The sequence below is a fragment of the Oryctolagus cuniculus genome, chromosome 11 (genome assembly GCF_051225735.1).
Source record: "Oryctolagus cuniculus isolate XC-2025 breed Fujian yellow rabbit chromosome 11, ASM5122573v1, whole genome shotgun sequence".
NCBI classification, from domain to species: domain Eukaryota; kingdom Metazoa; phylum Chordata; class Mammalia; order Lagomorpha; family Leporidae; genus Oryctolagus; species Oryctolagus cuniculus.
Window position 1 is genome coordinate 27,511,863 of NC_142877.1, and position 69,313 is coordinate 27,581,175.

General features: G+C 57.5%; 1 protein-coding gene across 9 annotated transcripts; it reads left to right on the forward strand.

Annotated features, from left to right (window-relative positions):
* Positions 1-13,720: 13,720 nt before the first annotated feature.
* LOC100351485 (tyrosine-protein phosphatase non-receptor type substrate 1) lies at positions 13,721-54,945 on the forward strand. Of its 9 annotated transcripts, none has more exons than XM_051845170.3 (9): positions 13,721-13,853; positions 14,790-14,877; positions 33,737-34,090; positions 38,439-38,759; positions 39,323-39,655; positions 41,905-42,012; positions 45,046-45,070; positions 50,002-50,053; positions 52,534-54,945. In XM_051845170.3, exons 2-9 carry the CDS (start codon positions 14,799-14,801, stop codon positions 52,795-52,797), a joined length of 1,536 nt encoding a protein of 511 aa, XP_051701130.3. In that variant the 5' UTR covers positions 13,721-13,853; positions 14,790-14,798; the 3' UTR covers positions 52,798-54,945. The 9 variants fall into 9 exon arrangements, with proteins under 9 accessions (XP_051701130.3, XP_069908099.2, XP_089164269.1 ...); XM_070051998.2 differs by having other exon boundaries at positions 50,002-50,041; XM_089308143.1 differs by having other exon boundaries at positions 14,790-14,876; positions 33,733-34,090.
* Positions 54,946-69,313: the final 14,368 nt, after the last annotated feature.

A 69,313-nucleotide genomic window follows, 5' to 3' on the forward strand; every position in this document is an offset into this window, starting at 1 on the left:
AGCAGAGGAGCAGGGGAGGGACAGGCTCTGCCTTCAACAGGGGCCTGGGTGGGTGCAGGGAAGCTGAGAGGAACTGGCCCACCAGTTGCACAAGAATAGATGGTTGTGCATTGCGGCGATGCAGGGGGAGTGGGAAGAGGCAGAGGATAGGGTTGGGGTGGGAAGGCCTTGTCCACGGGGCCTGTGACTGATGAGATGTGAGGGACAGTGGGCATAAAGGTGGCAGGGGTCACATGAGTTGTGTCTGCTGGCAAAGGGTCTATTTAGCTCGGCACCTGGCACAAAAGGAGTGCTCACCGTATCCCGCCCATCGTAAAAACCCAGGGACATGCCCCACGCAGAAGCTTCTAAAGGGACCAGCCCTGCAAATCATGCAGGTTGGCGTTTGGGGTCTCAGTTTTTCTGGGTGGGCCAGGTGACCGCTGAGGGGAGAGTGGGGGACTGTGCAGCTCTCAGGGGTCAGGCAGCCGTGTTGGCTGACGTGGGCAGTGGCAGCATGAGCACCGGGCAGGGACTCACCTAAAGTCCCTGGGTTTGTTGAGGGCAGAGTGAGAACCAGAAACCAAGTCTCACCCCACATGATCTCCTCTGGGAGCTGCAGAGTCTGTGGTTCCCAAGTGCGGACCCCGAGCAGCACCCCTGCAACAGCCAGCTCTGGACCCCCAGGCCTCAGGAGTCAAGTCCAGCCTGAGAGCCTTCATGCTTGCTGGTCCCTCTTCCCGTGCCCGGCACCTGGCCCCCTCAGGCCCCCACCCCAGCAATCCCTCAGGTTCGGCCTTCAGGGCTGACCTGACTTCCCCAGACCTGCAGGACTGCCCGGGGCTGGGTGCTCCAAAGGTCAGATCATCACCACTGCCTCCTCCCTGCCACAGCTGCCTTGGACGGATTCCCCAGCCTTGCGCCAGGAGAGGCTGTGTGGCGCCACTGGTCCCCAGCGTGGACTCATCCTGGCTGCTGACGGCCAAGCCACACCTTTCCTGCTGGGACACATCCCAGGTGGAATCTCCCTTCTATCCGCCTTGCTCAACTGGGATATGAGTCAGGGAAGATCCCACTAGCATTTTTCCTCCCCACCCCCACCCTCTGGCCACGAGGGCTAGAGCAGGCAAGAGGTGAAGCCGGTTGGAGCCAGTGACCAGCCTGCCTCCTGCCTGGGGAGCTTGCCCAGGAGCTGCAAGCCAGTGGGCATCCCCTTCCTCTGGCCTCCTGCTGGCCTCGGCCCCAGGACACCGACTTTGTGCTTAACCCCTAGGCAGTCCCTGCCTTATTCAAAGCCAAGTTCAGACAAGAGGCAATCAGGGGCTTAAGTGGCTGCCAGAGAAGGCCAGTCGCCTGGTTATTAAATATTAAGTGGCATGAGCCGAGGAACGTGTAATTGCAAATGCGACTCCAAAGCAGATGTTGCCAACAGCTTGGACCAGCGCTCACAGTTGGGACCAACAGGGGATTTCGAGTCTCCGAGCTGGGCTGCTGGCAACTGCTCTGCATTTATTGGGCACCTGCTGGGTGCCAGGCCCTGGATTGGACGCGGCAGGTAGATGGATTGGCCAGACGTGGTGTCAGCTTCAAGGTATTTCCTGTCTGGTGAGCAAGACAAAGTCAGCAAAGCCTCTTGGCCCCGGGTAATCCCAGGGATGCTGTGGGCCCGGGGAAATCCTGGGAGGGTTCAGGAATTGAGGCTTCCGCGGAGAAATGAGCTGACCTTAAAGGTTACGCTCAGTTAGTCATTCAACAAATATTTGTTCAATATGTACCGTGTGCCAAATGCTGTAGGTTCTGGGTAGTAAAGTATTAAATAAGGCCAACTTTTTTCTCCTGTGGTGCTTACACTTGAGTGGGAGTTTGCATTCCACAGATGAGTAAAGTTCTACCGTGAAGAGGCCAAAGGGAAAGAGTCCGTGCAGAGATCTGGAGGCATAGAAAAGCAAAGGCGCTGAGCCGGCGCCGTGGCTCAATAGGCTAATCCTCCACCTTGCGGCGCCAGCACACCGGGTTCTAGTCCCGGTTGGGGCGCCGGATTCTGTCCCGGTTGCCCCTCTTCCAGGCCAGCTCTCTGCTATGGCCTGGGAGTGCAGTGGAGGATGGCCCAAGTGCTTAGGCCCTGCACCCCATGGGAGACCAGGAAAAGCACCTGGATCCTGGCTCCTGCCATCGGATCAGCGCGGTGCGCCGGCTACAGCGGCGGCCATTGGAGGGTGAACCAACGGCAAAGGAAGACCTTTCTCTCTCTGTCTCTCTCTCTCACTGTCCACTCTGCCTGTCAAAAAAAAAAAAAAAAAAAAAAAAAAAAAAAAAAAGCAAAGGCGCTGCAAGGGGAGCAGGCAGGTGGGTGTGGCTGGACATGTGTGCAGGGAGGGCTGGCTGGCAATCAGGACCGGCGAAGCTGTCACACTAAAGGGTTTAGGTGGCTCCTCCTGGATGGAATGACCTCCCTGAAGGACCCCCCACGGCTGCCAGGCCCTCCCCCAGGGGAAAACAGTTGCCACACTGAGAAGCACATGACGGTAGTGGTGGGGGCTGCCAGGTTAGCTGCCCGCTCCCACCGCTGCGTTGGACACGGCTAAAAGATTTCAGAGGCGCTGAGCCCTGCCCCTCGTCTCTCCTCACGCCTGCAGCCTGTTATGCCTGCCCGTAACTGCTGGAAACTTCCTTGTCAGGAATTTGCTCCCTGCAGAAGGCATTGGGAGAGTAATGTGAGAACCCACACCATTCAAGCAACCAGCGCCTGCCAGGCAGCAAGGAAAGGCTTCAAGTTCAAAGCCTCCAAAATTGTCTCAACTGGCTGGACATCTTTCTCCACTGGCCTGCTCGGAGCTGGAGGGAGGGCTGGATGAGCTTCCAGGGCCATTCGTTGGTCCTGATTCCACACAGAGGCACACAGGGAAGCGGGAAGGAGGAGCTGCATTTGTGGCTGAGTTGAAGTGCTAAGCTCCCAGGACGGCTGCTGTCCTTGCAAGTGGTTCTCAGAGTCTAGAAGTGCGTTCAGCAGAAATTCTAGGTTCTAGAATCATGATTCTAGATTCGGCTGAATTCTACAGTTCAAAAATCCCGAGTTTCCACAATCCTATGACTCTAAACTCTAACTTGATTAAGGGAGGGAAAACACCATATCCACCCCTCCTCTGAACAGAACCCACGTCTGTGGAGAGAACTCACAGACAATTCAAATTCCACACTTTTGCCTCGAAGTTCCCTTCCCCATCCTCACTGGCTGCTCATTTGCACTCCTCCCCCCAGGCCTCCCTGCAGGCCAGGCAGCCACACATTTGTCATCTGCATGGAATCCGGTGATTAGCACAGCTGAGCAGGAGAGGAGGGTGCGAAGCCCACCGCTGCCAATCGGCAAGGCCTGCAGCCATCTGGGCTGCAGGAGTCACCCCCGCTCCCCAAAAGGACTGAGCGGGCACAGGAGACACACCCCTGGCCACTCAGAAGCACACTCAGCTCCCCACCACGGCACGAAAGCCGGTGCAACAGAAAGGCTTTTTAAAAATTTGAGAGTCAGAGAGAGAGAGAGAGAGAGAGAGCTCTTGTCTACTGGTTCACTCCCCAAATGTTCCCATAATCAGGGCTAGGCTGGGGCCAGAGCCAAGAGCCAGAAACACAATCTAGATCTCCCCTGTGAGAGGCAGGAACCCAACCACCTTGAACCATCACTGCTGCCTCCAAGGGTCTCCCTTGGTGGGAAGCTGGAATCGAGAACCAGAGCCCGGAAGCCAAGTCAGGCTGATATGGGTGTAGGCTAATCTTAGCCGCCAGGTGAAACACCTGCTCCCAGCGGAGGGTTTTGTATGTCAGAAGGGAGGGTGAGCATAGGGGGGTTGCAGGCGCTTCAACTCCCCTCCAGTACTGAGGGTCTCTGCTCCTAGCAATCCACCGCACGCTCAAATGCTGGGCTTGGAAGATCCCAGATCCCATTCCATCTGAGTAAGAACATTTTAAACACCTCCCCCGGTGCACGGACATTTATTAATCTGCAGACGTCCTTGTGTCGTACTCTGCTTGGACTAATGGGTTACGTATTTCATAGCTCATAGACAAAAACAGAAAGACTGGAAGCAGGGGCCTGAAAACATGCAGCTCACGCCTTAGAGGCCGAGTGGGATTGGAGGGGAGGCACGAGACGTTTATCGACGCCTCCTGTGTGATAGGCTTCTGATTTATATCATTGCTTTGAATCTTCAAAATAGCCCTGTCATGTTTTCTTCCAGTTTACAGATAAGAAACTGAGTGTCAGACAGGCAAAGTCCTTCACCCACAGTCCCACAGCCAAATTCCACCCCTGGGATTTGGACCCAAGTAGGCTGGCCCCAGAGCCTGTGGCCTTACCCCGATGTCCCCAAGCCACGCAGGGAAGGGGGTGGGGCTGGGACACAGACCCCCCTGGGTTTATGCAGGCAAGGTCTGGGGTGTCTGGCCGAGTGGAGGGGATATATGATGTGTCAGGAGCCCGAACAACAGCCTGGAAGCCAAGTGCCAGGTGCGACTCCCGTCCCAGGCATGGGCGGTCGGGCTCCGCAGTTGCTTTCTTCATCCCAGCAGCTCAGGTGTGGTCAGGGACCAGCAGTGTCAGCCTTGCCCCGGAGTTTGTTGGGAGTGCAGCGTCCCAGACACACTCAGGCCCTACTGAATCAGCACCTGCTGGGAACAGAGAAGCCCCTGGCTATGCGCAGTCACCTGCTCTGTGAAGCATCCCAAGCTTGGTCATTCTTGAGGCTCCCTCCTCTCCAGGGGTGCCTTGAGCACAGAGAGGCCACGAGTATCTGCAGTACTCTCTAGGGATCTGTCCACACTGCCTGCCCTATCGCCCCTCAAGACCCAGTCTGTTTCCTCCCCAGCCTCACAGCACCCCCAACCGCCCCGCCTTGGCGAGACCCTCATGTACAGAGTCACCTTCCTGCCCCGGTTCACACACACTGTGACTACCTCACTGCCAGCCCCCAGCCAGCCCCCTGCCTGCAGCAGGTGCTCACCAAACACTTGCCGGCTGGATGGAGGCCCTGCCCTTGTCCCACGGCGGGCAGTCCCGCTGTCTCAGTGGCACTGTGGAGCTGGGGCAGAGGGTCTGGCTTCCTGGGGCCACCACGCAGGAGGCCAGCTCCAGTCCTGCAGTGGGTAGGAGCTGCTTCCGTGGCCAGCCTGAGACCCTCCCATTTCTCCAGCATGACTCCGGGTCCCCCAGGCTCTCCCAGTTCTCTGTTGTCACCTCCTTGGCTCTCGGCTTTGCTAGCTGGCAGGGTCCTCATTTGAGGCTTTCTTCTGCCTGCCTTCCCCGGCCCCTCTGTCCCAAGCCCAGCTGTTCAGAGAGGAAACCTCCGTGGGACAAGCTCAGATGAATGTTTTCCCACGTGGCCTGCCAGACCCCCCCCCGCCGAGCAGGGAGACCCTGGGCCACACGTTTCCCTCTGTGCCTCAGTCTTCACATCTGTTCCAGGGGCACTTTTCTTGGCTGAAGAGGGACAGTGAGACAGGAGACGCTAAAGGTGGAGCCTCAGGTATAACCCAGTCAGGAGTTCCAGGAGTTTGGGGGGGTGTGGGTGAGGGGTAGGGTGGATGGGATTAAGGATGGGGTTAAGTTAAGGAAGGGATTTGATATCAACAGATGTGGGGGCCGGCATTAGGGTGCAGCAGGTCCGCACCCCATATCGGAGTGACTGGACTTAAGTCTGCACTTGACCCAGCTTCTGATCCAGCTTCCTTCTAAGGCACCTGCCAGGCAGCAGCAGATGGCCCAAGCACTTGGGTCCCTGCCACCCACATGGGAAACCAAGGTGGGGTTCTGGGCTCCTGGTTTTGGCCTGGCCCAGGCAAGCTGATGCGGGCATTTGGGGAGTACACTAGGAAATGGAAGATTCTCTCTCTCTCTCTCCCTCTCCCTCTGTCTCTGTTACTTTGCCTTTCAAATATAAATAAGTAATTTTTTAAAAGCACATGCAGGTCCATCACCTTGCTGTGCCACTGCCTGGCATGTTGCCTGGGCAATCTCTCCCCTCACAGAGCCTCTGTTTGCTCATCTGTGCAAAGGGTACAGGGGAGCGGAACGGAGCAATCCTAAGCTGGGCGAGACTGGTGTTGGAGCACAGGGTGGCCACAAGACGTGGGGAGAGCTCCCTGCACTGTCCTGCCCCATTGGAGGACAACATGGCCCCTGCTGCCCCGAGGCCAGCCCCCAGCTCACAGGAAGCTGTAGCAGCGAAAGTGGCGTGGGCTGCCTGGGCTTTCCCTGATGGCCATGTCAGTTCCTGCCCGGGCTGAACACTTCCTCTAGGGAGCAGCAAGGAGGCCAGCCAGAGCCTTGGCCTCCCTGCCCGGGAAGGCAGCTGGGAGTTCACTGAGGACACCTGTTCCTCGAAGAAACCCAGGCCAAGCCAGGCCCTGGGGCAGCGAAGCCTGAACCCTTCCGTGGAGCCGCCAATGCCACGGCAGGCAGAGCTGCTCCCTGCTTCCTCCTGCCCGCTCCCTGCTCGGTTCCCTGTTTCACTTTGTCGGCACCTATTTCTTGAGGCTCTGCTCTGGGTAGGCACAGCTCCAGGTGCTGGTAAAACAGGAGCCCGCGTGGAGCCCAGATGGGAGTCGGAGAGGCCTTGGCACCTAGTAAACACATTTATATGCTACCTGCATCAGCAAAGTGGCAAGGAGAGAGGGTCTGGCTTCCTGGGGCCACCATGCAGGAGGCCAGCTCCAGTCCTGCAGTGGGTAGGGGCTGCTTCCGTGGCCAGCCTGAGACCCTCCCATTTCTCCAGCATGACTCCGGGTCCCCCAGGAGAGGGGGGATGTGAGAGGGTAGTCAGGACAGGCTTCTCTGAGGAGGTGCCATTGAGCAGAGAGAGAGACCCAGAGGAAGGACTTGGCAGCTTGCTGCGGAAAGAGGGTCTAGCAAGTGCAAAAGTCCTGTGGTGCCTGTTGCGCACGTTGTAAAAACCTGAGAAGACAAGGCTGGCTGGAGTGCGGGGAGCAGGTGGGAGAGCAAGGGACGAGGGACGGTGAGGTCAGAGGTGGGAAGGGGCAGATTACACGGCTCTATGTAAGGTCCCTTGAGGGCTGCATGCAGCACTTGGGATTTTATCCCAAGAGAAGAGTGGAAATCCAAGGGAGATGGTGATGGGAAGGAGGAGCCAGGAGAAGAGTCCAGGGAGGAAGGGGCAGGCAGGGAACAGTGACTGCACTACTGCGGGAGAGCCGCGAAGGTGTGTGGGACACAGGTGGCGGGGACAGGCGAGGTTCTGTTCTTACGTGAAGGTGGAGCAGAGAGGTATGGCTGGCAGGACTGTGGGCAGGGAGGAAGAGAAAGCAACAAGCCCATGAGGGCACTGAAATCTCCCGTCTGGGAACACACGGGCACAGTGCGAAGGGGCCGATGGGGCCGATGGGGCGGGAGCAGCCACCAGCCCATCCTCAGCAGCCTTTCCCAATTCACAAGGCACTTCAGACTGTTCGGGACAAACGCAACTAGAAGTTTATTTTGATATGACAGATTTTGAGATAAGAGATCCGCACATAGATTTTTCATCCATGACCTTTTTGAAGACCTCTTGTAAGTTTGTATTCTCTTTCTCTCTCTCTCTCTCTGTTAGTCTTGGCCCTCAACCTGTTTTCAGATCAGAAAACTGAGGCTGAGACCACCCCACCACCACCAAAATCACACAGCAAGTGAGGGGCAGAGCCTGGATCAGCAGGTGCAGTGACTGGGTTACGTCGTCCCATGCACTGGAAAGGGAGTCAGCTGCCTGCCCACAGGTTCACAGCAAAGGAGAAGTCAGAATACGCAGAGGTCAGCAGCAGGCGCTTGGATTCAGAGCTGTGTACTCTCGGCCAAGCCACTTTTTCGGTTTTCTCGAAATGGAGATAAGAATTGTGCCCCCCCCCCATAAGAGAGTCCTAATGAGGTGTCACGAGTGAATCCGCTGACATCCTGCAGGGCTGGGGGTTGGTAAGTGTGTCTGCATTTGAACTGTGGTTCATGTTTTCATTTGGGAGTCAGCCCTCGGACCCAGGTCTCCCAACGCACACTGAGGCAACCGGTACTCTGCCCACACCCCACCACCACCCTGCAAGGGACCCCTACCCCGAGCTGTGGAGGCAGTCTCAGCTCAGCACAGCTGGGCTCAGCTCTGCACGAAGCCAGCTCCCCAGAGCCAGAGAGCAGTGTTTAGGGGCTGACAGCAGGCCCCACCCCTGACGAGCAGAGCCGGGCCAGCTGCCTGCCTGTCTGCGGAGCCGCTTGCCCCGAGAAGTACTAATTACAGCGCGGCTCCCCCAGGCCCTGCCTGGCTCACTGATCTGTCACAGCCCCTCAGTGTCGAAGCACCAGCTACAGTCTCGGAAAGGGAGCTGTCCGGCCCTCAGGAGGATAGAACAGGACAGACAGACATGCAAGGGGTTCATGAGCTGGTCCCACCCTGTGGTGCTCACAGTGGGTCTCCAAGCCAGCAGCAGCATAGGCTGCACCTGAAAGCTTTGGCAGTAAGCCACGGGGCGGGCCCAGGGATCTGCATTTCAGCAAACCCTCGGGCGAGGGAGGACTGCAGCCTTCTCATCCAGGCTCTGCTGACTCCACCTCTGTGAGCCGAGCTAGATCACTTTTAGATTTCACACGTATTCATCCACGACCTGCTGTTGACTGTTGAAGGCCCCAGGGCTGCAGCTCCGGGACACAACCATGGCAATTGCTGACAACCGACCTAACGACCTAACGTTACAGGAACTGTTCTGTCAGTACCCTGTCCCGGCAAGTGAGACAGAGACTGGAAGGAACTTGTCCAGTCAGCAGATAGTCCAAGAGACCCCTGGGGGCTTGAACTCCAGGATCTGTTTCTAAAGCTGGCCGACCCTTGGGCCACTGGCTGCACTGACTGGTAGCTGGTTAAGGAACCAGAGAAAATGCAATAAAGACGCGTGTGATGGGGGCAGCACGCACCATATGCTAGGAAGACAAAACAAAGGAAGGAAGGGAATGGGACCCTGTAGGGCCGAGTGGAGGCGGCTGTTGGAACAGGGTCGCCTGGCAAATCCTCTCTGAGATGCTGTCTGTGAACAGTGGCCTTGGAAGTCTCCACTTTCCTGTCTGTAAAATGGGAAGTTTCTAGCGCCCGTCCCAGGTACACCTTGCATATGTCGCAAGAATGGTCACTGACGCTCAGGACCTGCTGAGCAATGGAGGTTGCTGTTGTTTGGAGAACTGAGTTCCAATCCTGACTGGTTCAGCCAGCTCCTTTGCCAGAGCATCCTGGGCAGCCCAGTCCATCATCCTCAGAGCCTCGGTGTCCACGGTTACAGAATGGGACTAACAGCCACGCAGGGAGAGGGGCTGTTGTGAGCTTTGGAAGTAAGCCACGGAAGGGTCGGAGAGCAGGACCGGGGCTCCGGGAATTCTCTCCCCCCTCGGCCCCCAACCCTGCTTTTCCTCCAGCCTGGCCGGCAGCCTCCTCGGAGGCTTCCCCGGGACTCCAGGCTGTTTTTATTTTGATTGTTCTGGCTCCACAGCTGAGGCTTCTAACTCCAAATGGCTCCTCTTGCCCAGAAAAATAGGTCGTTGGCAACTCCAGCCTCCTGACAGGCCCCACACAAAGGCGGCCCCGTGGGCCTGCCTGCTGACGCCAGCCCAGGGCCACGGGAAGAGACGCGCAGAGCCTGGCAGGGCTGGTGCCAGGCCGAGCCGGGCCCCTGCAGGTTCCTTCGTGGCCCAGCCCCTGGTCAAGTTTGTTTCTGTGCCTGTGGGACTCCAGGGGAGCTGGTGGGACTTCCAGGAGATACTGTATGAGGGTTCTTCAGACAGCTCTTAGAAAGGGGACTGAAAACATCAGCTCCTTTTGGTGCAAAACGTGCAAAGTCCATGCATATGGGGTGGGGTGGGGGTCTTCAAAAAGCTCAAGGAAAAATGCAGATTATGAAAAAGCTATGCGTGCATTTCCAAAGGTTTTCCCACCAGGACACGCTGAGCTGTCATTCCATTTTCCCCAGACTTTTGCAGGCAGCCTTGTGGATGGTAGGGCCTGCCATCCACAAGGACGCCACTTCCATGCCAGCAGAGGCAAGCTCCAGACACACACATGCGTGTGCACACACGTACAATACACATACACATGCACACACACACACAGTCGCTTTCACTTGCGTGCCCCTATGACCTCTCAGGTCAGTGTTTTCCTTGTCACTCCTAGGTCACAGACCCAGGATCAAACAAACAAAAAAACTACAGAAAACTATGTTCCTTTTCTTTGCCCAACCTGCATGCATCAGATTGGCATGCAGCTTCAAAGTCCCTGAGCTGTCCCTCTGGGTCCTCATTCGAGGCTTCTTCCAGCAGATCCCTGACCAAGGGGCAAGGACCTAATGTGACACATGGACAGGTGGCAATGGATCACCCAGAGGTGACGGTGGGGAGCACGGGCCAGCTGCGTGGGACTGCCCTCCAGAGGTAGCAGGGAGTCAACCAGATTTGCCTCTGGCTTCCCTTCTCATCTCCTTGGAATACCTTTCCTAACCCACTTTCTTTTCTTTTCCTTTCTTTTAACACTTATTTATTTACATAAAAGGTAGAGTTACACACACACACACACACACCCCACACACACAATCTTCCATTTACTGGTTCACTCTTCAAATGACTGCAACAGCCAGGGCTGGGCCAGGCAGAAGCCAGAAACTCCATGGCACTTGGGGCCGTCTTCCACTGCTTTCCCAGGCTCTTTAGCAGGGAGCTAGATCGGAAGTGGAGCTGCTGGGACTTGAACCGGAGCTCACATGGGATGCTGGTATTCCCGACAGTGGGTTAACTCGCTGTGCCACAGCGCCAGCCCCCACAGTGAGATCTGAAACTCACACAGCCCAGGCTGCTGGCTCCCAGGCTGGCTGATTCATACCAATCATCTGCCCTAACCCCTCTGTGTGAGCTCCAGAAAGAGGCATGCCCACCCACCCTCAGTTTCCCCGACTGCCCCACTGGTCTCTAATGACCTCTCAGCCCTCTTGGTCAGACACAAGTGACTTCCACATGGACAGAGAACAAGGCCCAGGAGGCCCCCTTGTTGGGAAGCCCCACTGAGCGCCTTCAGACAAAGCTGCTATTTATAACCAGCAGGTGGTTCCATTATTATCCTTCCTAATCCCCGGTTTCCTAATCCCAGGCAGGTCTACGTGTGTGTGTGTGTGTGTGTGTGTGTGTGTGTGTGTGTGTCCTGGACACGGGGAGCCACAGAGCCTTCTGGAAGCCCAGGACAGGAGGCCAACTCACCTCCGGCCTCAGGGGCAGCCCCAACCCCTACTCCCACCATAGATGCACTGTGGTGCTGGACTGATGCAGACTGAAAAGCTGGGACTTTGTCCGGTCTTCTCAGAAGCCAGGATCACCGCAGAGCAATCTCTTTCCTCCCTGTGCCGATTGCCTGACACCTCTCGGAGAGGAGCCTTGAATGCATCCATCAGACCCGCTGCTCCCCCACCCCAAACCCTCCAGCATTTTCCCACTTGCACACTAAACACAGGTTCCTTCTTTCCTTTTTAAAAAGATTTACGGGGGCCAGCGCTGTGGTACAGTGTGTTAAAACCCTGGCCTGAAGCATCGGCATCCCATATGGGCGCTAGTTCGAGACGCAGCTGCTCCACTTCTGATCCAGCTCTCTGCTATGGCCTGGGAAAGCAGCAGAAGATGGCCCACGTCCTTGGGCCCCTGCACCCATGTGGGAGACCCAGAGGAAGCTCCTGGCTCCTGGTTTTGGATCAGCTCAGCACCAGCAGTTGCGGCCAATTGGGGAGTGAACCAGCGGATGGAAGACCTCTCTCTCTCTTTCTTTCCACCTCTCCTCTCTCTGTAACTCTGACTTTCAAATAAATAAAAAATAAAATAAAAATATTTATGTATTTATTTGAAAGGTAGAGTAACAGAGAGAGGGGAAAGAGATACACAGAGAGGTCTTCCACCCTCTAGTTCGCTCTCCAAATGGCCATAACAACCAGGGCTGGGCCAGGCCGAAGCCAGGAGCCTGGAACTCCACTCAGCTCTCCCACATGCAGAGCAGGGGCCCAAGGACTTGGGCCATCTTCTGCTGCTTCCCCTGGGAGCATTAGAAGGGAGCCGGATTGAAAGTGGAGTAGCTGGGACTCTGCTCTGGGGTGATAGCCGTGGCAGGCAGGGGCTGAACCTAAACACAGGTTCTTTACCTGGGCCATCAAGGCCCACCAGCGAGACCACCATCTACCACCCTTTATCGCCCAACCCCACGGAGCCAGCCTGGGTTGGGGGGCCTTTATCTGTGGTGTCCCTCAGTCTTCCTGGAATATCTCGTTGCGATTCAGCTCCCAGTTTCTTGGGGGCGGGGGGCTTACCTGGCGCCCCTTACCTAAATGAGCTCATCTCTTCTCACGCTCTGATCTCAATCTTCTGGTGTTCCTTAGTTATTTCTACTCGCCTACTTGTCCATCTCCCTTCTCGAATGGAAGTTCCCGGGCCGCAGGGGCCTGTGTGAGGGCTGCTGCTGTCATCTCCCACTCCCAAAGAAATGAACATTCCCTTGTACGGCCCAGTGGGGTCGCTGGGATGGTCGTCAAACGTGTTGGGCGTTTATCACGTGCTCGCGTCATGCTTGCTCGGGTGGCACCAGCATGTCCTTTCGTCTGAGCCTCGCTGTGGACTTTCTGGGTTCTCACTCGCGTGGGTTTCCCTCCTGATGATGAAGCTGGGGCACCCCAAGGATGAGGCCAGGGCTAGCTCCTGAGAGGTGGCCAGAGGCCTTCAACCCAGGGAGCCTGCCCCGTGGTCCCAACAACTGCACCTGTCTTCAATCAGGATCAGGATTTGACCAGCAGGCCAGACTGCGGGAGGGAGACCACTGCAAAGGTCTGGGCCTGAGAGCCTTGCTTCTACCCCAGGCCTTGCTGTGTAGCCTGCGGCAAGCATATGCCCTCTCTGGGCCTCAGCTCCCTCTGCTCTGTCCACACAGAGCCAGGCCTCCCTCCGAGACTTGGTTCATTCACTTCCTCGCCACTGCCCCCGTGTGAAAGGAAGCTGGCTGTGCCCAAGCTGATGGCCAGCTCAGAGACCCTCCAAATAGCAGAGGGCCTTGTGCTCCCTTCCAACCTGGTGCTGGCCCCCTTCCACCAGATGCCCTAGCAGCCTGGCCGGACCTGCACTCCCCAGGGCACGGGAGCTTTCTCCGCGGGAAAGAGGCTGCGTCTGCCCCCCCCTCCCCCCACCATTCCCTGACTTTTCTGGAGCCCAGGCCTCCAGGTCCTCCCTGCCCGGGCCTTCCCCTCCCTGATTCTGCCCTCCTGGACCCAGAGCACCTGCTCAGAAGGAACCCACCTCCCGGGAAGGGGCCCGGACCGGCCCCCTCTCCCTTCCTGCCCCTCTCCTCCCTCTCCTGCGCCTCTCTTCCAGGCGGCACTGGAGTCCTTCCTACTCACACGCTATTTTTGTACCATCATCTCTCTCTCTCCTCTCCCCTTCCCCCTACCCTCACTTACTTCCTGCTTTTTCTCCACCTCGGCCGGGCTCCGAAAGACTCAGGTCCCCCGGCCCACCCCCACCCTCATCCCCAAGTGGGGTCTTCAGCTTTGGGGCACAGGGGCAGGGCCGCCTGGGCAGGGCGAGACCGCAAACACGTCCCCGGCCCCGCCACTGCCCCCTCCACCGCCGCCTGCAGTCTCTCGCCAGCGGGAAGCCGGGACCCACCGTGGCCGGAGTCCGGAGCAGGGGCGGGCGGTTGCAACTTCCCCAGTCCACCTTAAGAGGACCATGTAGCCAGCTCGCGGCGCAGACCTTAGGAAAACAAGTTTGCGCAAAGTGCAGCCCGGGCTCGGCCTCCGGGCAGCCTCCAGCTGCGCCTCCCGGCCTTCCAGCTCCGCGCGCGGCGGAGGTACAGGCTGGTGGGAGTGGGAGGCGCTCCGAGGCGGGCGCTCCGGGGCGGGGGGCGAGCGCGCGGGCTTCCCCCCTGGCCCGCATCGGCGGCTGCTCGTGCGGTCCCGAGCCCCGCGGGCTGCGCCGGGGGCTGCAGCCGTGCCCCGCGCGGGGGTGTTGGGGCCCCCTGCGCGGCGCGGCGCGGGGGCCGCCGCTGCCTTCCCGGGCCGGGCTCGCGGCGCGCAGCCCTCGCTCCCTCCCCTGGGGCGCGCCGCTGGCGGGGGCGCGGGCGGGCGATCGCAGAGAAGGTGCCGGCGGGGCCGGAGCCCCGCAGCCTGGCGGGGCGGGCGGGAGGCGGGGAGCGCGGGCGGGAGGGGGCCGGGCTGCCGGGAGGGCGGGGGCAGCGGCCGGGACTGCGGGCCGGGAGCGAGCTAGCCGCCGGCGCCGCGAGGAGCCCGGGCGGGGCGGGTGGGCCGTGGCGGGGGCGGCCCCGCGCGGCGGGTTCGGCCGCTGCCCCGCGCCCTGCGCTCGCGTCCTCTCTCCCGCGCTGTCTGTCTCGCTCTGCGCCGCCCCGCGCGCTCTCCCTCGCTCGCTCGCTCGCTCGCTTTCTCCCCCTCTCGCGCCTCTCTCTGTCTCTGGCTCTCTGCCTGGCTCCCTTGGGTCTGCTTCTCGCTCCTGCCGCTCTCCCTGGCCGTTCCTGCCTTCGCTTCTGGCGCTCTCGGGGTCTCTGCCCCTCCCCGTCTGCCGAGCTTTCCTGGGGGGCGGAGGGGTGGCTCCTCCGAAAACCGTGGCGGCGCCGGGGGCTCCTAAGCCGCTCCGGGCGCCCGTTCCGGGGAAAGGGGGGGGAGCCCGGCCGGGCGGGGAGAGGAGGGGGGGGAGCCTTAGTCATTTCCCCGCTCCAGCCTGCGCCCGCCCGAGCGCGCACTCACGGCCGCTCTCCCTCCTCGCTCCGCAGCCGCGGCCCATGGAGCCCGCCGGCCCGGCCCCCGGCCGCCTCGGGCCGCTGCTCTGCCTGCTGCTCGCCGCGTCCTGCGCCGGGTCAGGTAAGCACTCCCCAGCTCCCCTCGGCTGCCTTCCGCGAACTGCGGGCTCAGGCCTCCCAGACTGCCGCTGGGAGCCACTCGGCTAAGATCGGGCATTACTAGGGGGAGAGATGCCTGTAACCCAGGGATACAGGTGCGGAAACTGAGGCCCAGAGAGGGCCAGCGACTTGCCCAAGGTCACACAGCCAAGGATGGACCCCAAAGATAGAGCTGTCCCCGGCAGCGTCCCTCTCTGTGGGCTGTGCCAGTGTGGCACAGCGCTGGGCACCGGGACACAGGGATGAGTTGGTTCACCCCAGCCCTGCCCAGCTGCTATGGGAGCAGGCATCCGGGGCTCCCCAGAAGCCCCTCTCCCTCTGCATGTTTGACTTCAGGCTGGGAGAGAGGGGTGGGGGGCGAGGTTCCCGGTGCCGCCTGGAATGGAACAGAAACAGGCTGTTGCAATGGGGGAAGAGTGCGCTCTCCCTCTGGTGCTCAGAGTCAAGTGGTGTTTGTGTGTGCACGGGGAGGGAGGCCCGGGCGAGCTGCTGCCATCAACAGATCCCAGGGAAGACGCAGCCGATTGTCCCTGTGGTTGCCAGAGCTGCTGGCTGGCTGGTCTCCCCCCACCAAGCTGTCCCCCTCCCCCCTCCTTCCTTAGGAGGCTTCCAGGCAGCCTCCCTGCAGCGCAGGTGCTCCGAGGGGCTGTTACCTGTGGCTCTGAGCACGCCTTTTTGTTGGCCTACATCATACACCTGGCCGGCCCCCGCAGGCCAGCTCTGAAGGCTACTGTGTGTGTTCGCCAAGGGGTGAGGTCACCATTCAGAAGTCCTGCTTCTTAAAAGGGTTTCGCCAAACCGCGGGGCTCCTGGGAGGGTGTGGGATGGAGGGGCAAGGACTGGTGTTAAATTAACCAGGGCCGGGGCCCGGGGATGGGGGAGAGGAGAAGGGGGATCTTGTTTTTCTGCCTCTTGGAGCTGGGATATAGGCAGAGGGGTCCTTGTACCTCCCACCCTTGAGGAGGGAGTTAAAGAGGAGCTCAGTGCCCACCCCCACCCCACTCTTGGCTTTGCTGGGAGATGGTAACCATCTGATAGCAGTGAGAAGGAGAACTAGCAAAGAGTGGGTGGAAGGAGAAGTGGGGGTGGACAGTGGGCCTACCCTGCAGTTTCCCATGAACTCAGAATCCACACGCTCCCCCCTGCCCCGCCCCCAGCCCATCCCAGCCTTTGCAGTTACACTTGGGCCCTTGTCTGGCAGAAGGAAGCCCTGATAAATTCCATGTCTCTCTGGTGAGTGACATCTCGGATCTGTTCCTTCCTGCCAGCGCCGGCCATTAGCACCCTGCAAAAGTCCAAGTTCCTGCCCTGCCAGCCTTCCTGGCTTGGAATCGCAGGAGTGGCTCTCACAAGGGCTTGATTTTTCCGGAAGCCAGGCACCGGGGGACACAAGTTCATTTCTGCATGTCTGCATCTGGGACCCTCTGGTTCCACCCCAGGCAGATGACCAGTGACACTGGTGAGCGAGCGTTCAGCCCGGCAGCCTGCCTCTCCCGGGGCTCCAGCTGGGGACGCCGACACCTTGCTTTCAAGCCGCTCTCTCCCTTTTGCCTATAAAAACAATCTATAAAATGGTAAAGATTGGGCCATAAAACTTCCGTTCCAATCCATTCAGCATCAATAGCCTGAAAAAGTGGGAGCGGCAGAGGGGCCCAGATTAACTTTGAGATAGATAAATCTTAGGAGGTGAGGATGAGTTGCGTGCATGAGGGTGACACGGGAGGGCTGGGCTGTGGCTGTCACCGCTCCAGCCTCCCAGCATCCTTCAGTGTGGGTTCCCCGGGGGTCCTGGTCCCTGCCTTTGGCCCCAGGCATGGAATTCACTTATGTGGACGGAGGGATGGGACTGTACTCAGGGCCTGGAATTTACCACAGAGCAGAAGAGAGAGCCGAGAGAAGGGCAGGGTGGTGGAAGAGGGAAGTTGTCCTATTTCCTAAGAAGATGGATTTGTTCGAGTAGGAAACTCAAATGTCAGGCTTTGGAAGGTGGCCGTGGATTGACGGACTCCCAGCGTCTCAGGCAACGCTGTCAGCCTTGGGGGGGGGGTGTCACGTGACTGCTGTGCCTTCACATGATCACCGTTGTGGGGAGAGCTGGTCATGTGGATGTTCTGGGTTGGGGAAGGCAGGGGAAGAAGTTTCTAAAGATTGCCTTCAGCGCAAATGCTGCCAAAGGGAAATTCTAAAAAGACACTGGTGAAGTCACCACCCCATGTTCGCGGAGCGAGCGCGAGGCCTGCTTCCTAACACAGATGCACTGTGCGGGGGGTGGGGGGCCGGGGCTCGGGGACACCTGGGCCTGGGCAGCCTGTTGAGGTGGCCACGGGGCCTGCCCCTGCACCTGCCGACGACGTTCGGGGCGCTTGGCCTCACCCTGGCCCGGGACCTCTGGGTGACCTCCCAGTTGCTGCCGTCCCTCTGGCCTGGAGAAAGCCAAGGCCAGCTGGGGATGAGGTTCAGGGGGCGGCATAGCTCCTAGCTGGAGCCGTGCCCTTCAGTGGGGGCGGTGTGCTGCCCGCTCCTCTGGACTTTCCTAAGTGGTGGTGGTAATCTCACTTCCTCTTTCATAAGAAGAGCGAGGGGAAGGGGGGCCGTGGCTCTGCCAGGCTCAGGCTGCCGCGAGTCCCTTTAGACTGTCATGTTCTCTGGGTATTTCTGGCTCTTCTTGTGCCTTTACTAACCTTACTCGGGGTCATGGATGTATGAAGTCCTGGTGTGACCCAGGCATGGGGAGAAGGGAGGTGAACCTGTGCCCCGGGGCCGTGGGCTGGATGTGCAGAGTCTCGTTCATCAGCCTTGCAGGAGTCAGCTCTTCGCCCCATTTTGCAGATGAGGAAATGGGGGTGGGAACTGACCCCAGGGACTTTGAACACAGGCCTTCCTGCCTGGGAGGTGGGGGGAGCCGGGGGGAGCCGGGGGGAGCCGGGAGGGAAGTGGAGCGGCTGAACCAGGACGGCTGGGGCCGAGCTGTAGGAGTTGAAAGGAACTCCCTCCTGGCTCACGTGGAGGGTTGTGCAAAGCTCCCGCTCTGGGCAGAAGTCTCCGGCTGACTCACAGGCGCGTCCCGGAAAGCCTGCTGAGGGTGGAAACACTGACAGCCCTTCGGCCCTCACAGCCGATGCCGCCTGGGAGCGCTGTGGCTGAGAGCCCCCCATCTGGGCTGCCGGGCTCTGGGGCCCCCAGAGCTGGAATATTCCTCCGTGCGTCTTCCTGGTGCCCTTTGCGACAGATGGAGAGGGGGTGTGGGAGAGGAAGGCAGTCTAAAAGCGTTGTACGGATCCCACACGTACTCGCTCGCTGCTTCCAATGGCTCCGTGCGACAGGTTATTTTCTTATTTGGAGTCTTGGACTGATGGAAGGGGCCCCCTCCCTCCCTGCCTTTTTGCATGCGCTCTGGTTTCTGGCTTGTCAACACAGCTACGTCATGTCGCTCCCCAGCTCGAGACTGGTGAGCCGTTGGCCCAAGTTTTCTCTAAAAAACAAAAAAGCTGCAGCAGGGCCTGCGCACATTCCCCAGCCCCCGGCTTGCTTCTGCTCCGGGTTTCCCAACAAGCCAGCCCGTGGAGATGCTGCAGGATAACCCGGCTTGCCACCAGCTGACCGAGGGCAGTGCTGGCTGGCCAAGAGCCCTGGCACCCCTGGGTCACCCACCCCACGCTGGGCCACGTTTGCACCAGCTCCACCCCCCCCCCCCCAGCGTCTGAGCACCAGGCCGTGTGTGGCTTGGGCGGCACCCATTCACGTGCAGCCTGGCTCAGGCTGAGAAAGGCTCCGTGCCCTCAGTTAAACCCTCATCTCTGCTCTGTGGCCCGTGCCACGCCTGCCGTCCCAGGTGCCCTTCGCTGTCCCTCCCCGCCTGCCTGCGTCCACACTGTGCTCATCCTTTGGGGTTCAACCTCTGTGCCTCCTGCTCCAGGGGAGTTCCTCTTTCTCTGAAACCTCCCCCAGGACTTTATCTGCCGCCAGCTGGGGTTCCTCGTTACTTCCTCTTGGTTTCGTCCCCATACACAGATGGGGTCAGCTCTCCTATCTGATTCTGCGACTTTGGTGACTCCCGGGGCTCTCCACGGAGAGGCTGGAGACCCTGGGTGTCCATCCCAGCCCCACTTCCTCCTTGGACAATTTACTGCTCTTGTCTGTAAGTCAGAGATGACATGACTGGCTGCGTTTCAAGGGTGACGTCAAAGCATGCATGTGTGCTGCTCGAAGCCGTGCCTAGTAGGTTGTAAGCGCTCAGCACGTACTAGCCAGTGTGGTGATCATCCTTGTTTTGCTCTGTTTTGATTTCTTCATGATATTGAGGCTGGCTTCCGTGAAGCGTCTGGCACGGCTCCTTGCACATGGTGGGTACTCACGAAACCATGGGAGCTGTGCCGTGGGTGCCTGTCTTTCAGCTTGGGGTTTTGCCCTGTAGCTTTTATGCTACTGGGGGCTGGACGAGTCGGGCAAACCCAGGCTGGAGTGATTTAATTGCCTGTCTCTGGCAGCGAGCGCTGTGGGTGCAGCCTGCCTCTAGGTGTCTCCTTCTGGATGCAAGGATCTGGGATTGTGGATTCTCCAGCCTGGCCAGCTCGAGGGTTTTGTAAGAACCTTCTGTCTCCTCCAGCGCCTCATTGTGCAGCCCAGAAAACTGGAGCCACAGAGAGAAAGGGACTGGCGGAGCTCACGCAGCCGCTCCGTGGCAAGGCCTGCGGGGGACACCGAGCCTCCTGGGGCCTAGGCCAAGGCTTGTTACAACTGGGCGGTGCTGGAATATTCCACCGTCAAAGGCTGGAATCCGGCAGGATCCCAAATTCTGTAGGAACTAGAAAGCACTAATAGGAACCGTTGTTTCCAGCCACTTCCACAGCTCAGCACTTTGGTGTGTGTGACCCCGGGGGTCTCTGCAGCTGCTGTGGGCACTGTGCACAGTCATCATCCGTCCCATTGGCTGGTGACGAAGCTGGGGCTCAGAGACATGAGGCAGGCTGTCCAGTGTTGCACAGTAAGCATCAGAGTGCTTGACCACCCAGATCCTTGGGTTGGTAACTGTGATGTCATGCCTTTGCTTTGCCTGATGGGTAGGGAAACTGAGGCCAGCGGGTGCTGGCGTCCCGCTGCCTTGGGGCCCCTCTCGTATGGCTGGTGCATCCTGTCGGGAGCCACGGCAGCAGGTGTTCCCAAGATGCGTGTCGGACCCCCTGCTGGAGGAGGAAGCCTCTGTTTTCCCAGCTGAAGCTGCTTTCCTGGTAGCATCGGGCCGGGGCTGGGGCCAGTCTTCTCATGGAGCCTCTGCAAGATGGATTTCCCCTGCCAGGGGCCTGGCCAGGCCTTGGGTCCGGGAAGAGGCAAAACAGCAAAGCTGGAAGTTGGAGGGGCTACAGAGTGAGTCCTTTGTGTCTGTGAGATTTCCTGGTGCATCCGTTTGGGGGCGCAGGGTGTTAGATGCTGTGATCAGATCTGGATGGGGGGTGGGCGGGAGGAAGCGAAGGGCCTCGCAGCCAGATAGCGCAGTTGGAGTGGGTGGGTGGCGAGGCGAGGGCCACCTCTGCTTCCCGGGGGCCTGCCGGCGTCCTGCAGAGCTGGGAGGCCGAGGAAGAAGGCGGTAGTCAGTGCGGAGTGCTCGGCGCACACGTGGTCTCTCTTCCTCATCTGTTTCTTTGGGGGAGATTTCAGACATATGCACGATGAGAACGAGTGATGTAATGCACCCAGCTTCCACCCTGGCCGTCTCTGCACTGACGCAGTCCCGCCCGCCCCTCACGTGGCCGGCTGGATGCTGCCCTGCGAAGGCCGGGCCTCGCTTCCCCACACGTCTCTGATGCACGTCCCTTCCTGTGCACCGCTCTGTGGTCCTCACAGCGAGCCCCAGTGCATGGGGCTTCATCCCCATTTTACAGACCGGGAAACTGAGACCCCTTCCCCCCTCCCCCCCCCCGACCCCTGCCAAGTCGGGCTCCTCTCCAGGCCGCTCAGCCAGGATCCAAACCTCGGTTTGTGCTTAGCCACTTGCTGGCCTTATTAGGGACATTCAGTGGTGGATATGCACTCAACAAATACCCGAGAGGAGGTACTGTTTGTTGAGTGTGGTTCTTGGTGCTTGGGGAAACAACCATGAACGAGACACAGAGACACCTGCTCTCTTGGGGCTGGCATTCAGCTGAGGAAGCAAAACAGACCCAAGTAAACATACCAGCATGATGTCAGACGGAGACAGCACCAGGAAGAGAAGCCGAACAGGACAAGGGGAAAGAACCGGGCCCCTCCGAGGAGCAGAGGCCTGAATAAGACGGAGGGAGCAGCCGTGGGAGCCGCAGGCTGAGAGCTGGCCTTGCGAGGGAACAAGTGTTGGGGGTGGGGGTGGAGGGCCTGGAGGCGGACCGCCCTTGCTGTGTCCAGCATGGCTGGAGTGAGCCGAGACAGGACCGCACCCGGGAGGATCCAGTTCACCGAGCATTTCAGGCTGTGTGAGAGGGTCGCTATGTCCTATCTTAGATAATTCGCAGCACAGTTCTGCGAAATGGGAACTATCGCTGTACCCATTGGACAGATGTAGAAACTGAGACTCAGAGGTAAAGTGACTTGCCCAAGGACACACAGCCTTTAGATACAGGACTAAGAGTTGAGCCCACGCCCCTCGTCACTGCTTTCTTGCTTCCACCCCTCCCCCACTTCCCTTGCAGCACAGGTAGCAACTCAAGTCATCCTGGAGTTCGCTCCAAACCTTTCAGAGGGCACCAGTGAGCAAAGGTGTCCTTAGCTGGTGGCAACTCCTGGACACATCTGGCCGTCTTCACCACCTGCCCCTTCCTCCGTGGACCTCAGCCTTCGCCGCCTTCTTTCTGCCCCTCCTCTGCACCAGCTGCTCTCCCACCACAGGGCCCTTGCACCTGCTGCCCTCGCCCCGGAAGCACTCCCCTAGCCTTGGTACCCTCACCTCCTCTGACGCCTTGCCCAGCCCCCTGTGATCCTCTGTCACTGTGGTGCACTGTGCATTCCCCAGCACACCTCTCTGTTTCATTCTTTCTCTCCCCACCAGGATGTAAGCTACATGAGAAGAGGGACTGTGTCTCGGCTGTGCACTGCTGCCCTCCCCCCAGGCCCTGGCACCCTGTAGGTGGGAGAACACCTGTTAGCTGAGGGGAAGAACAAGCTGGGTATGGAAGTCTCCCTTTAGGAGAGGAGTCTTGGAGCCGTGAGGTCACACAGGCAGTGACCCTTGACCGAAAGCGGAGTCTGAGCCCTGGCTGTCACACATCCTGCCACAGGGCCCCGACCATACCATAGGTCCCTGCTCATGGTGCTAACGCATCAGGAAGCATGACCATTGCAGTGCCTAATGGGGCCAGGGTTGGCCAGGAAACCCCAGAATTCACACTTTGAAATCTGCCTGCCCTACCGCAGACGCCTTGTTAGAATACGCGGGGACTGCGGCCGGTGGAGTCTGACGCCCCACATGCCACACACTCTCGGCCATGGCTCGGGGCCGTCTTCCCCTAAGGGGTCACCGTGGCACCAGGTGGTCTGGTGGGGATGGGATGGGGGGCTTCAGATAGATGGAGGTGCAAGCTGAGGCCCGTGGTTGTACCTCGCTGAGCCTGGGTCTGGTCCCCTGAGGAACGACGGTGGAGACAATCCTGTCTGCTGGGTCCCGGCGGAGATTCAGGGAGGTGCGCTCTGGGCAGGGTCAGCGTTGCTATTCCCGTGACGGCTGTGTTGTTACGAGGAGTGGAAGGAGCCTCTGCTGCATCACTGATTGGCCAGGAGGCCTGAAACCTGCTACTCTGCCCCTTCTGTGCCGTGAGGCTCCACGTGGGTGCCATGCTACAGGTCCCCCCCACCCCGACCCTGATCTCCAGCCCGAGTGCCTATCTCGCCCTCCGTCTTAATGAGCCGCCAGACCCCATCCCGGCTGGAGGGGCAGTGGAGAGGGCCCCAGCCCTGAGTCTGACTCCAGCACGCTGCACAGACTGGCCTCGTGCTCTGGAGCAGGTGTCTTGCTCCCTCTGAGCCTCAGTTTCTCCATCTGCAAACAGAAGTACAGCTGCATTTTCCTCCCTGTTGAAGGTGCCTGGTAAGATGCCAAAGGGCCGTGGAAAGCAGCACGGAGCCATGTAAGAGGAACCTGAGGATAGCGTGGGCTTGGGGAGGACTCCCGGCCGCAGCCTGCCTGCTGTGGGCAGCAGAGCTCCGAGACCTGGGCAGACGTCATTTCATAGATGTGTGTCGCTTTGAAGGGGGCCTTGACCTCGGCTGGGAAACCGTGCATGCGCCCTTGGCAGCCTAAGAATGCAGAAGTCTGAGCTGAAGGGAACCCCGTGCCAGGGAGCGTGCATGTGACTTCCGGCTGCCACTTACCTGCCTCCCTGGGTCATAGCTTCTGCCCCACGGGTCAGGCATGGCGACAGCAGCGGCCACCTGGCTGGGCTCTCGTGAGGGTTAAGCAGAAGCTCCTCCTTGTCCAGTCTGATCTGTGTAGTGTGGTCAGCAGCACCAGGGCCTGTGTCAGAGGTCCCTCTGGGGCAGCCTGGGGTTTGAAGGATGCCACCTGGGTTCTCAGCCCCTCAGGCCTCACTTTCAGCCTCAGTTTCTCCCACTGCAAAATGGGACAGTGGGAAGAAGGTCCTTAGGTTGTCAAGGCACCCATCCCCATGGATGGTGGTGGTTGTGTACTCTGCATGCTCTCAGCCTGTTCCCATTCCCCAAAGTCTGAATACAAAGGGGCTGCGGGGTGCCTGCCTTCGCAGCTCTTTCCCTGCCACTTTGCTGAGACAGGACCCTGCCACAGCATACTCCGTGGCCATCAGGCACTGCTAAACCCCTACAAAGGTTCCTGGAGGCCTGTGGCCCACCCTGGCCTCCTTGCCTTGGTGCCAGCGGTGTTGCCAGCCAGCTCATGGGAAGGTCTGGTGCAAGACCTTAATTCAGAGCCAGTTCTGCCGCAGAGAGAACCTTAGCGTCTGAGGCTTGAGGACATAATCCCCTGTTGCCCATGTCACCTGTGAACGCTGGGCTGCCAGCTCCACTCCTGACACGCTCAGCCCACGTGTTGTTAGTAGGATCTGCACATTATTCCCATTCCACAGATGGGAACAGGAGGGCCTGGGGGGTGAAAACATCTGGGGTTGCATGGGTAGCAGACTTGGAATCCAAACCAAAGCACACCATCAACAAATATCAAGCAGTTGGCCATCCCTGGGGCCTGCCCGATTCCCTGCTCTCAAAGGACGTGTGTCATTCTAGGATAGGGAGATGGGCACTGAAACTTTAGTGAGGACATGTGCACTGCGTTGTGGGTGATATGGAGAAAAATAAACCGAGCAAGGGGCATCGAGAGGGGTGGGAAGGCCTTGCAGACAGGCCTGGAGGCGGCGAGGGCACCAGATGCCCAGGGGATGAGAGTGGTGGGCAGCGGCCGCAGCACGTGCAAAGGCCCTGCTGTGAGTGGAAAACTCTGGCACAGTTGAGTAAGAGCCAGGCTGTAGGGCCCTAGGGCTACTGGAGGGATTCTGGGTCTCCCTGTGAGTGCAGCAGGGGCCCTGAGAAGGTTTTGAACAAGGGGAGCTGTCCTGACTAAGGTTTTCAAGACTGCTCTGGGCTCCACAGAGGTGAGGTAGAGGCAGGAGGCCAGCTTGGGGGCCGCGATGAGAACCCAGGTGAGAGAGGGTGGGAAGGGGAGGCCGAGGTCTGGCCATATGCTGGAAGCCGGACTTGGCAGGATTGTCTCATAGAGGAGGAGGAGGACAGGAAATGCACAGGTCCCAGTGCAGCTCTTCTAACCATGCGCCTCTGCCCTGGGGAGGGGGCAGGTCCCCTGGTTAAGGCAAGGCAACAGTGAAGGCTTGGAGAAGAGTGACTGCCAGATCGCACCACCGAGGACGAGACACTGGCTGTCCAAGTGTCCTGAGGCACGGAGGGGGGGCCCCCCTAGGGATTGTGCCTCCTGTGAGGATGGGGCACTGTGCCCAGTTTGCACAGTGGAGGCGGCCAGGGGAGCGTCCCACTGGTTCTGGGGCCACGTACCTCTCTATTCGTGCCGACTTCAGTGCAGTGGCCGTTTCTACCCAAGCACTGAGGTTGATTCCACCCGAGGGACATACCCAGTGGCACCCACAGAATGCCCAACTGATGGCCTGCTTTTCCATGGGCACTGAAACCAAGAGTTCTAGGTTAGACCGGCCTCAGGCTGGCCTCCCAGCAGTGTTCTTAGCCAACAGGCCCATCAGAACCCGATCCTCGTCCCCAGATTGTGCAGGGCCCTGGTCTCGCCTCTGCATCTTCGTCCTTATTGCTTTCTCCTCCTGGACTGCCTTCCTTCTCCCTGCCTCTAGCCCAGGGCTTGCCACCTCCAGGAAGTCTTCTTGGATCCTACTCCTCTTTCAAGACCCAAGCCTCCTCTCATAACACTGATCACCCAGTGCGTGGTCACTGCCCATGTCCAGGACTGCCTCACAGATGAAGCAGTTCTCAAGGGCAGGGGCCCAGGGTACCCGGACGGTGCTCAGGGAGAAATCAGTCCCACTCAGCCAGTGCCGTCAGAGCCCTGAGCTGCCTCATTGGGAGCTACAGAGTCCACGGCCATCCACTGGGGCAGCCCCTGGGTGAATCCAGCTCCTGGAACCTTCTGGATCCATGCGTGGGTCATGGGCTCTGGTGGGGCAGTCCTGGGCCGGCCCCTTTGCTGGTGTGCCCCATGCTTAGCACGCGATAAGCAGGTGCTCCAGAAAGGTTAGAGCCCCTTCTCTGAGTCAGGGGCTACACAGGGCCTGGTTTGCCAGGAGCCAGCGACAGACCTGAGGGAACTGTCTTTCCCACCCTCCTCCTCTCACCACTGTGTGCATGGGGACCCATGTATGTGGAGCCTCACTGTGCCAGGCATGCTTACAGGTGCACCCATGGCCCCACATACCTTTCTGCTCTTGGTGGGCACACCTTGGCACTCACATGCACGAGTATACCACACCATCCCCCCCCCAGCAGCACACCTCTCTGTACGCACGCACACGCATGTGCACACATTCACGTGCATGCCACCCCTGCAGTCACCCTCCCACAAGCAAGTTCACACACACCCACTCACTCACACCCTGCCAGGCATCTGTCCCCACTCCCACGCACTCCCAGTCCTCCCAACTTAGACGCTCCCCCCACCCAACCCTGCAGAGTCCACACCCTGCACGCGCTCTGGCACACCCACCCCTGTGCTGCAGTCACACGTGCTCCTGCACACACACACATCGCCTCTCGCATGTGCACATGTCCCCAGGTATACAGGTGTGCAAGGCTGGAGCCGTGCACACTGATGTGCCTATGCACGCACGCTCACCTGCCCCTTCAGGCTCAGGTGTGGACTTCCCTGCCCATGCAGCGCCCATGTCCCTGCGTCTTCTGGTCACTCCTGCGCTACACCCCGTGTGTGCACTGCTTCGCCACTGTAGCACTTACGTGTTCCTGCGACCTTTTGCACACTCCCACTTGTCACACTCTTGCCCACGACCATTAAAATATGACCAAATGAAAGCAGAGGTGGCACGTGATCGGGGTGGGGGGCGGCGCAAGTGTCGGTGGTGGTCAGGTAAAGGGGTGCTGTCTCTGTCACTCCAGGCTTCTGGGAGTCCAGAGCCCTTCCCGAGCCTTGCAGACCTCAGGGCTCCTGCTGCCGGGAGATAAACAAACTCCCCAGCAAGTGGCAGTTAGCACCCACCTGGGCCCAGCTGGCTGGCGGGACGTGTCTGGGCCAGCTCGGCTCTCCCCAGCCCCATGAGGCTAGAGTCTGGAGACCTCATCCAGGGTTTGCAGTGGCCTTTTTTCATTAGGAAATAATCTGTGCTTAACTTTTCACTTCTTAGGAAAGCTGTTTTCACCTTTTCTTAATCTCAAAGCCACATATGAACAGTGTGGACTTAAAAAAAAAAAAGATTTATTTCATTATTTGAAAGGCAGAGTTGCAGAGAGAGAGACAGAGTAAGAGAGATCTTCAGTCTGCTGATTCACTCCCCAGTGGCTGCAACGGCTGGGACTGGACCATGTGGAAGCCAGGAGCCTGGAACTCCATCTGGGTCTCCCACGTGGGTGGCAGGGGCCCAAGCACTTGGGCCATTCTCTGCTGCTTTTCCAGGCACATTAGCATGGAGCTGGATTGGAGGTGAAGCAGCTGGGACTTGAACGGCGCCTCTATGGGATGCTGGTATCTCAGGGGGCGGCTTAACCCTCTGTATCACAATGCTGGCCCCTGAATGCTGTCTTTTGAAAATTCAAGTCCATCCTCTGAGCCCCACAGTCCATTCTCAGCTGCCATCTTGCTGCATCTCTGGGTGGCATTTCACACAGGCGGTCGAGCCCTCCTTGACCAACTGGAGAAAGGCAAAGGGGAAGGGATGCGGGGGGCAGCCGGTCATATGGATGGCAGAAGCTGGGGTCGGAGACGCTGGCAGGAGCTGCCTGTCTGAGGGCAGATTGGGGCTGGTTATAAATGCAGTCGTTTGAGTGATTTCTTCCAAGTCTGTCTTCCCTATTCATGTGCAGGCACTGTGCAGTTCCTTGCCCAGGGCCTGGGCACACAGGGAGCCAGGAACGTATCCCTGCCCATCCCTGTGTTGTGGGCTCCCGGGTCCTGTGGGTGCTGAGCTCCTCCAGCAACAAGCTTCCCTTAGACAATGCATTCACGTGTTCTGTTTCATTACTTGCAGTTTTTCCAAAAGCAATCGATATTCACTGCAAAAAAAAAAAAAGCTTCAATGATGTAATGAGCACACATGCCCGCCCCAGTTCCGTTGCTGGGCTGTGACACGTCACGACTCTGTGGCATCTACCTTCTCATTCCAGACCCTTTCCTTGTCCTGTAGTGAGCAAGGACTTACTGAGCGTGTGCTCGGGCCCAAGCAGGGTGTCAGGAGCTAGGGGAAGCAGTGAACAGGCAGATTCCTCATGCCAGCAGTAAGCACAGGCATAACATACTTGCTGCGTGGACACTTTTTTTTTTTTTTTTTTGACAGGCATAGTGGACAGTGAGAGAGAGAGACAGAGAGAAAGGTCTTCCTTTGCCGTTGGTTTACCCTCCAATGGCCGCCGTGGCTGGCGTGCTGTGGCCGGCGCACCTGCGCGGACACTTTTTAAATCCAATGAGATACTGTAAAGACACTTTCATGTTCATGCAGTTTCTTTTTTTTAAAAGATTTATTTATTTATTTGAAAGTCAGAGTTACACAGAGAGAGGAGAGGCAGAGAGAGAAAGAGAGAGAGAGAGAAAGGTCTTCTATCCGATGGTTCACTCCCCAATTGGCTGCAATGGCCAGAGCTGCACCAATCCGAAGCCAGGAGCCAGAGCTTCTTCCGGGTCTCCCACACAGGTGCAGGGGCCCAAGGACTTGGGCCATCTTCTACTGCTGTCCCAGGCCATAGCCGAGAGCTGGATCAGAAGCGGAGCAGCTGGGTCTCGAACCAGCGCCCATATGGGATGCCAGCACTGCAGGCAGTGGCTTAACCTGCTACACCACAGTGCCGGCCCCCATGCAGTTTCGAATATCTTAAAATACCCAACGTGAAGGGAAAAACCCCACTAAGTTTCTCGGTTCATTGCCCGAAGAGACTCAGAGGCTGTAGCTTTGCATGGAGTCTTGCAGTTGCTCATGTAGTTTTATTTTATAGTCACTCGTACTGAAGGAGTTTTTCCCCCTCTCACAAGTAACGCCAACAGAAAACAAGTAAAAGCAAAATCCCATGGTACGTTTACCACCTGAAGTTAATCACTGCTAATCCTTGATGTGGTTTTCTTTGGAAACTGCAAGTTTGGGATCAGGCTGAATCTGGCCCTTGCCGACCAGCTCTGGTCTTGCAGCACATCTCCCTCGCCATTCTGCCCTGTCATCTTGAGACCTCAGGCATAGTCTTCCTCCCCAGGGCCCAGCATTGTCCAGCGGTGGACATCACGGCTGTGGACTTGGCCATCATGCAGATTCACCACGATGGGACCAACCGTCTCCTTCCCTTGTGTGTCAGGATATTTCCAGTTTTTCATTTTTATAAGCACTTTTCAGTTTGTAAAACAGAACGTTTGCACACATCCCTGGTGATCTAAAGGTGTGATTCTACATTGTTTTGATTCACTTAAGTTTTAAGTACCGTACATGAAAATGTTGATTGCAATGATCCTTGATGGTATTATACAAGATTATTATTTTGTTTCTATACTTTTATGTTTCCTCTAAGTGCTTTGCGATGAACAGCTTTTATTTACATCACCAAGATATTATTTTAAATTATGCTGTGAAGAATTTCCATATTAGCCACAGTCTTCCTGGTAGCAACTTTGTATGGCTGCCTGTCATTCCAGGCAGGGAATAGGCCATAACTCACTTAACCATCTCCTATCCTTGGGCATCTGGGTTTTCCCTAGCGTTTTCAAAATCATTGTGCAGGAAACCACACCGTGTCTGGGGTTCTGGCCTTGTGGAGTAACCCAAGAAAGGCAGGCAAACCCACACCTGTGGCCTCGCCTGCCCAGCAGCTTCCCACTCCCCGTGGGAAAGCCTGTCCAGCCACCCTCCACTCTGGGAGGTGCTCTTGTCCCTTGAACAGTCGCTCCCCTGCCAGGAGGGCGCCAGAGAACAGGAAATAGTCTTGTCAGCGGTGCTAGCCCGATGACCCCAGATCCGGACCACAGGAGTGATTTTTAACGAGCTCGGTTCCCAGAACAGAACCTGCAGAGAAAAAAGAAAAGAAAGCAAGCAAGGGAAAAAAAAAAAAAACTCTCTGCTGGAAAAAAAAATATCAAGATTAAAATAATATTTGGCACTTACGTCGCACTTTTAAAATTCTTCAAACGCTTTATAAACACTAGCTAATTAATTAAGCCACCTAAATCTGGCTGCAGTTGGTGGAGAGAGCCTGAGAGGAGCTGAACGGAGCATGGGGAGGGAGGGCTGTGGGGGGCGGGGGAGCAGCCCTACCCAATTCCAGATTTTATTGTCGCCCGCCCCGGGTGTGATTACAGCCCCGGCCTGCTCTGACGTGCCGCACGCCGCCTTCTGCAGCCCCGCGTGCACGCTGCTCCCTCCCTGACTGCTGACTCACAGCCCGGTGCGGTGTTATTGATAAGGATAATAATAACTGAGCCAGGCTCCAGGCCTGCACCAGCTCCCGGATGTGCCAATATTAGCTCCATTTAACAGATGAAGAAAGCGGCTCAGAGAGGGGATTTGCCCAGGGTCACAGAGCAAATAAAATCCCTTCTTCATTCACTGATTAATGCATCCATTCAACATCTATTTCTTGAAGACCCAGTGTGTGCCAGACACTATTCTAGGCAGGAGGTGGGACCCAGCCCTTTGTGGATCCTTGGTCCCCGGAAGGGCACGGAGGGGGCTGTGAGAAGCCAGAGAAAATCAGATACACAAAGAATATAGCTATGTCCTAGTAATGGGATTAGGGAGCAACTTTAAAAAAAAAAATTATAAAACAGCAACAGAACGAAGTAGACAGACAAAGAGAGAGAGAGAGAGAGAGAGAGATCTTTCATTTGTTGGTTCATTCCCCAAATGGCCACATAGCCAGATCTGGGCAAAGCCAAAGCCAGCAGTCTGGAACTCCATCCTGGTCTCCCACGTGAATGGCAGGGGCCCAAATACTTGGGTCATCTGCTACCTTCCCAAGAAGTGTTAGCAGGGAGCTGGACTGGAGGTGGAGCAACCAGGACTCAGAGCCTGGGATGCCAGTGTTACAAACAGTGGCTTAATCCCCTGTGCCACAATGCCAGCCCCTAGGGACCCGCCTTTAACCAGCACCTGTGCGGCAGGTGCTTATGTATGGTTATGTCAGAGTCCTCAAGACTGCTGAGGCGCGTGCTGGTACCGCACTCTGGATGACGGCAGGGAGGCCCAGGGAATGGGAGTGCTCTTCTGGCTAAGGGGAGCTCGTACTCTTGCCCAGGCCTGCTGGCCCCAGCTGGCATTTCCAGTTCATCCGATCTGTCCTGCTCAAGTGCAGAGCCCCTGGGAGCGTTGCTGGCTTAATGCTGTTGGCAGCTGCTGCTGCTGCCTCTGATGTCCCTGGGTGGCTGCCTGCTCCTCTCACCCACTGGGCCACCAGCCCCACCCCTCTTGGGCTGGCTGACACCGCTGAGCCACTGCTCTCTGTGGAGCTGGGGTTTCTTCCCTGGTCCCTGCTGAGAATTGCACAATATTCAGGTTTGTTCTTAGAGACTCCCTTCATCTGCCAGGGGAACCCAGCCTGGAGAGTGAGCCCTGGCCGTGGGGAGGGGAAGAGGCAGGCCACCAGGTGGTGGACAAGGAACCTGTCCAGAGGCCCTGAGCTTGCCCACAGTGTGGGCAGTCTGAGTGATGGGCCTCCCTTCTCTTGGGTACTCTTTCCTGGCATGAGGGATGGTGCCAGTCCGCCAGCTGGTGAGCAGACTCTTGGGTATCTCTCTCTCCTGCCCGGCTAGAGCCAGAGAGGGATGCACAGGGCATCTGTGCAACTCTGCCTGATGCCAGACCAGGGTGACCCGGGGAGGGCAGGACAAGGGCACTTGGGGGCGGTCAGTGGAGAGCCCAGATGGGGACCGGGATCACCTGTCCCCCTGCATACCAGGCTGCGGCTCCGTCTTTTCTTCCTTCTCCCTGACTCTGTCTCCCTCTTTAACTGTGTTCCTCTGTCTCTGTCTCTGACTATGCCTCCATATCTGTGGGAAGGTGTCGTTTGGCCGAGAGTTGGCGTTTGTGCCATCATTATTCCCTAAACAGTGCTGTGTGACAGCTACTTACATGGCATTGACGTTGTATGAAGTATTCCAGGCACGTGCTGCGTAACGATGGTAGGGGGCATGCGGCCCAGGTGTGGGCTGTGCCAGCAGGCTTTGTGGACGCGCGCTCTGTGATGTCCCCACGGCTATGACACCGTCTAACTCTGTGCTTCTGACCGTGTCATCCCTGTTGTTGGGCAACATGGAGCTGTGGCCTAGGGACAATTTGAGGTTTCCAGCAGGAGGTGTGGGCTCCATGCCAATACCATGCCCTTTCTTGCACGGGACCTGCGGGGGGCCTGGAACCTGCCCCCTTTGGGTCCCCAGGGACAGCTAGCTGTGTGTGTTTCCCCAGGGTTTTACCCCCATCCTTTCTTCTTCCCCCGATCCCTAGCTTGTTCAGAACTGGGGTCCTGGCTGAGCCTCGCTCTGAGATGCTTTCCCTCGGCCCCGAGCATCCCCACCACTTGTCCCACCTGGCCTCTCTCCCTGCCTGTGTCCTCCCCTTCAGCCCCACTTTGTCTCCCGGGGTCCCTCTCTGACCTGGCCCACGGTCTTCCATCATGGGGCTCAGGTCCCTTCCCATAGCTGACCTTTAGTACTGCTGCCAGCTGCTTAGCTGGGGAACCCTGGGGGCCTGGCTGGGTGCAGCTCCTGTGTCCCCAGCATCTGGCACAGGCCTGGCCTGCGAGGCGTCAGCAAGGGTGGGTGGGATGGAGTGTGAGCCACAGCCCTTCGTCCATTCATTGCCCGTATGATCACGACAGCCTGCGCTATGCCCAGCTCAGGGCCAAGGACCTCTTCTTCCTCCCCCTCCCCCTCCCTCCCCCCTCCCCCTTCCTCCTCCCCCTCTCCCTTTCTCCTCCTCTCCCTCCTACCCCCTTCCTCCCCCTTCCTCCTTCTCTATGCCTCTCCTCCCTTTCCCTCTCCCCTCCCTCTTTCCCCCTCCCTCTCCCCTTCCCCTTCCTCTTCTCCCTCCTATCTCCCTCCTCCCCTTCTTGCCCCACCCCCTCCTTTCCCCTCCTCCTGCCCTTCCTCCTTTTTTAAGATTGTATGTTTTTTGAAAGGCAAAGTTACAAAGATAGAGGGAGAAAGAGAGAGAGAGAGAGCTCTTCCATCCATTGGTTCACTCCCTAAATGGCCACAACAGCCAGGGCTGGGCCAGGCTGAAGCCAGGAGCCAGGAGCTTCCACCACATCTCCCAGATGGGTGGCAGGGGCCCAAGCACCATCTTCTGCTGCTTTCCCAGGCACATTAGCAGGGAGCCGGATTGCAAGTGGAGCAGCTGGGACTTGAACCAGTACCCATTTGGGACACTGGCATCGTAGCAATGGCTTTACCTGCTCCACTATGGTGTAGCCTAAGCCCCAACACATTTTCATTTCAGAACAAGACAGAGGGCTAGGGGATGTCACACCTATTTATAGATAGAGAAACCAAAGCTCAAAACCCATGTACAAACTAGGGTCACACGTGAGTAAGGGGTGAACTCAGTTTCAAACCAAGTCTGATGGCTCCAAAGACTGGACCCTTCTTTTTGACACTGTCCCTGGCACATTTGCTCCTAACACAGCTCCACAGAGGTGGGCTCAGGGTAGCCGTGTCACAGATGGGGAAACCAAGGCTGCGAGCCCTAAAGGGACCCGTGCTTCCCTCTGTGTTGAGGGCCCTGACGCAAGTCACCCAAGAGGTGGCCTAGGTCTCACAGCTGTCAGCCGCCAAGCCTTGACTCAGGCCCACGTTCTGCTACTTCTCCACACACAAGGCTGCACTCCGCTTCCCTGTTCAGGGCCTGCTTCCCGGGCCAGGCCAGAAACAGACTCGGGCCTTGGAGTGGCCGGGTGCAGCAGGCCGCCGCCTGCCTCTGTGCCTTTCTTTGCCCAGGCTGTTCCCGGGCCTCCTAATTGCTAATAAATTCAGATCTGAATTCCACAGCCCAGTGCAGACGTGGTTCTTGCCTCAGTTTCCTCATCTCTGTCTCAGTCTCAGCACACAGGCCCGTGAGAGGGTTAAATGAGATGAGGTGCGGCGTGCTGAGCGCGTGCTGTGTCAGTGAAGGCTTTGCTGACACACATGTGTAAGGTCTGTGTCTTTCCCCCGGCAGCGGCAGCACAGGAGGAGCTGCAGGTGACTCAGCCTGACCGGTGGGTGTCGGTGGCAGAGGGAGACGCGGCCACTCTGCGCTGCACCATAAGCACCCTGCTGCCCGTGGGGCCCATGAAGTGGTTCAGGGGGGCTGGGCCAGACCGCAAGATGATCTACAACTTCAAGGGAGACCAAGACCCCCGAGTCACAAACGTCTCAGACACCACAAAGCGAAACAACATGGACTTTTCCATCCGCATTCGTGACATCACCCCAGCTGACGCCGGCACCTACTACTGCGTCAAGTTCCAGAAGAAGGGTGCCGATGACGAGGAGTTTAAGTCTGGAGGAGGCACGCAGGTGTCTGTGAGTGGTGAGTACGCCGCGGGCCTGCGTGCTGTCTGCTGGGCGGTGCCTCGCCCGGCCCATGACACCCTGCGTTCTGTGGGCCCCAGAACCAGCGGCCGTGCGAGCGCTCACTTTCCCAGCCTGGTTTCCTCCCCTTCCACAGATGAGGACAGTCGAGGCTGCAGGGTCTGTGCTCCTGCTCAAGGCTGCGTGGCTGGGGGACGTCTGCACCCCCTCTGCAGCCGGCCCAGGCTTTGCCCCGCAGCGGGGGACGGCCAGTGGGAGGGACTGCGTCACTGGGCAGGCCCAGGCCTTGCATGCTGCCTCCAGGGGGTGCTGCCCCTCAGGATGGCCCCCTCGTCTCTGTGCAGCAGGCTCTTGTGCCAGCATACTCTGTGCCCCCGGACACTGTCACAGTGCACTCTGCCTGCAGGCCCTTGGTCCTGACACTGAGGCCCCCCAGGTGTCCCCTGCGACAAGGTCGCAGCTCACAAGAGCTCGAACTGGACTCGGGTCTGCCCACGCCCCGTGGAGTGCTCTGTCCTCAGGAACGCCCTGGGTGTGGAGGGCAAGGGGCAAGGGGGCTGCTGGGAGCAGACCAGGGGTGTGAGGAGGGGCCGGTAGTCCCCCTCAGACTGAGGCTCCGCGGCCTGTGGCTCCCAACCCCACACCGCTTCAGTGGCCTCTGCCTCCTGAGGTGAGAAGACCCCAGCAGCTCTCAGGACTCCCCTCCTGAAGGGCAGCCTCGGAAAGGGCAGGGAAACCCGCGGGCTCCACCCCCAGGTAGGACACAGCTCCGCCCCCGTGTCTGACAGGATCAGGACTGAGCACTGGCGTTTTCCTCGGGGAGTGCGCGCCCTGTGAGCGAGCCCCCAGCAGGAACCCCCGGCTTCCCCTCTCGTCCAGGGTCTCCAGGCCGGGCACCCAGGAGGGCTTCCCGCTAGAGTTGCTTGGAGTCAACAAATCTTCCTCCAGGGCACCGGCTCCAGAGGGCCCTGGGAACGTGGCAGGTGGGGGTGGGGGGGAGGGGGAGTGAGAGAAGTGTCCAGGGGCTGCAGTGAGGGTGAGGACACAGGGCCTTGGTTTCCGTCAGCCTCAGTGTTCACATCTTTAAAATGGTGGCAGTCGGGGCACCTCTGGGAGACGCAGAAGGAAATCACGCAGCCCGGAGCAGGCACTGGGTGTCAAGGGCTGCTTCCAGGGTCTGTGATGTGGGCTTGGCCAGGGAGTGCGATCCCGGGCCAGGCCTGGCTTCCCCGCAGTCCTGTTCCCCACCTGTGAGACGGGGATGATCATAGCCCCGATGGGTTCTGCGAGACCTGCAGAGGACAAGCTCAGAGCCCCGGTCACTGGGCTTGGGACTGTCCCCGTGCGTCAGTAGTGCAGTGGCCAGGAGAGTGCGCTGTAGCCCACCTGCCCAGGCCCGCCTGGCTGTGCCCCAGCACACGGTGCTCCCCCAGGGGCCTCGGGGTCTCCCTGGCACCCTGCCCCCAGCAGGGCAGGGCTGAGCCGAGTCCTGTGAGGAGCTGAGAGTAGCGCCAGGGGCCGGGGTGCTGGATAATGGAGATTGAGGCTGCGGCCGGGCCACGTGACCTTGGATGGTCACTTCTTCTCCAAGCCCCGGATGGTCACTTCTTCTCCAAGCCCCGGATGGACACAGGGTCTGGGTGGGTTCAGGTGGCTCCTTGGAATCACCTGGGACACTGAGCAATGTCCCAGAGCCAGGCTCGGCCTGGACATTCCAACAGAACCCATCTGCTGAGGTCCTGGGCAGATGATGTCTTAATTCTACCGGAAGATGCTGAAACAGGGCCAAGGCCCCGAAGCCCAGAGCGAGCCTGAGGCCACAGAGGAGCAGTGGGGTTTTCCCTGCACAGGTGGCCCCTGGGACTGGGGTGAGAACAGCTGTGAGGGTGCGGATGCTTCAGAACAGCAGGAGCCTGGGCAGCCCTCGTGAGCCCCAGAGACCTGGTAGGACCCCTCCCACACACATCCCAGATACACTGAGCTAGATCCAGTCTCAGCATCTGAAACCTGCCTGTTTCAGCGAGGGCCCTCAGGTCCTGGCCTGCAGCCACAGACCCTCCCTCCTGCACAGCCCTCAGGTCCCTGAGGTCCACCCCTGCTATCCCCAGGCTTCCAGTGCCCGGCAGTTGCACACCCGAGACACCTGTGGTCTTGCTGGGGCTTTGCAAGCCCACTCGCCAGGCTCCTCTCCTGGGGATCATTAAGGGGAGGGGGCGCGACCTCCCTGGGTGATTTCTTCTCCTGTGCCCATTTGGGTTTTGTGACTGCTGCTGGGGCCGGATTTGAACGCTGCTAGGAGCCTTTGCTTGCGCCCAGCCTGCTGCCCGCCACCGAACACACCTGCAGGTTCAGAACCAGGAATGAGCAGGGCACCGGTGCACAGTCACGGGTGCTACTTATTCAGCACCTACTGTCTGCCAGTCTCTGACTTGCATCCCTCCTCACTCCTTCTCACTAGGGTGGTAATGTTATCTAATTTAGACAGAGATTTGGGGCTCTGAAAAGATAAGAATGGGGTTGCTAAGATCAGCCTGTGTGGGGTGGGATGGGCCCCGCCCTTTACCAGCTGTGTGCCCTTGGCCAGCCACTGCCTCCTTGAGTCTCCACGGGCACCCACCTCATGGGGCTGCTGGGCTCCCAAGACCCCCCTCACAAATGGTGATAGCCTGGGGGGATTCATTCCAGGACCCCCAAAGTTAGCAAAATCTGCAGATGCTCCGATCGTTTTGCCCGTAGCCTATGCACATCCTCCCAGAGATTTTAAATCATCTCCGGCTTACTTCTAAGCTCCATTACAATGTAATGCTATGGAAATCACTGGTATACTGTATTGTTCAGGGAATAGTGACAAGAAAAAGAAGTCTGCTTGTTTAGTACAATTTTGTTCCTGAGATCAGTTTGATCCGTAGTCAGTGGAGTCCGTAGGTGGGGAATCTCAGATCCTGAGCGTTGACTGCAGTGCCCGTTGTCCACAAAGGGACGTCTGGGCTGCTGGGGTCTTGATGACTTGATTGATCAAGTAACACCCTCTTTAAAAACAAACTTAAATGTATTTGAAAGGCTTAGTGAATGTCAGAGACAGAAGGACATCTTCCATCTGCTGGTTCACTCACCAAATAGCCTCAGTGGCCAGGTCTGTGCCAGGCCAAAGTCAGGAGTCAGGAGCTTCATCCAGGTCTCCCACGCGGGTGGCAGGGACCCAAGCACTTGGGCCATCTTCTGCTGCTTTCCCAGGCGCATTAGCAGGGAGCTGCATTGGAAGCAGAGGAGCCAGGACTCTAACTGGCGCCCTGATAGGGGACGCTGGTGGTGCAGGTGGCAGCTTAACACGCTGTGCCACAGCGCTGGCCTCAGCACCCTCTTTATGATTCAAAATATGTGATGGGTGTTGGGGAGCAGGTTGAATACTCACAGGAGCAAACACCTGTGTCCCCTGTGGCCTGACCTCTCCCACATAAAAGCTGGGTGTGATCTTAGCACTTTGGAGACCCCCGCAGGAGCTGGCTACAGGGAGGGGCTGCCCTGGCTCTTCTGCCTCGCCCCGTGTGTGCTTGCGGGAGGTGCTTCTGCCGGCTCGGGGGCTGTGCCTGCGTCTCCTGGAGCTCAGGAGCCACTGGGAAATTAACCGCCTTGGCTGTCTCGGCACTCAGTGATCTTTGTTCGCAGTCCACAGCGGGCTCCGCAGAAGACCCCTTGCCCTTCTCCCCTCTCAGGGAGGCCCTGGCACAGATTGGGCCCTGCTGGAATGTTTGTGGGAGATGCAGAGTAGACTCACTACTCCCCGGAGGGAGAGCTCTGGATAGAAGCAGACCCAGGCTCAAGGGAGAGACCCGTGACGTTTGTTTCTGTGGCGCACCTTGGGTGCCGTCTCCAAAGCCTTGGCTTCTGTAACCCTCGATGCAAGTCTGGAGGAGAAACGCCTGCCGTCCCATTTCTTAGAGGCCAGCGGGGTGTGTCAGGTCCACCTCCTGGGCCTGGTCGTCCCGGGTCCAGCTGTGAGGGCAGAGAGACTGCCCAGTGCCCCCTGCATCTGCTTCTAGAAACACTTTGTCTGAGGTTTGCAAGGTTTCCTGGGGAGGCCGCTGCTGGGAAGAGTTAGCACAGAGGAGAGGGCAGCTGTGATTCTGTTCCCGGGCAGGGCTGGAGGGAGTAGGCCTTGCAGAGGACTTGAACTCAGACTTGGGAGTGCCCCTGTGCGTGCCCTGCCTGTCACTCACTGTCTGGCCTTGGGAGACTCCGTGACCCCCTCTGTCCCCCCAGCATGATTAGAAAGATTGACGTGACGTGAGACTGCCTGTCGCCAGGTCATCATGATCCTCTTTCTTGTCTGAATGCTCCTTTTGTAGCCAAGCCCTCCACCCCGAAGGTGTCGGGGCCTGGGGCGAGGTCCACCCCGGAGCAGACAGTGGACTTCACGTGTGAGTCCCACGGCTTCTCCCCCCGCAACATCAGCCTGAAATGGTTCAAAAACGGGAACGAGCTCCCGGCCTTCCAGACCAGCGTGTACCCCGCGGGAGAAAGCGTCTCCTACAACGTCACCAGCACCGTCAAGGTGGCCCTGGCTTCCAGCGATGTGCACTCCCAGGTCATCTGCGAGGTGGCCCACATCACCCTGCAGGGAGGCTCCCCTCTCCGTGGGACTGCCAACTTGTCTGAGACCATCCGAGGTAGACGACCGCACCCCCACCCACGCCCACACCTGGCTGCCGTGCCTGCCCCTGCTGGCTTTGCTCTGGGGCCTGAGTTGCTGCCTCTAATTCCCAGCAGCCCTGCCCACTGGCCCCGTACCAGTCCACCCCAGTGGCTGGCATGCCAGTCTCTGTCCTTTGAGTGGCAGCTGCCGGGTGAAGCCTGGTTGCACGCCAAGTGCTGTGCCAGTTACTCCTCTCATTCTACCATTCCAGAATATTCTGCAGGTGCTGAGCACCTGTGTGAGCCAAGCCCCTGTCTCTGCAGTGGCCACGTTCCTCCTGCATCCAGGGTTTGGGCTTGTTGATTTCACTCGCTGCTACCCTTAGGGAGCTCCCTGTCTCGAGCACCGCCTGTGTGCTGGGCACCATGTTTAGTGATGTCACGCATGTGCAGAGTCCCCCTCCATGCTGAGTGCCTGCTGCATGCCTGGCCCTGTCGCGGGGGTGCCCTGGCCCTGGTGGTGGGAGCCGAGTTACTCGGCCCCTCCTCCAGGATCTGCCTGTCCCGCAAGCTCAGAGCTTCTGCCCTGCTGTTTCAGTTCCCCCCACTGTGGAGGTCACACAGCAGCCCATGGGGGCAGGGACCCAGGTGAACGTCACCTGCCACGTGGACAAGTTCTACCCCCGGAATGTGCAGCTGAGCTGGCTGGAGAATGGAAACGTGTCCCGGACAGAGACGGCTTGGACCCTGGTGGAGAACAAGGACGGGACCTACAACCGCACGAGCTGGCTCCTGGTGAACTCCTCCGCCCACAGGGAAGATGTGGTGCTGTCCTGCCAGGTGGAGCATGACGGGCAGCCAGCGGTCACCAGAAGCCACACCCTGCAGGTCTCTGCCCCGCCCAAGGAGCAGGGCACAGACACCAGCCTTGGTGAGGCCGCCCCTCCAGCTGGCCTGGCTCTTTTGAAATGTTATCTTAACGTAACCCCCCCTTTTTTTTTTAACGTTACAAGTAGTAGCCATGCATATTATAGCATTATCTGGACATCTGTAAACATTGAACAGGTTTTTTTTTTTTTTTTAATTTTGTTTGAAAGATTTATTTATTTTATTTTAAAGGCAGAGTTACGGAGAGGCAGAGGCAAAGAGAGTGAGGGAAAAATCTTCCATCTGTTGGTTTACTCCCCAAATGGCTTCAGTGGCTGGAGCTGAGCTAATCTGAAAGCTGGAGCCAGGAGCTTCTTCCAGGTCTCCCATGTAGGTGCAGGGGCCCAAGCACTTGAGCCATCTTCTGCTGCTTTCCTAGGCCATAGCAGAGAACTGGACCAGAAGTGGAGCAGCTGGGACTCGAACCAGCACCTATATGAGATGCTGGCACTGCATGCGGCAGCTTTACCCACAGTGCCAGCCCCTGAGTAGAATTTCAAAGTTGGCTCACTCCTCCAAATCCCATACTCCAAGGGTTATTACTGCTGTGAGTTTGGGACATGTCGATATGTCATAATGAACCTTCTGCCATCAGCAGCTGTCAAAACCAGGGGTGGGGGTGTCCATTCTGTTCCTGGGGTCCTGCCGCCTGCCCTTTCTACCTGACAGTTGTTCCTTCCTCTGTGCCTCCATGCTCTCTGTAACTTCTGCCAGCTCTCTTGGGTCCCGCTGCAGGCCTGCCCCCTGGGAGGGGGGCGGGGCACTGCTTGTAGCCATGTGCATCCTTGTACAGATCCCATGCCACGTGCCGGTAGCTCTGTGGGATACACTTCCTCGCCACAGCGAGGCCACTCTCCCAGAGAGAAAGCGGGCGTCAGGGTGTCATTTTCTCAGCCCCCCTCCCAGGCGTTATCAGCACACCTGGGTTCTTCAAGAAGTTTGTGCCATGTGGTGTTAACAGCTAAGTTTCTTTGGGCGCAAATCATTTTGAAATCCATGCATAGAGTGAGTCTTCCAAAAGTTCGTGGAAACGTAGACCATGAAAAAGCTATGCCTGGATTTCAGATAAACATATCTTTAATTCCATTTTTTTCCATCAATCTGGTGAGGTACCCTCGAATTCCTCATGCAAACATTAGCAGCCGGTTGGACTTTGCCACCGTGCCTGGCTGAGGGCTGTGCGTGGCACAACCTTGACAGTGGACTTGCAATAGACATTTCCTGCCTTCGTGCATCCTTTGTGGAGACCCTGAAGCAGCCCTCTGATGTTCTCAGTGCCTGCAGTGGGAGATGGGATGTTGGGTTTCAACTCTGTCTCTGCTGCAGGCTTGCTGTGTATCTTCAGGGGAAGTCAGTGTGTCTCTCTGGGCCTTGGCTTGCTCGGGGCTGTGTGGTAGGAGCTGAGCTTCCTGACGCCCTTGGCTCTGAGTCTGAGCTGCTGGGGGCTTTGCCTGTTGTGTTCAGCACCCATAGCTCAGGACCTGGCACATAGTAGGCACAACATAAATACTGGGAAGGACCAAAGAGGGGGTTAACTAGATAATCCTCCCAGCTATCCAATAAGGCAGAGATTGTTGTCAGCCTCAGTAACCAAAGAGGAAGCAGGCAGGGGGAGGAAGGTGCAAGGTTTGCCCAGTGTCATAGGAACAGTTCGGGCCATGGTTCCACTTTAGGATCTGTTGCCCTGGGGCAGGCCAAGCTTCTGTTTCCAACTCAGTGGTCCTGATGCAGAGCTCCTGTGCCGACTCCCAAACCCTGCACACGTGGCCCAAGTCCCAGTACAGGGCCGTGGTCAGCCCGTGTGAACTCCACAGGGTCCAGTAGCCCATGGCCAGGCACCGTTCCCCTCTGCCCCTTCCTCCCCGCCACCCCCCTTTCCTGTGCAACACCTGCTTACTCAGGTCTCAGCTGGCTGCCCGCTGTCCCTGCGGTGGCCACTCTGTGGTTTTCTCCAGGTGAGAAGGAACAGGTTTCTGGTTCCTCAGGAGGCAGATTCCTGCCCGCATCCCACGTCCCGGCTTGCTGTGGGGCTGGCAGCCGCCAACCTTTGCCATGTTGCTCCTCAGCACGGGTCATGTGCTCTTGTGGGTGATGCGGGTGGGCACGCATGTGCAGCCCCTGTGCGTGTGCAGCCCCAGCCACCAGGTGCTGGCAGTGAGTGAGGCCTGCATGGTGGTGGTCAGGAGCAGCGGGCTCTGCTGTTCTCTGTTGTTGATCTGCACGCCTGAAGCCTCTTCTCCGTGTGGTCCCCAGACCAGGCTGACAACTGGAATGTCTTTATCGTGGTGGGTGTGGTGTGCGCCCTGCTGGTGGTCCTGCTGATGGCGGCTCTCTACCTCCTCCGACTCAGACAGAAGAAAGGTGGGTGCTGCCCTCTTCCTCCTGGGAGTCCCCCCGACCCCCACCGCGGGCTGTCCTGTTCAGAGGCAGAGGCCACAGGCTGCTTGGGGCATGGGTGACTTCCAGAGACAGTGATGCCAGAGCTGGCTCCCCAGCCTCACCATGTTGGAGTCTGGATGGGTCTCCCCATCCCTGCTTGCCTCCCCAGCTCCCATCCCAACCCAAGAGGTGAAGCGGGGAGATGCTGGGCAGCACCAGGGGACCTGGAGATCCTTCCTGCCCGATTCAGGAAGAAGCAGGCTTTGCCAGGAGCCACCTGGCAAATGTCCACTGGGCTCTCCCATGTGCAGGGGAGAGGCCCGGCTCCTGGACTGGAAGCTGAGCGGGAGTGGGGATGAGATCTCTTCCTCCCTCCAGGGTGGTTGGGAGCACTCACCGAATGGATGTCAAATGTTACCAAAGGGCCTGGCACACAAGTGCTCAGTCAGTGTCCACGCCTATGAGTACTGTTTGTGAGCCCAGAAACATGAGCCCCCTGCCTGGAAGGCCTCTCACAGGAGCAAGGTGCATGGCCTCTGATTCCCCAGCAGGAGGACACTGCCTCCAACCTAGGACGGCTTCCCCTTGTGTGTGTGTGTGAGTGTGTGCATGTGTGTAGCGGGGTATTCCTGTGGCAAGGCCTCTGGCATTGAAGTCAGGCTTCCAGACCCATGTATATCCTCTACACAATGGGTTCAGCCTCCACAAGCCTGTTGGATCATCTGTAAAATGGGTTTAGCAGTATCTGTCTGGGAGGATAGTCATGAAACCCAAATTAGCTCTGGTGAAATCACAGAGCAGACCCATTCCAGGACCTCACTCATGTTGTCCCTCTTCCTTACCCTTGTGGGAGATGATTTTAACCTGGTTTTTCTGAAACTACTTTTTAACCACATGTTATACAAATACATTTTTTAAAAGATTTATTTATTTATTTGAAAGGCAGGGTTACAGAGAGGCAGAGAGAGAGAGAGAGGTCTTCCATCCCCTGGTTCATTCCCCAAGTAGCCGCAACGGCCAGAGCTGGGCCAATCCAAAGCCAGGACTCCGGAGCTTCTTCCAGGTCTCCCACCTGGGTGCAGGGGCACAAGGACTTGGGCCATCTTCTGCTGCTGTCCCAGGCCATAGCAGAGAGCGGGATTGGAAGTGGAGTATCCAGGGCTGGAACCAGCGCCCATAATGGGATGCCGGCACTGAAGGCGGTGGCTTTACCTGCTATGCTACAGTGCCAGCCCCCAAATACATGTTATATTTGAATGCAGCACACAAGCTTGTGTGCACCACAAGCCACAGCCATAGTGACAAGTGCTGGCCCCGGCTGTCTTTCTGCGGCCGACAGGGCTCACACAGGTGTGCCATGCATAGTCACATGACCCTGCTGCACCCTCCAGCTGTGCCCCCACCACCACTGGGTCTCCCTCCCTCGAGCTGGCTGGCAGGACTCTGCCCTGAGAGCCTGGCTGAGCCCTAAGCTTCTGTCTGAAGGCTGGAGGCAGGCCCACCTCTGCAGAATGCTCCAGCTGTTCTGCTCTGGAGTCCCTGGGGACACACAGGAGGGACTCCTCCCAGGGCAGGAAGCAGGTCCCTCTGGCACCAAGTGAGCTGGAGCACTTGGGACATCTGTGGAACCCCAGCCATCCTTTCCGAGGCTCAGCCCCAGGCCCCGCGCCAGGCTCCTGGAGCGTGTGAGCTGTTCGCTGTGGGTTTAGGCATCAGCACCCCAGTGTTGCAGAAGAGGACTGGGGGTCAGGAGAGCTGCAGGGATCGGGGAAGCCCATGTAGCCCTTGAGTGGGAGGTCTGTGTGCAGAGCCCAGCTCTCATGGGGATGTGACAGTGATGTGTGGTGACAGCCAGCACTCATTCAGCACCTCCCATGTGTGCACACTGCTCAGGTGCTGGCTTTGCCTGTACTAACACAGATGGTCCTCACCCCTGACCTTGAGGCGGTAAACCTAACCCCATTTTAAAGATGAGGAGACTGAGGTGTGGAAAAGTTAGTGAGTTACTCAGCACCTCAGCTGGTAAGTGGTGGGGCCAGAACTCAGAACCAGGGACTCTCTTCGGGAGCACCTGCACCCCACCTCCCTCTACCCTGACAAGACGCCCCTGGAAGAGTCTGCCCTGTGATGTGAAATGTCCTGCCTTCAGCTCTTACCACTTGCCAGCCTGGAGGTCACCAGTTTCTCTGCTGTAGAATAGGGGAGCGGGGTAGTCAGCATTCCCTCCCTGGATTACAGAAAGGACTAATGCCCCAGCACTAGCAACCTGTTGATCTCCATTCAGATGTTGGAAGGTGGACCTGGCCTTCCTAGCTGGTACCCCCCACTCACCTGTAGATCCAGGTCCGTCCTTGGGCACAGGTGCTGACGAGCAGTGTGAAGCCCTGTATTGTGGCAGCCTGAAGCCTGTTACGTACAGCGTAGAGTGGATTTGAGTGTGTGTTGCTTTTTCGCGACAGTTGCACAGAAAAGTGGGCGTCAAGTGACAAAGCACCCCAGGCTGCTCTTTGGGGTACCCCCTGTCCCAGGCGCTAAGCCTCTGAACCAGGCCAGTGCTTGCTCTCTTGGGAAGTGGTGGGATGTACATCAACGGATGCCCAGCCCACCCCTGCAAGATCTAGAAGCTCAGAGAGGGGTCGTGACCCACTCTGGGACACCCAGCAAGTGAGGAGGTGGAGGCCTGAGGGTCCTAGCTGCTCCCTGACTTCCAGCCCTGCTAGAATCTGCTCTCCATCAGGGAGGAGCCTCCACTGGGCCCTGGGCATGCTGAGGCTCTGCCACAGAGCGTGCGACTGCATGGAAGGTGCAGCTACTGCAGACTCCTGGGTGACGCCCAGAAGTGGGGCAGCAGCAGGGCCTGGCCTGGTCCCTGTAGGCTTCCTCATTGGAAGACAAGGGACCACCCCCTGGGTTCCAGGGGTCTGCTTTCTACCCTTCCTTTGCCCTCACAGAGAATCCCACAGGAGAGATGTGTTCCTGGGTAAACAACTGACCTCTGTTTCTTTTCTCTTGCAGCCAAGGGCTCCACTTCTTCGACAAGGTGGGTGCACTGCCCCTGGCCCGGGCACTGGTTGTCTGGTACCCCCATTCCCCTGAACGGCTGCGTGTCATCCACTGCCCCCGTCCCTCACGTGTGTCTGAACACTTCTGTCTCCTTCCCCTGGCCCTCTCTATGTCAGGGCCATCTTAATTCCCAAAGGGTTATAGGCACCGCAGCGTGGCTTCCTTGCTTGCTGGCCCCAAGCAGTGAGGCCCTCATCTGCTCCCATCTGGACCTTGGCAGAACCCCCTGAGTAGACACATCGTGCACGCCACCAGGCTCCTGCACCCACCTCCGAGCCGTACGCTTGGCTCTTTGCTCCCTTCAGTAAGTTTGTGTGGAGCACCGTGGCTGGGCAGCCCTGGGCATGCCGGGGTGCCAAGGAGAGGAACAGTGCCAGAGTGTGCACCTGCTCGCCTGCACTTCCTTCTGAGCTCACCGAGGGCGTTACCTTCCCCAGGGTCAGGGGCTTCCCGTGAGCCCTCCTGGGGCCCCTCGGGGGGGGTCTCTGCACCTGTCTCCTGTTATAACTCCGCCCTCTTCAGGTCCACGACCATGTCCGTCTCGTTCAAACTCCACGGCACCTGTGCCTGGAATGGGATTAGGCCCTCAGTAAAGGTTGAAATAACAAATGTATGAATGCAGGCCTAAGGGCCACCCCTAACCACTGGGGCAGTCCTTTGCCTCTTCCTTCTCTAACTCCCGGGAACTCCATCAGTGGGAGGGCTCTGTCTTTGGTTTGGTTTTGGCTGTTGTCGTTATGTTTCACCTGTCTTAGCTCCCCCACTTAGACAGTTTTCTGGAAACAAAGGGCAGGGTCAGTCATCCCTGTGACAGCAGCACAGCCCCATTGGTGGAGAACTGTGGCCCCTGTCCTCCCAGTGCCTGACTCTCATGCTTGCCAAGACCCCGTGATGAGCACTGTCCTTACTGTGTAGAGCTTGGGCTTGAGTGCATGGTGGACCCCGGGCAGGCTGGCTCAGACCCAGGGTGCCAGGCTGTACCCCTGAGGCTCTGGGTCAGGCTTTGTAGTTCTGGCAAGTTTAACAGCCAAGGCTGCTGTTTCCAAACCACGCTCCGAGAACCCCGTTCTGCACTGTTGTTACTGTCCCTGTGATGTGATTGGAGACACAGGCTCAGGGTCATCCCTGCACCCCAGCTGCAGCCCCGGTCTCTGGCACGAGCGCCAGTGCTCTTGCTGCAGCTCTGCGGCCGCCTGTGCCTCTGCTGTTGCTGTTTTCTGCTTGGGTTTTATTTTTCCGGCGTGAGTCTGCCGAGGGAGCCGTGGGATCACTCTCTCCCTTTCATGTCTCTCAGCCAAAGCGAGCGCGAGTGGTTTCCCGTGCGGCGGCTGGCCTCAGCTTCAGCTCACTGCGATCAGATGCTTCCAAGGGCCCTGGTGTGGGGAACAGCCGCGCGCCCAGCACGTGTGCAAGGCGGGGAGGCCGCCGCTTTGAGCTCAGAGGACCCTCCAGGTGGCAGGGCCGGCAGAAGGCCTGGCTCTTTCTGACTTCCTGGGCTCCAAATGCATGGGCAGTGTGTGGCCTGTCACTGTCCCAGCTCAGATGAGAGGCAACTGTGTCCCCACTCCCTTAATTGGGCGCTGGGTGCGAACGGCCGACCACGTGCTCTCTTGTCGGATGTTTGCTGCATTTATTCTTGGAATATTTAGGGACTCCTGATGCTTTCCTTTGTTCATCTTCCTTGAGCCCAGCTGAGTGCAGGGCCTTGAGCAGGGTGATTGCCAAGGGGAACAGGAAAGAAGCTAACCCTGGTCACCTGACCCTTAGGAGCCAGCGAGAGGCGCGGTCACTCATTCATTCCACAGAGGCTTTAGTGGGCCAGCCCTGTGTCAGGTGTTGTGGCTTCAGTTGTGAGTGAGGCCTTGTCCCTCCCCCTGTGGGGGAGGGTCCCCGGTCCCCGGGGGGAGGCCAGATACAGAAGAAGCTGGAAGGTTCAAGAACGATATGATGCAGGGGCTGCCAAAGCCGCTTACAGGACAAGGGGAACAGGGAGGTGGGGCAATCCGGGAAGGCTTGGCTGAGGAAGACGCACTTAGAAGGCAGCTGAAGGGTGAATAACTCCAGCAACGCTGCTATCTGGGGCAGGAGTAGACCAGACAGAGGGAAGAGCCAGTGCCAAGGGCCTGAGGCAGGGACAGTTGGACAAGGACACAGAACATAAGGAGGCCATGGCGGAGCCCAGAGAGGGAGGGGGAGAGAGGAGCAGTGGGCGGGAGCTGACCTTGCTGGGCCTCACCATTTAGGAGGGAGCCGGAATTCTCTGTGTGGTGAGGAAGGGCTGAGCTTTCTGGTGAGATAAGGTGACCCTACTCCTGCATTTCAAATGTGGGTTGTGGAGGGACAGGAATGGAGGCAGAGCGGCCAGGAGGAGCCTGGGGACCCGAGCTGGTGGGGCTGGCTGAGGCTGACCTTGTGTTGTTTGAAGTCGTGATGGAGCAGCCGTGAGTGGTCAAGGAGGAGGGCGAAGACTCATCATGACTCCCGCATCAGCCTGAGCACGGGAGAAGCAGCGGTGGTGCCAGTCACCCAGACAGGAAAAACCAGGGAAGAGACAGGCAAGACAGTGCGTACCTGGTTACAGTTGGAAATGCTGTTCTGAAAGGGGAGCCCGGTGTTCTGAGAGTGGCGTCTGGGCTCTCAGCAAGGAAGGTTTCCCCAGGAAATAACCGTTTAAATTAGGAGCAGAGAGGGGCCTGGGCAGTGGTGCAGCAGGTAAAGCTACCACCTGCGACGCTGGCATCCCATGTGGGTGTCGGTTCATGTCCCGGCTGCTCCACTTCCAATCCAGCTCCCTGCTAATGTCCTGGGAAAGCAGTGGAGGATGGCCCAAGTGTGTGGGCCCCTGCACCCATGTGGGAGACTTGGAAGTAGCTCCTGGCTCCTGGTTTTGGCCTGACCCAGTCCTGGCCATTGCAGCCATCTGGAGAGTGAACCAGCAGGTGTAAGATTCTCATTTTCTCTCTCTCTGTCTCTCTGTCTCTCTGTCTCTCTATAATTCTTTCAAAATAAATAAATAAATAAATCTTTAAGGTCAGAGCAGAGGGAAGAGACAGAGTGCAGAAGACAAAGAGGCAGGGAGGGCCGAGTGTGCAAAGGCCCTGGGGGCAGTCTGACTGGCACTCATTCCAAGTCACTTTTTGAGCACCTCTACCCAATGTGGTACTGCCTGGCAGACAGACAGCAGCATGAACCACAGAGGAGAATGTGCAAGGAGGTCTGAGATGTCACGCAGGGCAGCCCACCCAGCCCTGCGCTGTCCGAGAAGCCTTCCCGAGGAGCTGACATCATAGTTGGGTCTTGCAGGTTGTGCAGAAGTTAACCAAGGGAAGACGCACTGCCGGGGGTCATGGAGGGCTGTCGTGGAGGCCTGAAGTGTGGAGCATGGGGCAGCCCTTGGGGAACATCAGATGGGGGGGTCATCTGGTCACAGGCCAGACCCTCGTGCCTTCTGAGCAGGGTGATGATAGGACTTGAAGCAGACAGGCTGTGGGGAGACTCTGGCAGGGTTGTGGATGGCACTGTGGAGTCTCCCAGACCCACCCCCAAGCCTGGAGGGCTGCTGCAAGGCCCCAAGGGCCCGTCGCACCCCAAAACTCCCTCTGAGCCAAGCCCTGGTGCCAGACCTGTTAACAACCCTGTGACAAGTGCCGCTGCTCATTCCTGACCTCACCCAGGCTCATGTCCCACAGTCACCCGCTTCAGAATTTACGCAACTCCTGCCTAACCGGTCACCCTGGTTTGCTCATCACCTTGACCGTGAGCTTCCACGGAGCCAAGCCACAGCCTCCGAGCACAGAATCAAGTGCATGAACAGTTTCTTTGATTAACCAAGATGTCTTGGCTTTTCTCCTTTCTTGTTTTTTTTTTTTTTAAATTTTTAAAGATTTACTTATTTATTTGAAAGGCAGAATGACAGAGGGAGAGAGAGAGGTCTTCCATCCACTGGTTCACTCCCCAAATGGTTGCAACAGCCAGGCCTGGCCTAAGCTGAAGCCAGGAGCCAGGAGCTTCATTTGGGTCTCCCACATGGGTGTAGGGACCCAGCTACTTGGTCCATCCTCCACTGCTTTCCCAGGCCATTAGCAGGGAGCTGGATGGGAAGTGGAGAAGCCTGGACTAGAATCAGTGTGGGATGCCAGTGTCACAAATGGTGGCTTAACCCACTGCACCACAATGCTGGTCCTGTCTCCTTTCTTTTTTTAGTGACAACACATAGATTTTTATAATGTAGGACATTTGGAGAACATGGAAAACCAAAAGGTAGCAAAATCCCCCATGAAGACCATGACTGTTAGCATTTTGCTGGTTCCTTCCGGTGTTATCCATACATTTTGCATCATTGGCATCACCCCACAGAGAATGCCACTTGTCCCACTTATCATTTTAAATGTAATCATTTGTAATTTTTTAAAAATCTCATAAATTTTAAAAATCTTTATCTGTGGGTGTATCCCAATTTCCTGAGCCGGCCCCAGCTGGCAGCGCTGGGATGCGGCCCTCCCTCCCCCATCCCGCTGGAGACAGCCTCTGGACAACAGGCTTCTCCTCTGCTTCTTCTCCTCCCCAGTTCCAGGTCAGACAAGGAAAGCCCTTGGAGCCCTTGACTTTGACCCGCATAGTGACCCAGACTCCCGGGTGCTCTCATCACCGCTTCCCCAGCTCCCCTCCTCACCCAGTGTTATTTCAAAAGATCATCCCAGGTCCCTGTAAAGACAGTGCCTTGTCTAAAATCCCTCTGTGGTGAGATTGACCTCGTTGTCCAAACAGTTTGACAGGCGCTTGTATTTCTGTTGTGAGGCATTCATCCGCGTCCTCTAGGAAGTGGAGCCCAAGTGTTATTCTTATCAATTTGCATGAGCGCTCGAGATAGGGAGGGTATTTTTATCTCTGTGTCTCTTTCCTTTTTAGGTTGCATGAGCCCGAGAAGAACGCCAGAGAAATAACCCAGGTACAGTCCTTGGTGAGACACCCCTCCTGGGAAACTCGGTGGCGTGATGTCCTGCCATCAGCTGGTGCTGCACATCCGGTTCTAAATTAAGACACAGTCCCCAGGGCAGCAGAGTGGGGTTGGTGGAGGAGTCTAGGATTTCTCCTGCCCCTGTGTCCTCTGCCTGTCCCTGCCCTCCGCTCCAGCCTCAGGGTCTGTGGCAGTGTCCTTGACTCAGTACCAACCATCACACAACTCCAGGGGGCACCCTTCCCGTTCCCAGCGTGGCTTGTAGGAATGATGCCCTGGAGTCAGACTGCAGTCTCCCTTAGTGGGGATTGTGCCTTCCTGCCTCCAGGCACTTGCCCAGGCTAGCCCCTCCACTAGCACCACCGTACCTGGCTCACCCCTACCTCCTTGTGTCCCTGCTCTGAGTTAGAACAGCCCAGCCCAGCCTGCCGGGCGGGGCCTCTTTAGCCTTTACTAAGGGAAGTCCCTACAGCATCATTAACCTCTTCAGCTGGCTGTTTCTCCTTCACATGGCGTGGGCCGAGCAGATCTTGCAGGGGTGTGGTTGGCCTGACACTCAGACCTCGGATGCAGAGGGCGCCTTGCCTCTTGTAAAGAAACAGGCCCTGCTCTGAACCTGGCATCCAGACAGCACTGGCTGTCCTTGGCATTTGCCTTGCAATTGTCATTGTTTCCACTGGGCTGAAAGCGGGGAGCTGGTGAGAGGTCCCTGTGGGTACTTGAAGGTGTCTGTGGGTGTGTGCAGGCATCTGTAGGCTGCAACATCTTGCTTGCTTGCTCTCCTGACCCACTGCAGCACCCCCAGTGGCCCTGGGCATAAGCCTGGGTCATAATTAGGACAAACAAGACAGCTTCTAGTCCTGGCAGAGGTAGGCCTTCTCCCTGGTTATTTGACCTGTGGACTTCCTTCTGGAACCTTCTGGGGAAAGGGTGATGGTGAGAAGAGTTGCTCACTGAAATCTGTAAAAATCCACCTTCAGCAGAGACCTGCTGAGCACCACTAAGCTCCAGGGCCTAGGCAGCAAGCAGGAGAGGTACAACCTATTCCTGGGGGACTGGTGGCCTTGGTCCTCGTGTCCCAGTGCCAGGTGTCAGTCCCCGCCAGGGAGGCCCCGTGCTCTGTCCACGGCACTTCCCAGACAGGAGTTTGTGCACGCGTGCCGGACTCAGGAGGGCGGGGCCAGGCAGGAAGACCGCAGCTGGAGAGGCGACTAGGCTTTGGGAGATGTTGACTGACACATGTCGTCTGCTCAGGTCTCAGTTTCTTCACCTGTAAAGTGGGGTCAGTGCTTCTCCCAGGCAGGGCTGTGGTAAGGCCTGGGTGAGTGTGGGGTGCAGTTACTAGCTTGTGACAACTAGGAGGTGGCGCCACCGCACACATGCCAGGTGCAGAAGCAGCTTCCAGGGGGCTCTTGCAGGTGACACGGTTAACAGGGACATTCCAGGGTTTGCTACGTGGTCAGGGCTGCTAATGGCTACTGAATACAGCGTGGTCCGTGCCAGGCCCTGCTCTCAGTGTTCTGACTGGGTCTTCTCATTTGATCCTCAGAGCAGCCCTGGTGATAGGTACTGTCATTATCCCCACTTGACTGGTGGGGAGACAGAGACCCAGAGAGGTTAAATGAACTGCCCAAAAGCTCTCAGAGAACCCATGATCACCCCCTGCTGACCAGTGGTCTCAGTCTCCCATGGAGAGTAGGTGGTCCCTATTCTGTCTCCTCAAGCCCCACATTCACCTTGAATGAGGCTGAAATGGTTGCCTGCCTTTTTTCATTCCTTCCTTCCTTGTACCTATCCATCCATCCATCCATTCATCCATCCACACATAAATCCACTCATCTATCCATACATGCATTCATTCAATATCCACTCATCCATCCATCCATCTTCATCTATCCACACATCCATCCACCTACCCATCCATCCCATCCACCTGCCCACCCGTTCATCCACTCAACATGGATCCATCCATACTCACATCCATCTACTATCCCTCCCTCCCTCCCTCCATCCAACATGGATCCAGCGGCTTCTAGGCCAGCTTTGGTTTCTGCATCATAACAAGAGCACAGTGAATATTTGTTGAATAAATGAGTAACTGGGAGATCAGCCTCTGAGTATGCAGCCAGCAGGAGTGCGGGCTGGGCCAGGTCTCAGGATGAAGAGATGCTTGAGCCGAAATCGACCAAGATTGGGAATACATCCAAGGAGCAGGAGGGGGCAGGCGCTCTGGACAGAGGGACAAACGCAGGAAAGAGAGACAAGAACTGCAGGTGCCTGTGGCTGGGAGGAGGGAGAAGGTGACCACAGGGGTGTTTCCAGGGTGTGTGAGGAGGAAAGCAGAGTGGAAGAAGTGAGGCTGGAGGCAGGAAATATTTGATGCAAAGAGAGGGAGCCTGAGTTGGGGCCAAACCTGTAGTGGCCAGGAGGAGACCAACATCAAGGCTTGGCGCCTGGTTGATGGTGAGGGCCCTCTCTTTCAGATCCAAGATAGCAATGACATCAATGACATCACGTACGCAGACCTCAACCTGCCCAAGGGGAAGAAGGCTGCCCCACGGGCTGCCGAGCCCAACAACCACACAGAGTACGCCAGCATTCAGATTGGTCCTCCGCCTGCCACTGAGGACACCCTCACCTACGCCGACCTGGACATGGTGCATCTCAACCGCGCCCCCAAGCAGCCAACCCCCAAGCCCGAGCCATCCTTCTCTGAGTACGCCAGCGTCCAGGTGCAGAGGAAGTGAATGGGACTTCCGTCCGCTCGAGGGCCTGTCCCCGAGAGCTTTCTTGTCCCGCATGGAGCAGCTGTGATGGGGACATCCAGCCCAGTTCCCAGAGGCAAGGCCCTGGGACCCAGGGCCAGGGTGGCTCCTCTGTCCCCAGCCCCCTTGGCTCTCCAACACGTCCGGGGCTGCCACGGCCCCACTCCTGGCCACACACCTGGAGGCTGGTGTTGCTGAACCAGCCAGGAAACTGACCAGAGCTGCCTGGAGCCCACGCACTCTGGTGCCTCCGTCCACCCAGCGTTTGGGTCTGAGTCATGGGTGAGGACCCTGGACTGCCTCCTGCGTCTTGGGAAGCCTGATCTTCCAGGGTGAGGAAGACGAAACCCCACTTCCCACCGCCACCACCCCCAGCGGGGGGCTCTGGGGAAATCTTTCCCTTTAGATCACACGGCCCCACCCATGGAGAGGCTGGAACGAGACTTGGTGAGGTTGCTGCCAACACACCTGGCTCCCCTGGGTCCCTGGGCTGCTGAGCCACATGCCCTGGGGGGAGGAGGGGACCCTTGAGGATCACCCCAGCCCCCTAAAGGACCTCAAGACAAAACCCCCCTCTTCCTGGGGCTCCTCCTCACCTCCTTGGGGACCCGTGGTCCCACCCCTCCTCTCTAGACCCGAGCTTGCTCCTGCCAGCTAGCACTAACTCAGCAACATCTCGCTAGGGACGCCTGTAAATTACTGAGAAATGTGAAACGTGCAATTTTGAACCTGAGCTGTTAGAAAACTTGATCTGTGCTGTTTCGTTTTGGTTTTTTTTTTTTTTTTCCTTTCTTTCTTAAAACAGGAGCAGCGTTCTCTTGGCTCTTTGTCATGTGCTGAAGTCCATGGTTGGGTCTTGTGAAGTCTGAGGTGTAACCGTTTGTTGTCCTGGAAGGGTTTTCTGACAGCAGAGAAACGGAGCACCTCCCAAGCGCCAGAGCCCCGGGCAGCAGGCGGAAGCGCTGGCGTGGCTGCTCCGTGGACTTGGCCGTGACCGGGCCGAGCCACGTGGCTGGTGCTGCTGCCTTCTGTGGCCCCACTGTGGTCAATCCAGTCGGCCCAGAGGGTGTCCAGACCACCTCTGTGACGGTGCAGTCTTGGCCAGAGCTGTTGCCCCAGTCTGTTCCCCTGTGGAGAGGGGAGAGGGACATTGCTGCCCTCCTGGCCATCTCTCACATGCACTTTAGGGACACAGGCTGGCTGGCTGCCCCCTCCCCCAGCACCTTCCCTTTACTGCTCTCCGAGTGGATTCCTAAAGGCGGAATCTTCCATGTCTGCTCTCAAACCCTGTAGGGATCAAACTGGAGTAGATCCTGGCCACCCCCAGGACGGTGCTGCTGAGAGCCGGGGCCGAGCCATGTCCAAGGAGGTGGGGCAGAGGCCACGCCCTCTCACCTACTGGCCCTGCCCATTGGGTGTAAGGCCTGGCTGGGCCCAGAGCACGCAGTGTTGGCCCCGTTCATTCGGTCTTAGATGCTAAGGTTCACAGCCGCTGCAGTGGGATGCCCAGGATTCTGGGCTCAGGCTGTCAGAGCGAGAAGCCGAAGCTGCCCTGTCCGCTCCTGCAGGTGCTACGGGTGGCGCACAGCACAGACCCAGCTCATGGGGGAGGCGGGGGTGGTCTGGTGTGTGCCGAGCCGACAGGTCATGTGGGCAACTTCTGCTCACACAGGCCAGAGCTTGGTGGCCTCAAGTAGCCACGGGGGCCCAGGCACCTGCTTAGGCCATTTCCAGCCTCCACAGAGTTGGCTGTTTAAACTGTCTTCTTCCTCCTTCCTGCCTATAGACAGCACACAGGTGTACACACGCAGACAGGATTTTCTGGGAATGTTTTCTTGGTGCCATTTTCATTTTGTATAATTTTAATTTTCGGAAGAGGAAGGAAGGGAAGGAGGTCGAGGAAGACGGATGGCCATAGCTTCCGCCTAGCAGCCTGGCCGTGCCCCACACCTTGTGTATGGAACCCCAGGAAAAGGAAGAGACTGGAAGAGCGCTGCGGAAGAAGCGTGGTTTTGGGAGTTTATTTTGAGACCGCTGGGAAGGAAACAGGCCCCGTTTTGTATATAGTTGCAACTTAAACTTTTTGGCTTGCAAAATATTTTTGTAATAAAGATTTCTGGGTAACAGGGACCCGTTCGGGTGTGCAGCGTCATTCTTGTTGTGTGTCTGGAGGCTTCCTTGGCGTCTGGCTGCCCACACCTATCCCCTGAGACCCTGGGAAAAGAGCAGATGTGGCCCCAGGGCTGGGACCTGTCTCAGTATGGGGTCCCCTCCTCTAGGTGTTTATGGTAGTAAAACTTTGGTTTCCCCCACTTCAGAGGGAGTTGATGCAAACATCCAGGCAAACAGCCAAGTTTGGATCCGGCTCTGCCACTCTGTGGCTGTGGGAATGCGGGCCCCTCCTCTGCATGGTGGAACAGCACCGCCCCCTGGTGCAGTCCCTGTGGACCCTCGGCCCCATGCTTGGCACGTGGCAGGCTCTCAGTGAGCCGGGGGGGCTCCCCTTCCTGCTCTCACCCTGCACAGCTGGCCCTGGAGGCGCCTCACCCTCCTGGAGCCCCACTTCCCTCCTCCACCGAGTGCTCATCCCTGCTGGATGAGTATGTCAAGTGCTGGTGACAGTAGGTGCTCAATAAATGTGAGTGCCCTGCCCCTTCTCCAGGAGCGTCTTCCTAGTATTGACAGTTATGTAATCATGTTCATGTCCCCATAGCTTTTCTTAGTATCTGTGCATCAGCACTTGACATGGACTGACTGTGTTAAACTTTAGAACCTGATGTGGTCAGTAATGTTGACCCCATTTAACAAACAAGGCACAGAGAAGTGGTGTGACTTACACGGGGTCACACAGCCAATGAGTGATGTTGCTGACACTCGAACTCGCTGTCTGACTTGGGTGCCTGATGCCCACCTGGTGAGCTAATGGTCCACACACCATGCACAGAGCACCAGCTGCGAAGTCAACAGCAAGAGCCAGGGCAGGTGACAAGCCAAGTGCTTTATTGACTCATTGCCTTCATTAACTCATCCTCCCAGCCATCATGAGAAGTCTGAGCTCTGATTCTGCATGGTTTACAGAGGAGCAAGCAGAAACGGAGAAGTTGTGTCCCCAGTGTCCTGTGACAGAACCAGGGTTTGAAACCAGGAAGTCTGCCTGTCCTTCCTGCCTCGTTTACTTTTCCCAACTACTGGAGGGCAGTGGTTGTGCCCATTTTGCAGAGAAGGAAAGTTGAGGCTCAGGAAGCACATAGGACATAGCCTAGTCTCACCCAGCAAATCCTCAGTCAGGTTGGCCGGGGCTCGGTTTAGATGCACAAGGCCAGGGAACCGCCTTTGCCCTCGGCCTGGTGCACGTGGTCAGAGGCCTCTGAGCCAAGGAGCCTCCTCTTGGAGCACAAGGCTGTGACGGAGCCCTCGGCCTGAGGGAAGCTGCGAAGTCTGAGTGCACGTGCAGGGCTGGGGTTGCTGTAGGCTGTGTGGGCCGGGCAGTGCCTTCTGCATTCTGGGAAAGTGGGGGCTGACGGACTGGACTTCGTGTCCAGCCGAGGAGATGCGGGGTGCATTTATCAGCACCTGGGCCTCACCTCACAGCCCGGATCTCCAGGGCTGGAGGTCGGCAGGCACAATGGAAGAAGGTGGGAGCCAAGAGGCCCTTGGGCTGTGTGCCAGGGAATCAAGGGCAACCTTGATCGGGCACCTCCTTGAAGTGTCCCCTGTGCAGGGGACAGTGAGCCTGCCCCCCCTCCACGAGGGCAGCCCAGGGGACAGTGAGCCTGCCCCCCCTCCACGAGGACAGCCCAGGGGACAGTGAGCCTGCCCCCCCCACTAATTCAGCCCAGAGGCCCACCCACTTCCCCGGGAGTGTCAGGACGTCTCCCTTCCTGGCCCCTCCTGGCCCCCGGCTTCCAATGCCCAGCCATCACAGCCCCTGTGGCTTCTAGTACATTCCCAACAGGCAGGATTTGCTTGAGGTTCATTTGCCTTTTTGCAGGGCACACGCCAGACCCCCTCTGCTCTCTGCACAAACATCGATTATTCAGTGTCAACTCGCTGCAGCCTCTCCAGACCTGTGAGGTGCGGTGACGGCTCCCACTTCAGGAAGAAATGAGCGCACACAGACGAAGCATCTCACTCGGAGGCTGCCAGCCAGGAAGCGATGTCACTGTGGATGGGGCGTGGGCCCTGCAGGGAGTGGTGCAGGGACAGGGGGAGCCACGGATGGACGGACGAACAGAGAGACAGACAGTGAGGGTTCAGGTTGTACTGGGCTCGGTCTGCAGCTGGAAACAGCAGGTGTGTGGTCTCACTACCAGAGAGTCAGAGGCGGAGCCTGTGCAGCAGCCCGCCTCCTGAGATGCCCAAGGGCCTCCCCCAGTGCCCCCTTCCCCACTTCACTGACCTGGACTGTGCTCTGTTTGCTGAGCATAGAATGATGACATTGATGATATCTTTTATTTACAAGGCAGAGTTAGACAGAGATATCTATCTATCTATCTGTCTATCTATCTATCTGCTGGTTCACTCCCCAAATGACTACAATGACAGGGGCTAGGCCAGACCAAAGCCAGGGGCCAGGAGCTTCTTCCGGATCTCCCATGTGGGTGCAAGGGCCTGAGCACTTGGGTCATTTTCTGCTGCTTTCTCAAGTGCATTAGCAGGGAGCTGGATCCAAAGTGGGGCAGCTGGGACTAGCAGTGGTGCCCACATGGGATGCTGGGACTGCAGGCCATGGCGCCCCGCAGCCTTCAATGCCTGCCCCATCTGACACTCTTGAAGAGGGTGTCAATGTCTTTTCTTAGGCTACCAAATTCAGCCCAGGGCCTGGCCCAGGCAAGGGGCCTGAGGAGCTGTGAGATGGTTTGAGAGCCAGTTCCTGGGGACTGCTGATCCCCGCCTCGGCAGCAGCCTTGGTACCAGACCGGGCCTGAGGCCAGGCAGCTGCAGGGGTGCCTGCCTTCGATCTGCTGTCCCGGCATCTGCGCCCTGACATGGGGAAGCAGCTGTACCACACAGCCCCTGCCCTATGACCCCAGCCAAACAGCCCACTCTGAGCCTCTGCTTTCTCACACTTGTACAGCCACACACTTCCCCAGGGTCCAGGGAGAATCAGCAAGCAAACACACTTCAGACTCGGCAGCAGTGGGGTACACACAGTGCTCACAACACACACACACACATTTGTACATACACACATGCATGCGTATACCCACACCTACACACACTTGTACATACACGCTCATACATACACATTTGCACACCCCCCACATGCTCATAGACCCTCACACACACACTTGCACACACACATGCTTGTCCACACACTTACACACCCATGTACACATTTGTGCACTGACACACTGTAAGCACACACACTACACACCTAACATACAGCCTTGCACCTACACACACACTCGTTCACCTCTATGCACACTCGCCCTCATTCACACCCACGTCCTCTCTCGCACCCCAAGGCCAGGGTGCCAGAGGAGCTGTACAGTGTGAGCGGGGGTCTCCTCTCCCAGCTGTAGTCACTCTGCCACGTCCTCCCTCCCTCTTCAACCTGAAATTGCTCTCTCATCCCACCTCTTGGGAGTCCAGCACCACAGCCTGGTTTTCGGGGTGCACTTCCAGGGCGTTCCCTGCAGCTCCCCAGCCCCAGCTGTCCTCCAGCCAGGCTGTTCTTGTCCCACCAAGTCCTGGGTGGAGCCCCCTTTGCCTGCCCTGCCCCCACAGTGAGTCACTTCCCTGTGACCAGTGCCCCCACACCCCCAGCTACATAGACCACAATTCCCACTCTCAACTGGAATTTCATGTCCTATCTTTGGGACCCAGCCCCTAGGACAAGAGAGACTAAAGCCCACCACGTACCAGACAAGGGCCCAAGCACTTGAACTCCTTATTTGGAGCAACCGTTCCCCTTCTTTACAGATGTGGCCATGATAGGTCCATTCCACAGATGAGAAAACTAAGGCCCAGAAAATCAAACAGATAAATAAGCTTGAGATCACAATGGTTGCTCCCACGGGGATCCTGGCCTGTGCAAAATTCTGAGGACACAATGCTGACACCATGAGCTCCTGGGGACGGAGAGCGCCAAGGCTCCCACGGGGCGGCGGCAGGCAGGGACGGGAAAGGCAACACATGACCCACGTGGGCGGAGCCCGGTGACGAGCGAGCCAGCGGGACCGCCAGCTGGCTCCGAGTCTAAGACAGCATTTACAGGCTCTCAGCAAAGGACTGCGAGAATGAAATTTTTAGGTTAGATATAAAACTGGCAAATGTTCTGCAAGGCACTAAAACCATACCTTCGGAGTTATCTTCTCTGCCAGAGAAAAGTCGATTACCCTCTACCAGGCACAGAAATCCACAAATTAGTATGTTCTTCGGCTGGCTTTCTAAAATCCAGGCTATTAATGAAATAGCCAAGACAGTCTCGGGGGTTCTCCTCTACAGAATTAACGAATCTTCTACTGAGTCTTTCAAACTACACCCGGCATGACAATGAGAGGAAATACCACCTGTTACTGCGCTGCTTCCAAGTCTCAGACACTTTTTCTTTTTTCTTTTCTTTTTCTTTTTGACAGGCAGAGTGGACAGTGAGAGAGAGAGACAGAGAGAAAGGTCTTCCTTTGCTGTTGGTTCACCCTCCAATGGCCGCTGCGGCCGGCGCACCGCACTGATCCGAAGCCAGGAGCCAGGTGCTTCTCCTGGTCTCCCATGGGGTGCAGGGCCCAAGGACCTGGGCCATCCTCCACTGCACTCCCGGGCCACAGCAGAGAGCTGGCCTGGAAGAGGAGCAACCGGGACAGAATCCGGCGCTCCAACCGACCAGGACTAGAACCCGGTGTGCCGGAGCCGCAGGCGGAGGATTAGCCTATTGAGCTGCGGCGCCGGCCTCAGACACTTTTTCTGATTCGGGCAGGTACAGAGGCCTTGCTCAGCCTGCATGGGACAGAGAAGACTTCCTAAGGAAATCCCTCGGCTGAGATCCAAGGGGTGCTGTAAAGGGAGCGTAGAGGAGCCAGGGGCCAGGCAGAGGCCTCCCTGTGTGAGCTGGCCCTGCACCAGCGACACCCGGCTCCTGGCAGTCCAGAATGAGCCACCGGGCCTTTGCACACTGCCACTCCATCTGCCTGGAACGCCTGCTGGGTCTTCTCCTTTTTTACGGGGCCTGGCCATGGTCCTTTGTTCAACCCCACCACGATAGCCGTATTCAACCTTTGTCCCAAGGTAGAATAATACACCCACCTTGTGATTGCTTACTTCCCATCCCATCCCTCTCCTACACTGCCCCGGGGACCGACTAGGGGCAAGAAAGATGGATGTGCCCCCTGGTATGATCCCCACGCCCAGCCCAGAGCGGGCATCCAACAAAGGTCTGCGTTGGTACCAGACAAGATTTGTTGGCTCCGCAGTAGGCGTCTGGCCTAGCGGTTAAGGTGATGGTTAGGATACGTGCATTCCACTTTGGAGGGCTGGGTGTGGCTCCAGTCCTGACCCCAGCTTCCTGTCAGTGCAGACCCTGGGAGGAGGCAGCAGCGACGGCTCAGATAGTTATCTGCCTGTCACTCCCATGGCAGGTGTGGGCTGCATTCCTGACCCCCTGATTGGTCCCGGCCCAGTCCTGGCATTGAATGCATTTAAAAAATATTTGCTGGTGGGGATAGGCATTGTGGTACTGTGGCTTAGGCCACTGCTTGGGATGCTGACATCAGAGTATCAGAGTATCAGAGTGCCAGGTGGAGTCCTGGCTACTCTACCTCTGATCCAGCTCCCTGCTAATACGGGAAGGCAGCAGAAGATGGCCCAAGTGCTTGGGTCCCTGGCACTCATGTGGGAGATCCAGAGGGCATGCTGGACTCCTGGCCTTGCCTTGGCTGTTGTGGGCACTTGGGGAGTGAACCAGCAGATGGAAGACTGATCTCTCTCTCTCTCTCTCTCTCTCTCCTCTCTCCTCATCCCTCTCACCCCCCACCCTTTCAAGTAGATGAAGAAAATAAACAAACATTTAAAAATATACATTGAATGGAGGGGAGGGTGGTGGGTGGGGTAACAGGGAAGGGGAGCAGGAAGACGCGGGTCCGGGATGCAGACTTGTGGGACCCCAGGCGTGATGAGAGCCCTGGTTGCCAAGCTTGGAGCCAGATCCAAGCCCCAGAGCATCTGACTTTTCCCACTGAGTTTCTTGCCTCTCCTCATGATCCTAGGTTCAGAGCAATCACTTAAAAAAAAAAAATGATGCGTGCTCCCCAATAGGCAAGGAGCCGGCGACTGGGTGCGAACCTGCAGCGCGTCTTCTAGGGGAGCCCGGGGCGATCCTTCAAGAACAGGATAAAGCTGCACAAGCCCAGCTGGCTCTGCGAGGCTCCAAGGACAACAGGCCACGCCCTCGTGGTGGAAGGAGCTGTCCCTGAGCGCCCGGGCCTGCTGCTCCGGGCAGGGTCAGCGGGCGCCACAGCCGGCTGGGTGCAGGGGGCCACCGCCCTGCATCCAGAATGGGGCCGGGTGAGAGTTTAATGGCGAGGAGCCTGTGGCCTGATGGAGGCGGTCGGCCAGGTTGTGCCACGGCTCCCTCGGTGCCAGTAAATGGAGCCGGTGCCCGTGCAGATTAAGGCATTATCGCTAATATTATGTGCGGGATGCGAAGGCGCGTGAGCAGCCAGGCCGAGAGCTGCCATTACCGCGGGACCTTTCACTGGGAATTTTTTCTTGGGGCAATTAAACCTTCAGCTGTCTCCTTGCAGGGAGCGCCAGCCTGCATTTTAATTATCCTTAAAAGGGGGAAGTAGGGGAAAGGACACAGGCAAAGAATTAAAAACGAACGATCTGCTTTATAAACACAGCCGCCGTCTCACTGCCGGCCGAGCGGCCCCCATCAGCTCCACCGTGCCCTTGACCCTCAGCTCCCCTGGAGAAGAAGGGGCCGGAAGAGGTGAGAGGAAACTTTTTTCACCAGCGTGGAATGAGGGTGCCCAGATTCCTGCTTGCTCCTTGCTGGAGATGTTTTGCTGTCTATCTTACAGAGGAGGAGACGGGACCGAGAACATGACGGGTAACCTGAGTGATGGCAATCAAAAGGGAAAGACTTCCAGCACATGCAGCAGGTGTGCACCAGAGCCACGGAGCCGTGTGAGGTTCACGCCACAGCCTGGCTCTGATTCTGGGAGGTGCTGGAACCAGCAGAACACACGGATGGATGCTGAGGGGTGTGTGTGTGCGGGAGGGTGGGGGGAATAGCACTCACCGAAGGGGCGGAGCAGATGCTTATGGGGCACATGAAAATGCTCTTTTGTTTACAAAATTATTTATTTGAAAGACAGAGTAACAGACAGGAAGAGAGAGAGACAGAGAGAGAGAGAGAGGTCTTCCATCTGCTGGTTCACTCCCCAAATGGCTGCAATAGCCAGGGCTGGGCCAGATGGAAGCCAGGAGCCAGGAACTCCACTGGGGTCTCCCACGTGGGTGACAGGGGCTCAAGCACTTGGGCCATCCTCTGCTGCTTTCCCAGGCACGTTACCAAGAAGGCTGGATTGGACTGGGTGTTTTTACAGGATGCCAGCATTACAGATGGCAGCCTAACCCACTGGGCCACAATGCTGGCCCCAGTGCTCTCTGTCCTGATGGACGTGGTACTGACATACGTGTATCTACTGTTCCAGCTCACCCAGCTGCATACTTCCAACGCGTGAGCTTTGGGGCTGGCACTGCTGTGCAGCAGGTTAAGCCACCACCTATGATGCCAGCATCCCATGAGTGTGGGTTTTTGAGTTCTGGGCTGCTCCACTTCTGACCCAGCTCCCTGCTAAAGAGCCTGGGAAAGCAGCAGAGGACAGCCCAAGCGCTTGGGCCCCTGCACTCATGTGGGAGACCCCAGTGGAGTTCCTGGCTCCTGACTTTGGAGCCTGGTGCAGCCCCAGCCGCTGCAGTCATTTGGGGAATGAACCAGTGACTGGAAGATCTCTGTCTCTTCCTCTCTGTGTAACTCTGCCTTTCAAACAAATAAAATAAGTCTTTGAACAAATAGAAAAAAGATAATTACATGTTTCACAAGTTTTCCGAAAGTGTGCATTTTGTTATCTGTAATTTATACTTTAATAAAGTTAATTTAGATGGTAATAATAATGTCATCTGAGTTAATATTGATCTAGAACTCACTATACAGCAGTCCTTGTTGTAGATTCTCTCCGGGTGTTCAGCCATTTCTCCCTCACACCAACCTGCGGCCTGGGCCCTAGGGGTGTCCCATTTCCCAGCTGAGAAAACTGAGGCACCACGAGGTTAAGAACTCTCCCCATGGTGACAGCTAGTGAGAACAGAGCCTGGCTTCAAACACAGGAGGCCACCTTCTGAGCACAGGGCCTGAAAAGCAAAGTTCACGCTTACGCAGCCGCCTGGCCTCTGAGGCTGGCCTAGATCCCAAGGCCTTCCAAGATGATGAAATCGGGCAAGGGGAAAAGTCAGTGACTCCTTAGGTCAGCATGTACTCGGCACAGGCTGCAGGGCGAGCCGCACACACGCGGAGTGAAACAGACAAATCCCAAGCCTTTGCCAGGGAGTCAGGCAAGTAAGTGAAATGCACGTGGCACCAAGTGCTGGGTCCCTGGGCGCGGGACCACTCCCTCCCCACACCCTGCCATGCACCAAATTCCTGAGCCACCTGCTCCTTGCTGAGTTCCTTTTCTAGTGTGTTGTGCTGGCGCAGGGCTGGCTGTGAGGGCCTCAGTTCCCAGGAGCCCAGGACATGTGGCCAAGCCCCTCTGAAGCCCTTTGCCCTACTCCTAGCACCTTGCGCCAGGCCCCAGCTGTTCCAATGAAATGACACTGGCAGGCTGCCTGAAGAGCAGCATTCCAGCACTGTGCAAGCAGCAGCAGGGGCGGCTGGGAGTGCCAGGGGCCCCTGGGGAGAGCCAGGGCCTGGAGCCAAGCCACCAGCAGGTCTGTGGCTTTGTGTTATAGGAACAGGGGCGGGGCTTCCAGGTCGCTCCCCCACGTGTTCTCATCTTTCATTAAGGGCTCCCCTGAGCTAGGCACCGAGAACAGAGAGGGGAAGTGACTTGTGCCAGGCCACACAGCATCTGCATACCTCCCCAGACCTCACGGACTCTTACATCTCCGCTCAGCCCTTCCCCACCTCTGGCCTGCTCACTCTACACCAGGTGATAAGGGTCTCTTCCGAATGTAGGCCCTCCTGGCTCTCCCACTCCCCAGCTGTGTGTCCTAATGCAAGTTTCTTAACCTCCCTGTGTTGGTTCCCCCTGTGAAGAAGGGTGAGCAAAGCTATACCAACCCCAGCCAGTGGCTGAGAAGACTGAATGAAACCAGCCACAGAATGTAAAAGTGCGTAGCGCTCAGCCCAGGTGACAGGACGCGCTCAGAGCCCGCAGCTGTCCTTGTCATCCACGCCTTCCTTGTAGACCCACGGGCTCACATCCAACCGGGCTATGATTTTGGGGCGACTTTCCAAGCGAGACAGAGAGGTCTACTTCATTCTTTGCGGCAGCTTCCTCGCTGTCTGACATTCAATTAGCAAACACACTCAGGGCACATAGCGCCTCCACTCCTTGCTCTGTAGGGGGAGGGGGAAGCAGCAGGCCCCAAATGAGTGCCGGCAATGAACCTGCCGCAAGCCGAGTGCTGTGCCGAAGACCAGGTGCGCGAAGGGACCGAGACAGCCCGGACGGAGGCGGCAGGGCCACTGCCCCAGAGATCAGAGAAGACCTGCACCGAGCTGGGACAGCCCAGGAGAAAGGACAGCAAGGACGGGGCCACGGGGAGACAGCACCGAGCTCCCTGACGCTGGAGAGGCCAGGCCTGCGACCCCTGGCGAGGAGCCTGGATTCCATCCCAGAGCAGGTGGCTCTGGCTGCCTGCCATGTAGGTGTGGAGGAATAGGGAGCTGATCAGGATCCACAGAGGCTCACTCCAGAGGTGGCGGTGGCGGGAACCTGGGGCAGCCTTGCTGGGAATATGCCCCAGGGGCGGGGCCCGCGGGAGGAGCTGCTCAGGACAGAGGGAGCTGAAGGGAAAAGAGAAGCAAATCGCTGAGGTCGGATGTCACCACACTAATTTAATTAACAAATTCCCTATTGTTGCGTTTGGGTTGTTTCTATTTTTTTCCTACTTGCAAACAATTTTGTTGTAAATCATCATTGCACAGAAATTCCCAGAAGTGACATGGCTGAGTCAAAGACATGAACATTGAAAATGTTTGTAAATTTATTTTGTTTGAAAGGCAGAGAGAGAGAGAGGGAGGGAGGGAGGGAGGGAGGGAGAGAACGCGTGCTAGCTCCCAACTCCTAGCTCACTACCAAATGCCCACAACAGCCAGGGCTGGGCCAGGCCGAAGCCAGGAGCCAGGAGCTCCATGGGGGTCTCCCAAGTGAGTGGCAGGGGCCCAAGTCCTTGAGCCATTGCCTGCTGCTTCCCAGGGTGCGCATTAGTCGGGAGCTGGGGTCAGGGGTGGATTGACCCAGGTGGGATGCTGGTGTCCCGAGTGGCCTCTGAACCCCGCCACCAAACGCCCATGCCCGAGGGCACGGGGCCTCCATCCCGCTCAGTCTCCGGCCCTGGCCTTTCCCCACCTGCTCCGCTCCTGGGCACACCTCACCCCTCCCCTCCACCCCTGGCACCAGCACTTGAGTCTCAGGTGCATTTGGGTTTCTGGCTGCAGCCTGGACTTACAGACTGTCCAGCAGAAAGCCCCAGGCTGAGTGGTACAGAGACTTCCCAGGGGGCGGCTCGCCCAGCGGCAGCAGCCAGAGTGGCCTCCCGCACCCTAAGAGGATCACGCCTCCCCGCTCGCCCAGCACCAGAGAACCTGCTTTCTCTTCTCCCCTGCTCCCCAGCACAGGGACAGTGGGCGCCACTGTCCTCAGAGCCCTCTGCCTCCCCCACTCCGTGCCTCATCAGCATCCCGGCAGGGGCCACCACCTGCAGGCTGACCTCCTGGCTTCCCTTCCACACCCACTCTGCTGCCAGTTTCCTTTCCAGCTTCCTTTCGCTTTTTAAAGAAAATATTTTCTTTTAATCAGCAGCCACTGCGTCTGCAACTGTGTTGACGTGCAGTTTTGTTATTTTCCCATCACTCAGGGCTTATTCATTCCATTTATTTTGGGGAAGGCGGAAGGAGAGCTAAGATTTCAGCGTCCTCCCGAGCGAGCGGGCGGGCGTGCGGGATCTCATTTGAATGCTGGCATCTGCAGAAGCTTTTGAAGATGGTTTTGTTGTCTTCCCAGGACTGACCTGGTGAGGGACTTAATTGAGAGAGGATTTGCAATGTTCTGCACCCCTTCCCGGGGGGTCAGGGATGCATTCCAAGCCCCCCAGCGCGAGTCAGGAGCTGCGGGAACACAGACCCCCGTGTACACTGTGTTTTCTCTGCGTTTGCAAACCTAGGATGAATCTTAATTTATAAATTAGGCACAGTGAGAGATGAACACCAATAGTTCATAATAAAGCAGAACAATTATAACAATAAACTGCAATAGCAAGGATGAGTGCGGCTTCCCCCTTGCAAGTGTCGAGATAAACAGACCTGTGGCTGACCGTGGGTCACCAAACCCGTGGGAAGGGAAATCACGGAGCAGGGGGGACTCCTGTGTCTTATCTTAGAGCACAAATGACTTGTTTTTCCGTAGCACAACAGAAGGGTAGCAAACTCTGACACAAATAGTAATTATCATCAGTTAACTGCCTGGGAGCTGTCAGCTGCCTCGTGGGGCTGCTTGTCTTTTTCTCCTCTCAGCCCCTCCACCAGGAGGTGTGAGTCCTGTTTTATAGGCGAGGAAACCGAGGCTTGGAGAAATTAACCAGGACCAGTTACTCACCCCAGGCTGTGGGACTGCTCAGCGGCAGGACTGGAGTACAGACCCCACTCCCCACAGCCCCGCCTTTGTAACCCCGGCTTTCACTATCCATGGGGCCAGGCCTGGGCCAAGCTGTTTCCCAGAATTCCTTCCCCCACACGGTCCTGGGTTGACACTGGCCACGTGCAGCGTTTCGCTCAGGGCTTTGGAGGCACAGGTGGATTGCATCACTGTAATCTGTAATTCTAGGATCAGAGCTGCAGTGACCCCAGCGGCTCCGCCTCGGGGCGAGGGGTTAAGTTGTCCCTTTGGGGAGCTGGTGCTGGGGCATAGTGGGTGAAGCCGCTGCCGCCTGCAGTGCCGGCATCCCATGTGGGTGACGGTTTGAGATCCGGCTGCTCCCCTTCTGATCCAGCTCCCTGCTAATACATCTAAGAAAGCAGCAGCAGCAGCAGATGACCCAAGTGCTTGGGCCCCCGCACCCATGTGGGAGACTCAGAAGAAGCTCCTGGCTTCTGCCTGGCCCAACTCTGGCCATTGCAGCCATTTGGGTAGTGAACCAACAGATAGATAGATAGATAGATAGATCCTTCAAATAAATAAATCTTTAAAAAAAATGTTGCTTGGGGCACCCACATCCCATCTTGGAGTGCCTGGGCTATAGTCCCAGCTCCACTTCCTGGTGTAGCTCCCTGCTATGCACACCCTGGGAGGCAGCAGGTGATGGCTCAAGTACTCAGGAACTTGACACCCACGTGAGAGAACCAGATGGAGTTCCTGGCTCCTGGCTTCAGCTGGCCCAGGTCTGATTGTTGCAGACACTGGGGAGTGAACTAACAGCTGATACTGTTGATACTTTCTCTCCCTCTACCTCTCCCTCTCCCTCTCCCCCATTTCAAATGAAAATAATAAAAGAAAGAGGTGCCTGACAAGTCGGACTTAGTTCAGATTCCAGCTTTGCCACTTACAAAGCCTTATAACCTCAAACCAATTGCTAACATCTTGGTGCCTCAGTATCCTCATTTGTGAAATGGGCATAAGAAAATTAAGTTTCAAACCTGTGAAGCTCTCACACAGTGCCCAGTACACATTAGCATCAGGTTGCATCGCAGACGACTGTTAGCCAGAAGAAAGAGCACGTGCCCCCATGCTGCGGAAAAACCCGGCAGCGCTGGACTCCCCAGGAGAACTCTCGGCCTCACATCCCACCTGCCGCCTTCCAGGGTTGGCCAAGGGTGCTTCTTACTACACTCCATCTGTGCTTCCCAGGCGGGCTGCTTTGGAGAGTGGCCTCGGAGGACCATACCATGTCCTTCCCTGTGTGGCCTGGGGCAGGTCACTTTCACCTTCTTGCTGCACCTGCCATACGGAGGGGCAGAGGCCACCCCACCCCCCAGGGCCGGGGAGCTGACCCCTGTGCCGGGCCGAGGCTCCTGCTGGCTGCCTTGATCATTTTACTCTGTGGCAGCTGCTGGTACACAGAGCGTGCCCCCACTTCCACTCAGGTCTCCCCACAGCCTGGAAGCCTTGAGGATAGGGATCAGTTCAAAGTGGGCCCAGATTCCCAAGATCAAGTCTGTACCCCCAGACCAAGGGGGCACCCAGATGGGCAGAGGACGGCAGGAAGGGAGGAGAGAGGGAGGAATGAGACGGGGAGAGACACGGAGTCCACCATCTTTCTCCTTGGGCCCCCAGCTTATCTGACAGCAGAGCTCTGATCAGAGAAAGGATCAATAGGCCCATTCATTCTCCTATCTTTCTGGAATCACAACTTAGGTCTGTAGCTGTCTAATTTATTATTATATGGTGCAGTGCGGGGTAATTATATGCTGTGCTATAATTTGTTATAACTCGGGCTGAGGCCTATAACTGTATAATTTATTATTATACAGTACCGTGCTGAAAACTACGAAGAGCATATAATTTATTTCAGGCTCACGAGCCTAACCTGTAATCCAAATGCAGCACACAGCCCGTGTGGGTAAGTTAAGGTTCCTACGGAGACCTCGACATAGACGTTTCTTCATTTCTGACTTCTTCCCCTGGGCTTTTCGGAACGCAGCCTGGCCAGTGGTGCCAAGTTCCGGGTACTCTTGGTTCTGAGCAAGGCTAGGAGCTCAGAGGTCCTTGCCCCGGGCTGACCAGGTCTCACCCATCAGGTCAGCCATGGCTGTCGTCCCCAGGAAGCCACAGCCTGCCCCAGGCGAGGCTGGCAGCAGGTGCACGCGGCCACTTCCCGGGACCCCAGCAGGATGCCGTCTGAAAGCGTCTCCAGTCATTTATTTGATAACTTCTCGGTTCCGTTCTCAGCACTGCGAATATGTTATTGGGCCAGACAATGTCCTCTCTCCCGCACAGCTCCTGCTCTGAGAGCTGAAAGCTTCCATCTATCTCTCCGGTCCCTGGTTTCTCGGAGTGTGGTCTGAGGCAGACTCATTGGCTGGCGTTATCGGGGAGCTGGTTGGAGATGCGGAGTCTCAGCCATGGTGAACTTGACCTGCTGGGTCAGAATCTGCATTTCCACAAGCCCCCTGGTGCCGTGTATGCCCCGAGAAGCACTAGGGCTTCTATATGATTTAGGGCAACTGTTCCTTCTATGCTGCCAACGCCCTCTCAGTGAATTTTGAAGCAAATTCTTCATTTTTAAAGAACATGCCATTTTTTTTATTTTTCTTTTTACCTTGGTCACAAAATTT

What these genes read in the sequence shown, in the direction of transcription:
- LOC100351485 (XM_089308143.1), top strand. Translation starts at nt 14,799, where the DNA reads ATGGAGCCCGCCGGCCCGGCCCCCGGCCGCCTCGGGCCGCTGCTCTGC. An exon ending in CCGCGTCCTGCGCCGGGTCA is followed by an intron (nt 14,877 to 33,732) that starts GGTAAGCACTCC and finishes GTCTTTCCCCCG; the next exon opens with GCAGCGGCAGCACAGGAGGA. An exon ending in GGGCACAGACACCAGCCTTG is followed by an intron (nt 39,656 to 41,904) that starts GTGAGGCCGCCC and finishes TGTGGTCCCCAG; the next exon opens with ACCAGGCTGACAACTGGAAT.